The sequence below is a fragment of the Somniosus microcephalus genome, unplaced genomic scaffold, assembly GCF_052327205.1.
Source record: "Somniosus microcephalus isolate GS21.2 unplaced genomic scaffold, FLI_Smic_1.0 unresolved_chr8, whole genome shotgun sequence".
NCBI lineage: Eukaryota > Metazoa > Chordata > Chondrichthyes > Squaliformes > Somniosidae > Somniosus > Somniosus microcephalus.
In genome coordinates this window covers 41752700-41822369 of record NW_028225186.1, presented here as the reverse complement: position 1 = coordinate 41822369, position 69670 = coordinate 41752700, and the positions used below count along the sequence as shown (strand labels likewise).

The window sequence follows — 69670 nt, the reverse complement described above, 5'->3', positions numbered from 1 at the left end:
TGGTGTGTTCGGTCAGGATGTGTTCATTTGTTCACTTTCAGTGTCTTCGGTCAGATTGTGGTCAATGGGATAGTTTCTGTGTATTTGGACAAGTTGTGTTCAGTGGGTCATTTTCTGTGTGTTCAGTCAAGATTTGATCAGTTAGTCAGTTTCTCTGTGTTCAGTCAGTTTGTGGCCAGTGGATCACTTTCAGTGCGCTCCATCTGCGTGTAGTCAGAAGATCAGTTTTTGCTAGTTCGGTCAAGTTGTTGTCAGAGGTTAAGTTTCTGTGTGTTCTGTCAAGATTTGTTCAGTTGGTCAGTTTCTGTGTGTTTGTCCAGGTTGTGGTCAATGTGTCAGTTTCTGTGTGTTCCCTCAGGTTGTGGTTAGAAGGTCAGCTTCTGTGTGCTCGGTCACAATATGGTCAGTGGGTCAGTTTCAGTGTTTGTTCATTCAGGTTGTGGTCAATGGGTCCGTTTCTGTATGTTCAGTCAGGTTGTGGTCAGTGTGTCATTTTCTCTGTTTTCGGTCAGGATATGTCAGTGGATGATATTCTGTGTATTCGATCAGGTTGTGGTAAGTGGGTCAGTACCTCTGTACTCAGTCAGGTTATGGTGAGTGGGTCAGTTTCTGTCTGTTCATTCAGGATTTGGTCGATGGGGCATTTCCTGTGTTCTCGGTCAGGTTATGGTCAGTGGGTCCGTTGCTGCATGTTCAGTCAGGTTGTGGTCACTGGGTCAGTTTCACTGTGTTCGGTCAGTATTTGGTCAGTGTGTCAGTTTCTGTGTGCTCGTTCAGGTTGTAGTCAGTGGGTCAGTTTCTGTGTGATCAGTCAGGTTGTGGTCTGTGGGTCAGTTTATTTGTGTTTGGTCAGGCTGTGGTCAGTGGGTAACTTTACATGTGTTCGGTCAGGATTCGGTCAGTGTGTCAATTTCTATGTAACCAGTATGGTTGTGGTCAGTGGATCAGTTTCTGTTTGTTTGGGCAGGTGGTGGTCAGTGGGTCAGTTTCTGTGTGGTCGTTCTGTGTATATGCTCGGGTTGTGGTCCCTGGGTCAGTTTCTGTGTGTTCAGTCAGGTTATCGTCTGAAGGTCAGTTTCTGCATATTGGTCAGTTTGGGATCAGTGGTTCAGTTTGGTTGACTTTGTTCAGTATGTGGTCAGTGGACCAGTTTCTGTTTGTTCGATCAGGTGTGTCAGTTTCTGTGTGTTCTGTCAGGTTGTGGTCAGTAGGTCAGTTTCCATTTGTTCGGTCAGGTTGTGGTCAGTGGGTCAGTTTCTGATTGTTTGGGCAGATGGTGGTCAGTGGCTCAGTTTCTGTGTGATCGTACAGTTTGTCATCAGCGGGTCAGTTTCTGTGTGGTACGTCAGGTTGTGGTCAGTGGCTCAGTTTCTGTGTGTTCGGTCAGCTTGTGGTCAGTGGATCAGTTTATGTATGATCAGACAGGTTGTGGTCAGTGTTTGGGTTTCAGTGTTTGTTCCGTCAGGTTATGGTCAATGGGTTAGTTTCTGTGTGTTCTTTCAGATTGTGATCATTTGGTCACTTTCTTTGTGTTCGGTCAGCTTTTGGTCAATGGGTCAGTTTCTGTGTGTTTGGTCAGGTTGAGATAAGTGGGCCGGTTTCAGTATGCACCATCAGGTTGCGGTCAGTAGTTCAGTTTCTGTGTGCAAGGCCAAATTGTGGTCAGTGGGACAGTTTCTGTGTGCTTGTTCAGGTTGTGTTCAGTGGGTCAGGTTCTGTGTGTTCGTTCTCGTTGTGATCAGTGTGTCAGTTTCTGTGTGCACCGTCAGCTTGTGGTCAGTGGGTCAGTTTTTGTGTCTTCAGTCAGGTTGTTGTCAGTGGGTCAGTTTCTGTGTGTTCAGTCAGTTGTGACCAGTGGGTAAGTTTCTGCGTGTTCTGTCAGGTTGTGGTCAGTGGGACAGTTTATGTGTGCACCATCAGGTTGTCGTCAGTGGGTCAGTTGCTGTGTGTTTGGTCAGGTTGTGGTCAGTGGGTCAGTTTCTGTGTGTTCGGTCAGGTTGTAGTCAGTGGGTCAGTTTATGTATGCACCATCAGGTTGTGGTCAGTGGGTCAGTTTCTGTATGCACCATCAGGTTGTGGTCAGTGGGTCAGTTTTTGTGTGCTCTGTCAGGTTGTGGTCAGTGAGACAGTTTCTCTGTGTTCTGTCAAGTTGTGGTCAGTGGGTATGTTTCAATGTGTTCAGTCAGGATGTGGTCAGTGTGTCAGTTTCTTTGTGCACCGTCAGTTTGTGGTCTGTGGGTTACTTTATCTTTGTTCGAACATTATGTGGTCAGAGGTTCAGTTTCTGTGTGTTCAGTCAGGCGGTGGTCAGTGGGTCTGTTTCTGTCTGTTCGGTCAGTATATGGTCAGTGGATCAGTTTGGTTGAATTCGGTCAGGATGTGGTCAGTGTGTCAATTCTGTGTGTTTGGTCTGGAAGTGGTCAGTGGGCCAGTTTCTCTTTCTTCGGTCAGTTGTAGCCAGTTGGTGAGTTTGGGTGCGATTGATCAGGTTGTGTTCAGTGGGGCAGTTTCTTTGTGTTCGGATAGGATTTGGTCAGTCTGTCAGATCCTGTGTGTTCGTTCAGGTTGTCGTCATTGTGTCAGTTTCTGTTTGTTAGTCAGGTTGTGGTCAGTGGGTCAGTTTCTGTTGCTTCGGTCAGGTTCTGGTCAATGTGTCAATTTCTGTGTGCTCGGTCAGACTGTTGTCAATGTGTCAGTTTCTGTGTGCTCGGACAGGTGGTGGTCAGTTTCTCAGTTTATGTGTGTGCTGTCAGGTTGTGGTCAGTGGGTCAGTTTCTGTGTGTTTGGTCAGTTTTTGTTCAGTGGATCAGTTTATGCGTATTTGTTCATGTTGCGGTACGGAGATCAGTTTCTATGTGTTCAGAAAGGTGGTGGTGTTTGGGTCAGTTTCTGTGTGTTCAGTCAGGTCTTGATCACAATGTCAGTTCCTGTGTGGTCGGTCAGGTTGTTGTGGGTGAGCCAGTTTATGTGTGTTCGGTCAGGTTGTGGTCATTGTGTCAGTTTCTGTCTGTTCAAGTTGTGGTCAGTGGGTCATTTTCTGTGTGCTAGGTGCTTTTGTCGTCAGTGGGTCACCTTCTGTGTGTTTGTTCAGGTTGTGTTCATTGTGTCAGTGTCTGTGTATTTTGTCAGCTTGTGGTCAGTGGGTCAGTTTCTGTGTGTTCAGTCGGGACTTATCACTGTGTCAGTTTCTTTGTTGTCGGTCAGGTTGTTGTGGGTGAGCCAGTTTATTTGTGTTCGGTCAGGTTGTGGTCAGTGTGTCAGTTTCTGTGTGTTTGGTCAGTTTGTGGTCAGTGGGTCAGTTTCCGTGTGCTCGGTCAGGTTTTGGTCAGTGGGTCAGATTCTGTGTGTTTGGTCAGTTTGTGATCAGTGGGTCAGTTTCCGTGTGCTCGGTCAGGTTTTGGTGAGTGTGTCAGATTCTGTGAGTTCGTTCAGGATGTGTTCAGTGGGTTAGTTTCTCTGTGTTCGGTCACTTTGCTCTCAGTGAGCCAGTTTATGTGTGTTCCACCTGGTTGTTGTCAGTGGGTCAGTTTCTTTGTGTTTGGTCAGTTTGTGGTCAGTGTGTCAGTTCGGTGTGCTCAGTAAGGTTGTGGTCAGTTTGTCAGATTCTGTGAGTTCGGTCATGATGTGTCCAGTGGGTCAGTTTCTGTGAGTTTGGTCAGGTTGAGCTCTTTTTGTCAGTCTTCGTGTGTTCGGTCAGGTTGTGGTCAGTGGGTTTATTTCTGTGTGTTCGGTCAGTTTGTGGTCAGTGGACCATTTTCTGTCAGTTCCATCAGTGCATGATCAGTGGTACAGTTTCTGTGTGTTTGGTCAAGTTGTTGTCAGTGGGTCAGTTTCTGTGTGTTCAGTAAGGATTTGTTCAGTTGGTCACTTTCTGTGTGTTTGTCCAGGTTGTGGTCAATGGGTCAGTCTCGGTGTCTTAGGTCTGTTTGTGGTCAGTGTGTGAGTCTCAGTGTTTGTTCCGTCAGGTTATGATCAATGGGTCAGTTCCTGTGTGTTCTGTCAGATTGTGATCATTTGGTCACTTTCGTTGTGTTCAGTCAGCTTGTGGCAATGGGTCAGTTTCTGTGTGTTTGGTCAGGTTGAGGTCAGTGGGTCGGTTTCAATGTGCACCATCAGGTTGTGGTCATTAGTTCAATTTCTGTGTGCAAGGCCAGGTTGTGGTCAGTGGGACAGTTTCTGTGTGCTAATTCAGGTTGTGTTCTGTGGGTTAGGTTCTGTGTGTTCGTCCTCGTTGTGATCAGTTGGTCAGTTTCTGTGTGCACCGTCAGTTTGTGGTCAGTGGGTCAATTATTTTGTCTTCAGTCATGTTACATAAGAACATAAGAAATAGGAGCAGGAGTAGGCCAATCGGCCCCTCGAGCCTGCTCCGCCATTCAATAAGGTCATGGCTGATCTGATCCTAACCGCCAATCCACTATCCCAGAACCATATCCTGAATCTAACAGAATTAGACACACGAAATAGGTCAGTGGGTCAGTTTCTGTGTGTTCAGTCAGTTGTGGCCAGTGGGTAAGTTTCTGTGTGTTCTGTCAGGTTGTGGTCAGTGGGACAGTTTATGTGTGCACCATCAGGTTGTCGTCAGTGGGTCAGTTAATGTGTGTTCTGTCAGGTTGTGGTCAGTGAGACAGTTTCTGTGTGTTCAGTCAAGTTGTGGTCAGTGGGTATGTTTCAGTGTGTTCAGTCAGGATGCGGTCAGTGTGTCAGTTTCTTTGTGCACCGTCAGTTTGTGGTCTGTGGGTCAGTTTATGTTTGTTCGAACATTATGTGGTCAGAGGTTCAGTATCTGTGTTTTCAGTCAGGTGGTGGTCAATGGGTCTGTTTCTGTCTGTTCGGTCAGTTTACGTCAGTGCATCAGTTTGGTTGAATTCGGTCAGGATGTGGTCAGTGCGTCAATTTCTGTGTGTTCGGCCTGGATGTGGTCAGTGGGCCAGTTTTTCTTTCTTCAGTCAGGTGTAGCCTGTAGGTCAGTTTGGGTGCGATTGGTCAGGTTGTGTTCAGTGGGACAGTTTCTTTGTGTTCGGACAGGATTTGGTCAGTCTTTTGGTTCCTGTGTGTTCGTTCAGGTTGTGGTCATTGTGTCAGTTTCTGTTTGTTAGTCAGGTTGTGGTCAGTGGGTCAGTTTCTGTTGATTCGGTAAGGATGTGTTCAGTGGGTCAGTTTCTGTGTGTTCGGTCAGGTTGTGGTCAGTGTGTCAATTTCTGTGTGATCGGTCAGACTGTTGTCAATGTGTCAGTTTCTGTGTGCTCGGACAGGTGGTGGTCAGTGTGTGAGTTTCTGTGTGCTCGGACAGGTGGTGGTCAGTTTCTCAGTTTATATGTGTGCTGTCAGGTTGTGGTCAGTGGGTCAGTTACTGAGTGTTTGGTCAGTTTGTGTTCCTTGTCTCAGTTTCTGTGTGTTCGGTTCATTTTTGTTCAGTGGTTCAGTTTATGCGTATTTGTTCATGTTGCAGTACGGAGATCAGGTTCTTTTTGTTCAGAAATGTGGTGGTGTTTGGGTCAGTTTCTGTGTGTTCAGTCAGGTCTTGGTCACTGTGTCAGTACCTGTGTGGTCGGTCAGGTGGTTGTGGGTGAGCCAGTTTATGTGTGTACGGTCAGGTTGTGGTCATTGTGTCAGTTTCTGTGTGTTTGTTCAGGTTGTGGTCAGTGGGTCACTTTCTGTGTGGTAGGTCCTGTTGTCGTCAGTGGGTCACTTTCTATGTGTTTGTTCAGGTTCTGTTCATTGTGTCAGTGTCTGTGCATTTTGTCAGCTTGCGGTCAGTGGGTCAGTTTCTGTGTGTTCAGTTGGGACTTATCACTGTGTCAGTTTCTGTGTTGTCCGTCAGGTTGTTGTGTGTGAGCCAGTTTATTTGTGTTCTGTCAGGTTGTGGTCAGTGTGTCAGTTTCTGTGTGTTTGGTCAGTTTGTGGTCAGTGGGTCAGTTTCTGTGTGCTCGGTCAGGTTTTGGTCAGTGGGTCAGATTCTGTGAGTTCATTCAGGATGTGTTCAGTGGGTCAGTTTCTTTGTGCTCGGTCATGTTGTGGTCATTGTGTCAGTCTTTCTGTGCTCGGTCAGGTTGTTGTCAGTAGATCAGTTTCTGTCGTTTCCTTCAGTTTGTGGTCAGTGGGACAGTTTCTGTGTTTTCGGTGTGGATTTGTTCTGTTGGTCACTTTCTGTGTGTTTGGCCATTTTGTAATCAATGGGTCAGTTTCGGTGTGCTCAGTCAGACTGTGATCTGTTTGTCAGTTTCAGTGTTTTTTCGGTCAGGTTGTGGTCAATGGGTCAGTTTCCGTGTGCTTGGGCAGGTTATGTTCTATCAGTCAGTTTCTATGTGTTATGTCAGGATTTGGCCCGCGGGTTAGTTTCTGTGTGCTCAGTAAGGATGTGGACAGTGGGTTAATTTCTGTCTGTTCAGTCAGGTTGTGGTCAGTGGATCAGTTTCTGTGGGTTCCGTCAGTGACCGGTCAGTGGGTCAGTTGCTGTGTGTTTGGTCAAGTTGTGATTGGGTCAGTTTCAGTGTGTTCGGTCCCTGTTTGTTCAGTTGACCACTTTTGTGTTTTTGGCCAGCTTGTGGTCAATGGGTAAGTTTCTGTGTGTTCGTTTCGTATTTTTTCAGCTGGCCACTTTATGTGTTTTTGGCCAGGTTTTGGTCAATGGGTCATTTTTATTGTGTTCGGTCAGGTTGTGGTCAGTGGGTCAGTTTCTTTGTGTTTGGTAAGGTTATGATCAGTGGGTCAGTTTATGTGTGTTCAGTCAGGTTGAGGTCATTGAGTCATTTTTTTTGTGTTCGGTCAGGTTGTGATCAGTGGGTCAGTTTTTGTCTGTTCGGAAAGGATCTGGTCAGTGGGTCAGTTTCTGTTTGTTTCGTCATACTGTTGTCAGTGGGTCAGTTTCTGTGTGTTTGGTCAGGATTTGGTCAGTGGTTCAGTATCTGTGTGCTCGGTCAGGTTTTGGTCACTGGGTCAGTTTCTGTGTGCTCGGTCAGGTTGTGTTCGGTGGGCCAGTTTCTGTGTGTTCCATGAGGTTGTGGTCACTGGGTCAGTTCCTGTGTGTTTGGTCAGTTTGAGGTCAGCGGGTCAGTGTGTGTGTATTCGGTCAGGTGTGTTTTCATTGTGTCAGTTTCCGTGTGCTCAATTCAATTCAATTCATTTCAATTTTATTTGTCATATATGCAGCAGACTTGTGTACTGCACAATGAAATGTTGATTTTTACGAGTTCTCTCAACATTGGAATAAATATGGCATACAATGATAAAAATACAAATAGAAATACTAATAGAAAGACAGTAATAATAAATAAAACAACAGTAATAAATAATAATAAATTAATCGTTCATGTATCTTATGGCCTGTGGGTAGAAGCTGTTTCGAAACCTGTTGGTACGAGACCGTATGCTTCAGTATCTCTTACCAGACGGGAGCAGGACGAAGAGGTTGTGGCTGGGGTGACTCACGTTTTTAATGATTCTCAGGGCCTTCCCCCGGCACCTCTCGGGTAGATATCCTGCACAGCAGGTAGTTTAATTCCTATAGTGTGTTGTGCAGCTTTCACTACCATCTGTAGAGCCTCGCGGTCTGTGGCGGTGCAGTTGCCATACCAGGCAGTGATGCAAACCGGACAGGACACTCTCGATGGTGCACCGGTAGAAGTTGGTGAGAATCTGGGGGGCCATTCCAAATTTCTTCCATCTCCTGAGGAAGAACAGGCGTTGGCATGCCTTCTTGGTGACAACGTCGATGTGATGGGACCACCTTAAGTCCTCCATAATGAATACACCCAGGAATTTGAAGCTGCCGACCCTCTCCACCTCAGCCCCTTCGATGTAGATTGGGGTGTGTCCCTCCCCCTGCCGCTTGTTATAATGCACGATAATCTCCTTTGTTTTGCTGATGTTGAGGGAGAGTTTGCTGTACATGCACCATTCCCCTAGGGCTCTTACCTCCTCCCTGTAGCCTGTCTCATCTCCATCTGTGATCAGGTCTACAATGGTGTGGAGATGCCGGAGTTGGACTGGGGTGGACAAATGTAAGAAGTCACACAACACCAGGTTATAGTCCAACAGCTTTATTTGAAATCACAAGCTTTCGGAGCGCTGCTCCTTCTTCAGGTGAAGTGGAGAAATGCATAAAGACACAGCTTATATAGTCAGAGAATTATGTCAGATGTTTACAGGTAACCTTTCCAACTGCCATTTATCGCACCTCGGCAGAGAGATAATCACAGCAGTCAAAGGTGTGAATGGTGTCCAAACAGGTCAGTCAGGGAAACATTACATCAAAGAACAATGAGGTGGGGTCACAAGGGGTCAAATATTGCAGATGCTGGGGTCTGTATGAAAAACAAAAAAACAGACAAAAACATTTTTTTTTTTTGGCTGCAAATCACAGCAGGTCCGGCCGCATCTGTGCAGAGAGAACAAGCCAATGTCGACTCGAGTCTGGATGACCCTGCATCAGGTGGGGTTACATGTAGCGTGACATGAACCCAAGATCTCGGTTGAGGCCGTCCTCATGAGTGCGGAATTTGGCTATCAGTTTCTGCTCGACGATTTTGCATTGTCGTGTGTCTCGAAGGCCACCTTGGAGAATGCTTACCCGAAGATCGGAGGCTGAATGTCCTTGACTGCTGAAGTGTTCCCCGACTGGGAGGGAACACTCCTGCCTGGTGATTGTTGCGCGGTGTCCGTTCATCCGTTGTCGCAGTGTCTGCATGGTCTCGCCGATGTACCATGCTCCGGGGCATCCTTTCCTGCAACGTATGAGGTAGACAACGTTGGCCGAGTCACATGAGTATGTACCATGTACCTGGTGGGTGGTGTCCTCACGTGTGATGATGGTATCTGTGTTGATGATCTGGCATGTCTTGCAGAGGTTGCTGTGGCAGGGTTGTGTGGTGTCGTGGTCGCTGTTCTCCTGAAAGCTGGGTAATTTGCTGCGAACGATGGTCTGTTTGAGGTTAGGCGGCTGTTTGAAAGCGAGTAGTGGAGGCATGGGGATGGGCTTAGCGAGGTGTTCGTCGTCATCGATGACATGTTGAAGGCTGCGCAGAACATGGCGTAGTTTCTCCGCTCCGGGGAAGTACTGGACGACGAAGGGTACTCTGTTGGTTGTGTCCCGTGTTTGTCCTCTGAGGAGGTCTATGCGATTTTTTGCTGTGGCCCGTCGGAACTGTCGATCGACGAGTACAGCATCATATCCCGTTCTTACAAGGGCGTCTTTCAGTGTCTGTAGGTGTCCATCGCTTTCCTCCTCGTCTGAGCAGATCCTGTGTATTCGCAGGACTTGTCCATAGGGGATGGCTTCTTTAACGTGGTTAGGGTGGAAGCTGGAGAAGTGAAGCATCGTGAGGTTGTCCGTGGGCTTGCGGTAGAGTGAAGTGCTGAGGTGTCCGTCTTTGATGGAGATTCGTGTGTCCAGGAATGAGACTAATTCTGAGGAGTAGTCCATAGTGAGTTTGATGGTGGGATGGAACTTGTTGATGTTATCGTGTAGTCTTTTCAGTGATTCTTCGCCGTGGGACCATAGGAAGAAAATGTCGTCGATGTATCTGGTGTATAGCGTTGGTTGGAGATCCTGTGCAGCGAAGAAGTCTTGCTCGAACTTGTGCATGAAGATGTTTGCGTATTGGGGTGAGAATTTGGTCCCCATGGCTGTTCCGTGTGTTTGGGTAAAGAACTGGTTGTCGAAGGTGAAGACATTGTGGTCAAGGATGAAGCGGATGAGTTGTAGGATGGTGTCTGGAGATTGGCTGTTGTTGGTGTTGAGTACTGAGGCTGTCGCAGCGATGCCGTCATCGTGGGGGATACTGGTGTAGAGTGCCGAGACGTCCATCGTGGCGAGGAGTGTTCCTGGTTCAATTGGACATCGGCGAGACCATGCAGACAATGCGACAACGGATGAATGGACACTGCGCAACAATCACCAGGCAGGAGTGTTCCCTCCCAGTCGGGGAACACTTCAGCAGTCAAGGACATTCAGCCTCCGATCTTCGGGTAAGCATTCTCCAAGGTGGCCTTCGAATCACACGACAACGCAAAATCGTCGAGCAGAAACTGATAGCCAAGTTCCGCACTCATGAGGACGGCCTCAACCGAGATCTTGGGTTCATGTCACGCTACATGTAACCCCACCTGATGCAGGGTCATCCAGACTCGAGTCGACATTGGCTTGTTCTCTCTACACAGATGCGGCCGGACCTGCTGTGATTTCCAGCCAAAAAAAAAATGTTTTTTGTCTGTTTTTTTGTTTTTCATACAGACCCCAGCATCTACAATATTTGACCCCTTGTGACCCCACCTCATTGTTCTTTGATGTAATGTTTCCCTGACTGACCTGTTTGGACACCATTCACACCTTTGACTGCTGTGATTATCTCTCTGCCGAGGTGCGATAAATGGCAGTTGGAAAGGTTACCTGTAAACATCTGACATGATTCTCTGACTATATAAGCTGTGTCTTTATGCATTTCTCCACTTCACCTGAAGAAGGAGCAGCACTCTGAAAGCTTGTGATTTCAAATGAAGCTGTTGGACTACAACCTGGTGTTGTGTGACTTCTTACACAGGTCTACAACGGTAGTGGCATCAGCAAACTTGATGATGGAGTTGAAGTTGTGTGTGGCCACGCCATCGTGAGTAAACAGGGAGCACAGAAGGGGACTGAGCACACAACCCTGGGGAGTTCCGTGTTCAGGATCATTGTGGGGGAGTTGTTTCTGCCTATTTTCACCACCTGGTGCCTTCCTGTCAGGAAGTCCAGGGTCCAGTTGCATAGGGAGGTGTTAAGTTCTAGCTCACTGAGCTTATTGACAAGATTGGAGGCGATAATGGTATTGAATGCTGAACTATAATCAATGAACAACATTCACACATAGGTGTTCCTCTTATCCAGCGGTGATAAGGCAGTGTGCAGAACAGTGGCGATGGCATCATCGCTAGATCTGTTTGGGCGGTAGGCAAATTGGAGTGGGTCCAGTGTGTCAGGTAGTAACGAGTTGATGTGGGTTTTGACCAGCCTCTCAAAGCAGTTCATGATGACAGAAGTGAGTGCTATGGGGCGGTAGTCTTTTAAACAGGTTACTTTTGATTATATGGGGACTGGAATAACCGATGTCATCTTGAAGTTGTGGGGACTACAGACTGGTACAGTGAATGGTTGAATACATCCTTAAACACGGCTGCCAGCTGGTCAGCGCCTGCTCTAAGGACACGCCCAGGGATTCCATCTGGACCGGGTGCTTTATGGGTGTTCACTCTCTCAAAGGTCTTGCTCACGTCAGCCACAGAGTTTGACAAGACCCGGTCGTCCTGAGCCGCGGGCGCCCTTGTAACAGGCCAGTAGTTGTTGGCCTGAAACCGGGCGTAAAAAGTGTTAAGCTCATCTGGGAGAGAGGCATTGCTGGGCATGACACAGTTGGGTTTCCCTTTGTAGTCTGTAATAGATTGTAGTCCACTCCACATCCTACGCGAATCTGTGCTGTGATAGTGTGACTCCACTTTTTCCGTGTATTGTCTTTTTGCATTTTTGATGGTTTTTCTGAGGTCTTACCTTGATTTCTTGTACTCGTCCATGTCCCCAGAGTTGAATGCGATGGACCGTGCTTTTAGCATAGCACGGATATTGCCATTTACCCATGGTTTCTGGTAGGGAAATGTTCGTACAACAATCCTCGGAACAACGTCGTCTATGCACTTGTTTATGAAAATAATGACCGAATCTGTATATGTGTTGATGTCATTGTCCAAGGCATTCCGGAACATATCCCAGTCAGTGGAATCAAAGCAGTCTTGTAACATAGCGTCTGATTGATACGACCAGCGTTGTAGAGATCTCATCACAGGCTTTTCCTGTTTCAGTTTCTGCCTATAGGTGGGTAGCAGCAGGATGGAGTTGTGATTTGATTTGCCGAAGGGAGGGCGGGGGAGGGCCTTGTATCTATCCCGGAATGGAGTGTAAATGTGATCTAGTGTGTTCTTGGCTCGAGTTGGGCAGGGGATATGCTGATGGTATTTAGGCAGTGCTTTCCTCAGCTTGGCTTTGTTGAAATCGCCAGCCACGATGAATGCAGCCTCTGGATGGGAACTTTCAAGCCTGCTAATGATGCCATACAGCTCGTTTAGTACCCTATTTGCGTTGGCCTAGTGGTGGAATATACACCACTGTAATTATCACGGATGAGAACTCTCTCGGGAGGTAGAATGGTCGGCATTTGATCATCAGGTGTTCAAGATCGGGTGAACAAGAAGATGTAAGTAGTTCCACGTTGGAACACCAAGAATTGTTGATCATAAAGCATACTCCAGCCCTCTATTCCTCCCCGAGTCTTTTGTTTGGTCTAGCCGGTGAATGTTGAATCCCTCTGGTTGAATGGCCAAAGCTGGTGTCGATGGATCAAGCCAAGTCTCAGTAAAAATCAAGACATTGCAGTTCTTAATGTCTCGCTGTAAGGTGAGCCTCCCTCCTTCGTCCAGCTTATTGTCTAGTGACTGCACATTCGCCAGGAGAATAATCGGAGGGGGGGGGTGGTGTTCACGTCGCATCAGCTTCACTAATGCACCTGCTCGTCTGCCCCGCTTGCGCCGTCGTCGCGTCCTGATCACAGGAATGAAGTCAGGTAAGCAGGTGGGAGGGTTGATGGTAGTAGCAGCAGAATCACAGTTCGAAAAATCGGGGGTAAGTCCTATATCTCCGGACGATCTTATATCCAGAAGTGATTGACTGTCGTAGCAGATAAGTGAAGAAACAGTACTGACAGAATTGTTTAATAATAACAATAAAATAATTAATAAAGTGGAAAATTGTGGATGAGTTCGTAAAACAGCGGCTACCCTCATGAACCATACAGGTCGTTTAAACAGTAGAATATTTTTTTAAAAACAACTAAACTATTAATAATAAAACTAGAATGCTAAATACTAAACAGTAGAATACTAAAAAACAGCCAGATTGTGGTCAATGGGTCAGTTTCTGTGTGTTAGGACAGGTGTTGGTCTCTGTGTCAGTTTCTGTGTGTTCGGTCAGGTTTTCGCCAGAGGGTCAATTTTTGGTTGCTCTGTCAGGTGGTGATCAGTAAGTCAGATTCAGTGTTTTCAGTAAGTTTATGGTCAGTGTTCAAGTTTCTGTGGGTTCCATCAGTGTGTAGTCAGTGGGTCAGTTTTTGTTCGTTCGGTCAATTTGCTTCAGTGGTTCAGTGTCTGTGTGTTCGGTCAGGATTTGTTCAGTTCGTCAGTTTATCTGTGTTTGGCCAGGTTGTGGTCAATGGGTCAGTTTCGGTGTGTTGGGTCAGGTTTTGGTATGAAGTCCCTTTTCTGTGAGCTCGGACAGGTTCTGGTCAGTGAGTCAGTTTCAGTTTTTTTCATTCAGGTTGTGGTCAGTGGGTCAGTTTCAGTGTTTGTTCAGTCAGGTTGTGGTCCATGGGTCAGTTTATTTGTGTTCGGTCAGATTGGGCTCAGTGGGACATTATCAATGCTTTCGGTCAGGTTATGTCAGTGGGTCAGCTTCTGTGTGATCGGTCAGCTTGTGTTCAGTGGGTCCGATTCTGTTTGCTTGGACTGGTTGTGGTCAGTGGTTAAGTTTATGTGTGTTCGGTAAGGATTTGGTCAGTGGGTCAATTTCTGAGTCTTCGGTCAGGTTGTGGTCAGTGGGTAAGTTTCTGTGTGTTCGTTCAGGTTGTGGTCAGTGTGCCAGTTTCTGTGTGATCGGTCAGTTGTGGTCAGTGGATCAGTTTCTTTGTGGTTGGTCAGGATCTGTTCAGTGGGTCCGTTTCTGTGTGCTAGATCAGGTTGTGGTCAGTGGGTTTTTTCTGTGTGTTTGTTCAGGTTGTGGTCATTGTGTCAGTGTCTGTGTGTTTTGTCAGGTTGTGGTCAGTCGTCATTTTCTATGTGTTCACTCAGGTCTAGGTCACTGAGTCAATTTTTGTGTATTCAGTCAGGTTAAGATCAGTGTGACAGTTTCTGCATGTTCGGTCAGGTTGTTGGCAGTGTGTTATTTTCTGTGTGTTTCATCAGGTTGTGGTCAGTGGGTGAGTTTGTGTGTGTTTGGTCAGGTTGTGGTCAGTGGGTCAGTTACTGTGTGCTCGGTCAGGTTTTGGTCAGTGTGTCAGATTCTATGAGTTCGTTCAGGAGGTGTTCAGTGGGTCAGTTTCTGTGTGTTCAGTCAGGTTGTGGTCAGTGGATCAATTTCTGTCGATTCCTTCCGTTTGTGGTCAGTGGGACAGATTCTGTGTGTTCAGTCATGTAATTGTCAGTGTTCCAGGTCATGTGTGTTCGGTCAGGATTTGTTCAGTTGATCACTTTCTGTGTGTTTGGCCAGGTTGTGGCCAATGGGTCAGTTTCAGTGTGCTCGGTGAGATAGTGGTCAGTGTGTGAGATTCAGTGTTTGTTCAGTCAGGTTGTGGTCAACGGGTCAGTGTCTGTGTGCTTGGGCATTTTGAGTTATGTGGGTCAGTTTCTGTGTGTTTGGCCAGGATTTAGTCCGTGGGTCAATTTCTGGTTCTCAGTAAGTATGTGGACCGTGGGTCAGTTTATGTGTGCTCGGAAAGGTGGTGGTCAGTGGGTCAGTTTCTGTGTTTTCGGCCAGTAGGTGAACAGTGGGTCAGTTTCTGTCTGTTCAGTCATGATGTTGTCAGTGGATCAGTTTCTGTGGGTTCCGTCAGTGTGTGGTCAGTCGGACAGTTTCTGTATGCTCGTTCAAGTTATTGTCATTGGGTCAGTTTCTGTGTGTTCGGTCCGTATTTGTTCAGCTGGCCACTTTCTGAGTGTTTGGCCAGGTTGTGGTCAATGGTTCAGTTTTGTTGTGTACAGTCAGGTTGTGTTCAGTGGGTCAGTTCCTGTGTGTGCATTCATGTTAATTTCAGTGGGTTAGTTTCTGTGTGTTCGTTCATGTTGTGGTCAATGGGGAAGTTTCTGTGTGTTCGGTCAGGTTGTCGCCAGTGGTTCAATTTTTGTTTGCTCGGTCAGGTTGTGGTCAGTTAGTCAGTTTCAGTGTGTTCAGTCAGTTTATGGTCAGTGGATACGTTTCTGTGGGTTCCATCAGTGTGTGGTCAGTGGGTCAGTTTCTGTTTGTTTGGTAAAGTTGTTTCTGTGGTTCAGTTTCTGTGTGTTCAGTCAGGATGTGTTCAGTTGGTCAGTTTCTGTGTTTTCGGCCAGGTTGGCGTCAATGGGTAACTTTCGTTGTGTTGGGTCAGGTTTTGGTAGGAAGGACCTTTTCTGTGAGCTCGGTCAGGTTGTGGTCAGTGGGTTATTTACAGTTTTTGTTCATTCAGTTTGTGGTCAGTGGGTCAGTTTCAGTGTTTGTTCAGTCACGTTGTGTTCCATGGGTCAGTTTCTGTGTGTTCGGTCAGTTTGTGCTCAGTGTGACATTATCAGTGCATTCGGTCAGGTTGTGGTCAGTGGGTCGTTTCCTGCGTGATCGATCAGGTTGTGTTCAGTGGGTCAGCTTCTGTGTGTTCGGTCAGTTTGTGGTCTGTGGGTCCGGTTATGTATGCTCGGTCCAGTTGTGGTCAGTGGGTCAGCTTCTGTGTGTTCAGTCAGGATTTGGTCAGCGGGTCTGTTTCTGTGTGTTTGGCCAAGATGTAGTCAGTGGGTCAGCTTATGTGTGTTCAGTCAGGATTTGTTCACTGCGTCAGTTTCTGTGTGTTCGTTAAGGTAGTGGTCAGCGTGGCAGTTTCTGTGTGATCGGTCAGTTGTGGTCAGTGGGTCAGTTTCTATGTGTTAGGTCAGGATGTGTTCAGTGGGTCAGTTTTGGCGTGCTAGATAAGATTGTCGTCAGTGGGTCCCTTTCTGTGTGTTTGTTCAGGTTGTGGTCATTGTGTCAGTTTATGTGTCTTTTGTCAGGATGTGGTCAGTGGGTCATTTTCTGTATGTTCAGTCAGGACTTGGTCACAGTGTCAGTTTTTGCGTGTTCAGTCAGGGTGAGGTCAGGTTGACAGTTTCTGTGTTTTCGGTCAGGTTGTGGGCAGTGTGTCAGTTTCTGTGTGTTCGGTCAGGTTGTGGTCAGTGGGTCCGTTTCTGTGTGTATCTTCAGAATGTTGTCAGTGGGTCAGTTTCTGTGTGTTCGGCCAGGATTTGTTCAGTGGGTCAGATTCTATGTGTTCTGCCAGGTTCTGGTCAGTGGGACAGTTTCTGTGTGCTCAGTCTGGCTGTGGTATGTGGGCCAGTTTCTCTGTGTTCCATCAGGTTGGGGTTAGTGGATCAGTTTCTGTGTGTTCGGTCAGTTTGTGGTCATTGGTCAGTTTGTGTGTTTCGGCCAGGTTGTGTTCATGAGTCAGTTTCTGTGTCTTCAGCCAGGTTTTTGTCAGTGGGTCAGTTTCTGTGTGTATTGACAGGTGCTGGTCTACGGGTCACTTTTTGCATGTTTGGTCAGGTTGTCGTCAGTGGGTCAATTTCTGCGTGTTCATTCAAGTTGTGGTCAGTGTGTCAGTTTCTGTGTGTTCGGTCAGTTTGTGGTCAGTTGCTCAGTTTCTGTGTGGTCGATCAGGTTGTGGTCAGTGGGTCCGTTTCTGTGTGTTTGGTCAGGTTGTGGTCAGTGAGTCAGGATCTGTGTGTTCGGTAAGGTTGTGGTCAATGGGTGAGTTTGTGTGTGTTTGGTCAGGTTGTGGTTACTGGGTCAGTTACTGCGTGCTCGGTCAGATTTTTGTCAGTGGGTCATATTCTGTGAGTCCGTTCAGAATGTGTTAAGTGGGTCAGTTTCTGTGTGTTCAGTCAGGTTGTGGTCAGTGGAACAATTTCTGTCGATTCCTTCAGTTTGTGGTCAGTGGGTCAGTTTCTGTGTGTTCAGTCAAGTTTTTGTTAGTGTCCCAGTTTCTGTGTGTTCGGTCAGGATTTGCTCAGTGTGTCAGTTCCTATGTACTCGGTCAGGTTGTGTTCAATGGGTCAATTTCTGTCTGTTCGGAGAGGATCTGGTCAGTGGGTCAGTTTCTGTGTGTATCGTCAAAACGTTGTCAGTGGGTCAGTTTCTGTGTGTTCGGCCAGGATTTGTACAGTGGGTCAGATTCTATGTGTTCTGTCAGGTTCTGGTCAGTGGGTCAGTTTCTGTGTGCTCAGTCTGGCTGTGGTATGTGGGCCAGTTTATCTGTGTTCCATCAGGTTGCGGTTAGTGGGTCAGTTTCTGTTTGTTCGGTCAGTTTGTGGTCATTGGTCAGTTTGTGTGTGTTCGGCCAGGTTGTGTTCATGAGTGAGTTTCTGTGTCTTCAGCCAGGTTGTTGTCAGTGGGTCAGTATCTGTGTGTTTTGACAGGTGCTGGTCTATGGGTCACTTTCTGCGTGTTTGGTCAGGTTGTCGCCAGTGGGTCAATTCCTGTGTGTTCATTCAAGTTGTGGTCAGTGTGTCAGTTTCTGTGTGCTCAGTCAGGAGTTGGTCATTGTATCAGTTTCTGTGTGTTCGGTCAGGTTGTGGTCAATGGGTCAGTTTCTGTTTGTTCACTCAGGTTGTGGTTATTTTGTCAGTTTCGGTGTGTTCAATCAGGTTGTTGTCAGTGGGTTAGTTTCTCTGTGTTGGGACTAGCTGTGGTCAATGGGTCAGTTTCTGTATTGTGAGTCAGGATTTGGTCAGTGTTTCAGTTTCTGTCTGATCGGTCAGGATGTGTTCCATGCGTAAGTTTCTGCGTGTGTGGTCAAACTGTTATCAGTGGGTCACTTACTGTGTGCTTGGACAGGTGGTGGTCAGTGGGTCAGGTTCTGTGTGTTCGGAGAGGCGGTGATCAGTAAGTCAGTTTCTGTGTGTTCTGTCAGGTTGTGGTCAGTGAATCATTATCTGTGTGTTTGCTCAGGTTGTGGTCATTTGGTCACTTTCTGTGTGTTCGGTCAGGGTCTGGTCAGTGCGTCAGTTTCTCTGTGCTCCGTCAGGTTGTTGTCAGTGGTTCAGTTTTGGCGTACTCGGTGAGGTTGTGGTCACTTGGTCACTTTGAGTGTATTGGGTCAGATTGTGGTCAATGGGCCAGTGTTTGTCTGTTCGGACAAGTTGTTTTTAGTGTGTCAATTTCCATGTGTTTGGTCCGAATATGGTCAGTTGGTCAGTTTCTGTGTGTTCAGTCAATTTGTGGTCAGCGGATCAGTTTCTGTGGGTTCCGTCATTGTGTGGTCAGTAGGTCAGTTTCTGTCTGTTCCATCAAGTTGTTGTCAGATGTTCAGTTTCTGTGTGTTCTGTCAGGATTTGTTCATTTGGTCAGTTGCTGTGTGTTTGGCCAGGTTGCGGTCAATGGGTCGGTTTTTGTGTTCGGTCAGGTTGTGCTAGGAAGGTCAGTTTTTGTGTGCTTGGTCATGTTATGGTCAGTGGTTCAGTTTCAGTGTTTTTTCGGTCAGGTTGTGGTCAATGTGTCAGTTTCTGTTTGTTCGGTCAGGTTGTCGTCAGTTTGTCACATTCTGTGTGTTTGGTCAGGTTGTGGTCAGTGGGTCTGTTTCTGTGTTCTCGGTCAGGTTGTGCCCAGTGGGTTTGTTTATGTGTGTTCGGTCAGGTTGTGGTCAGTGGATATATTTCTGTCAGTTTCGTCAGTGTGTGGTCCGTGGATCAGTTTCTGTGTGTTCAGTCAAGTTGTCAGGATTTTATCAGTTGGTCAGTTACTGTGTGTTTGTAAAGGTTGTGGTCAATGGGTCGGTTACTCTGTGTTCGCTCAGGTTGTGGTTTGAAGGTCAGTTTTTGTGTGCTCTATCATGTTTTGATCAGTGGGTCAGTTTCAGTGTTTGTTCGGTCAGGTTGTGGTCAATGGGTCAGTTTCTGTGTGTTCGGTCATGTTCTGGTCAGTGAGTCAGTTTCTCTGTGCACCGTCAGGTTGTATCAGTGGTTCAGTTTTGGTGTACTCGGTCAGGTTATGGTCATTTGGTCACTGTGAGTGTATTGGGTCAGATTGTGGTCAACGGGTCAGTGTTTCTCTGGTCGGACAAATTGTGGTCAGTGTGTCAATTTCTGTGTGTTTGGTCCAAATATGGTCAGTTAGTCAGTTTCTGTGTGTTCAGACAGTTTGTGGTCAGCGGATCAGTTTCTGCGGGTTCAGTCATTGTGTGGTCAGTGGGTCAGTTTCTGTCTGTTCCGTCAAGTTGTTGTCCAATGTTCATTTTCTGTGTGTTCTGTCAGGATTTGTTCATTTGGTCAGTTGCTGTGTGTTTGGCCAGGTTTCGGTGAATGGGTCGGTTTCTGTGTGTTCGGTCAGCTTGTGGTAGGTAGGTCAGTTTCTGTGGGCTTGGTCATGTTATGGTCAGTGGGTCAGTTTCAGTGTTTTTTCGGTCAGGTTGTGGTCAATGTGTCAGTTTTTGTTTGTTCGGTCAGGTTGTCATCAGTTTGTCAGATTCTGTGTGTTTGGTCAGGTTGTGGTCAGTGGGTCAGTTTCTGTGTGCTCGGTCAGTTTGTGCCCAATGGGTTTGTTTATGGGTGTTCGGTCAGGTTGTGGTCAGTGGATAATTTTCTGTCAGTTCTGTCAGTGTGTGGTCCGTGGATCAATTTCTGTGTGTTCAGCCAAGTTGTCAGGATTTGTTCAGTTGGTCAGGTTGTGGTCAATGGGTCGGTTGCTTTGTGTTCACTCAGGTTGTGGTTGGAAGGTCAGTTTCTGTGTGCTTTCTCATGTTTTGGTCAGTGGGTCAGTTTCAGTGATTGTTCGGTCAGGTTGTGGTCAATGGGTCAGTTTCTGTCTGTTCAGTCAGGTTGTGGTCAGTGGATCATATCCTGTGTTTTCGGTCTGGATATGTCAGTGTGTGATACTCTGCATGTTCGGTCAGGTTGTGGTCAGTTGCTCAGTCTGGTTGAGTTCGGTCAGTATGTGGTCAGTGGGCCAGTTTCTGTTTGTTCGATCAGGTTGTGGCCAGTGGGTCAGTTTGTGTGTGATTGGTCAGCTTGTGGCCAGTTGCTCAGTTACTGCGTGCTCTCTCAGGTTGTGCTCAGTGGGTCAGTTTCACTGTGTTCGTTCAGTATTTGTTCAGTGTGTCAGTTTCTGTGTGCTCGTTCAGGTTGTGGTCATTGTGTCAGGTTCCGTGTTTTCTGTCAGGTTGTTGTCAGTGGGTCAGTTTCTGTGTGTTCAGCCAGGTTGTTGACAGTGGGTCAGGTACTTTGTGTTTGGTCATGTTGTGGTCAGTCGGTCAGTTTCTGTGTCTTCGCTCAGGTCATGGCCAGAAGGTTAGTTTCTGCATGTTTTGTCAGGTTGTGGTCAGTGGCTCAGTCTGGTTCAGTTCGGTCAGGTTGTGGTCAATGGGCCAGTTTCTATTTGTTCTGTCATGTGTTGTCAGTGGGTCAGTTTCTGTGTGTTCAGTCAGGTTCTGCTCAGTGGGTCAGTTACTGTGTGTTCAGTCAGATTGTGGTCAGTGGGTCAGTTTCTATGTGATTGGTCAGGATGTGGTCAGTTGCTCAATTTCTGTGTGCTCGTTCAATTTATGGTCAGTGTTTCAGTTTCAGTGTCTTTGGTCAGGTTGTGGTCAGTGGGACAGTTTTTGTGTGTTCAGCCAGTTTGTGGTCAGTAGGTCAGTTTCTTTGTGTTTGGTAAGGCTGTGGTCAGAGTGTCAGTTTCTGTGTTTTTGATCAGGTTCTGGTCCGTTGGTCAGTTTCTGTGTGTTCGGTCAGGTTGTGTTCAGTTGGCCAGTTTCTGCATGTCCGGCCAGGTTATCATCAGAAGGTCAGTTTCTGAGTTTTGGGCAGGCTGTGATCAGTGGTTCAGTTTGGTTGACTTTGGTCAGTATGTGGTCAGTGGATCAGTTTCTGTTTGTTTGGAAAGGTGGTGGTTAATGGGTCAGTTTCTGTGTGATCGTACAGGTTGCCGTCAGTGTGTCAGTTGCTGTGTGGTCTGTCAGGTTGTGGTCAGTGGGTCAGTTTCTGTGTGTTCGGTCAATTTGTGGTCAGTGGGTCAGTTTATGTGTGATCGGACATGTTGTGGTCAGTGGTTTTGTTTCTGTGTGTTTGGTCATGTTGTGGTTAGTGGGCCAGTTTCTGTGTGTTTTGTCAGGTTGTGGTCAGTGGGTCAGTTTCTGTGTGTTCAGTCAGGACTTGGTCACTGTGTCAGTTTATGTTTGATCAGCCAGGTTGTGGTCAGTGGGTCAGTTTCTGTGCTTTCGGTCTGGTTGTGGTCAGTGGGTTCGTTTCTGTGTGTTCGGTCACTTTTTGGTCAGTATGTCAGTTTATGTGCGTTCAGTCACGTTGTGGTTAGTGTATCAGAATCAGTATGTTCGATCAGGTTGTGGACAGTGTGTCAGTTACTTTGTGTTCGGTCAGGTTGTGGTAAGTGAGCCAATTTATGTGTGTTACGTCTGGTTGTCTTCAGTGTTTCAGTTTCTTTGTGTTTGTTCAAGTTTTGGTCAGTGGGTCAGTTCTGTGTGCTCAGTAAGGTTGTTGTCATTTTGTCAGATTCTGTGAGTTCGGTCATGTTGTGTCCGGTGGGTCAGTTTCTGTGAGTTTGTTCAGGTTGAGCTCATTGTGCCAGTCTTTGTGTGCTCGGTCAGTTTGTGGTCAGTGGGTTTGTTTCTTTGTTTTCGGTCAGTTTGTGGTCAGTGGATCATTTTCTGTCAGTTCCATCAGTGTTTGATCAGTGGTACAGTTTCTCTGTGTTAGGTTAAGTTGTTGTCAGTGGGTCAGTTTCTGTTTCTTCAGTCATGATTTGTTCAGTTGGTCACTTTCTGTGTGTTTGTCCAGGTTGTGGTCAATGGGTCACTTTCGGTGTCTTAGGTCAGTTTGTGGTCAGTGTGAGAGTTTCAGTGTTTGTTCCATCAGGTTTTAGTCAATGGGTCAGTTTCTGTGTGTTCTTTCAGATTGTGATCATTTGGTCACTTTCTTTGTGATCGGTCAGCTTGTGGTCAGTGGGTCAGAAGCAAATAGATTTCAGGTGGATGCCTACCCGCACTTGATGCTGTGGGTTCCTGAACATGTCCTTTGTGATCCCGCCTAAAAAATGTCATCTTGTACGAAAAGATGCCTGGCGTGGAAGTGACCTGAATTTCAAAGAAGCATGGAGGAAAGACTGCATTGTTCTGCTTGCTGGCAGGACGCTTTTCGCAGTTTCCCTGGTGGTATAGTGGTTCGGATTCGGCGCTTTCACCACCGCGACCCGAATTCGATTACCCGGTCAGGAAAATAGTGCATTTTCTGGCAGTTTAAAATGCCAGCAATCAAAGCCAAAACAATGCATCAACTTTTCAACTTTCCACACCGCTGCTGTTGCCTCAACAGTCAGCAGTGCATCATTCGGTATCGAGGTGCAACATTCACTTGCCTTGCCTTCTGTAAAATGCCTGCTGTTTCAAAGTCAGCAGGAAATGACATTGGGAACAAGGCACTTGAATTGCCCACATTTATGTGTACCTCACAGTGTCAGAACAGTCACGGTTATTATCCGCCTTCCATGTATTATTTTGCCAAATTCATCTCCCTAACAAACTTAGCTGATCACAGCACGGCTATCAGTCAACTCATTGCCAGTGTGAAAAATGCCACATTAGCAACGTGTGCAAGACTCGAATGACAGAGTACCTGGGCCGTGATAACTTATCCTGATATTCATGAGGCCTTAACATTCGCTGCATAAGACAATTCTACCTCTGGTTACCATCCCTTCTGCCATTGGAAAGCGTTTGTCTTTATTTCCTCTATCAAAACCCACTGTAATATTGCAAGCCTCTATTAAATTTCCTCTTAGCCTCCAGGGGAAAGCAATCCCAGCTTTTCCACACAATCAACATAACTGAAGTCGCTTGTCCATCGGGCCACACTCTAAGCCGTCAAACGGGTTCTGTATGTCTGATAGACATATATTTCAGCTACAGGGGAATCAAGGGTTATGGGGAGTGGGCGGCAAAGTTGCGTTGTGTCGAAGATCTCATCAGCCACGAACTTATTAAATGGCGGGGCTCGAGGGGCCGAATGGCCCAATCCTGCTCCTACTTATTCTTTTGGGGAAGGTTAGTTTCTTAATTATGTAATTTTCAAAGCAAACACATCACTTGAGCATAAATAATATATTAGCTGTATCTGTGCAACTGGATCAAGGGTATGAATGTTCTGCTCCTGTTCCTGTGCAGCTTTCAGGGGCTGAATGGCATCCTGTTCCTGTGTAACAGGCTCGATTCTTACTCTGACAGACATTACATTGCTCACTTCCTCGTTAGTATAGCTGTGAGTATCCCCACCTGTCACGCGGGAGACTGGGGTGAAATTCCTCGACGGGGCAGAATTTTAACATCCCCAATTTTAAACCTTTGGGCAGCAATTTAACGTGCTCCTTGGAAAAGATCAACAGCGAAAAATTGAACCTAAAATAATTTTAAACGGTGAGGAACTGTATAAAAGCCTCCTGCATCAATTCCTCGTTAGCATAGTGTTCTCCTTCTGGTTGTCTTTTGTGCGGGGCACTGCGGAACGAGAGAGGACAGGGAAATGCAGATAACAGCGGGAGAAAGCAAGTCTGATCTTTCAAGGGAACAGCACTGGCACGATTGGCCGAATGGCCTCACACTGTACTGCAAGCTTCCATGAATCATATGGATATCTGAGACATACCCACACAAAGTGAGCACACATCTGTGTTCGTGTATGTGTTTGAGTCTTTGTCTCAAGCAGTGCATTACTATTTCCTCTGTGTTGTCCTTGATATTTTGTTGCTGATTATTAAATATCCCGACGGCTTTTCTCTGACTGTGTATCACTGAGAAAAGCACAGAAACAAATAGATTTCAGGTGGACGCCTACCCGCAATTGATGCTGTGGTTTCTTGAACATGTCGTTTGTGATCTCGCCTAAAAAATGACATCTTGTACGAAAAGTTTGCCTGGCGCGAAAGTGACCTTAATTTCAAAGCAGCAAGGAGGAAAGACTGCATTGTTCTGCTTGCTGGCAGGATGTTTTCCATAGTTTCCTTGGTGGTCAAGTGGTTAGGATTCGGTGCTTTCAACGCCGCGGCCCGGGTTCTATTCCCGGTCAGAGAACCAGTGCTTTTTCTGGCTGTTTGAAATGCCAGCAATCAAAGCACCCGCGCGAAACAATGCTTGCAGCTCATCAACCTTTCAACTTTCCACGCTGCTGTTGCCTCAAAAGTCAGCAGCGCAACATTCGGTACCGAGGGGCAACATTCACTTCCTTGCCTTCTGTAAAATGCCTGCTGTTTCAAAGTCAGCAGGAAATGACATTGGGAACAAGACACCTTAAATGCCCACATTTATGTGTACCTCACAGTGTCAGAACAGTCACGGTGATTATCGGCATTCCATGTATTATTTTGCCGACTGCATCTCCCTAACAAACTTAGCTGATCACAGCACGGCTGTCAGTCAACTGATTGCCAGTGTGAAGAATGCAACATTAGCTACGTGTTCAAGACTCGAATGACAGAGTACCTTGGCCGTCAGAACTTATCCTGATATTCATGAGGCCTTAACATTCGCTGCATAAGACAATTCTACCTCTGGTTACCATCCCTCCTGCCATTGGAAAGCGGTTGTCTTTATTTCCTCTATCAAAAGCCATTGTAATTTTGCAAGCCTTTATTAAATTTCCTCTTAGCCTCCAGAGGAAAGCAATTCCAGCTTGTCCACCCCATCAACATAACTGAAATCGCTTGTCCCTCGGGCCACACTGTAAGACGTCAAACGAGTTCTGTATGTCGGGAAGTCAAGGGTTATGGGTAGCATGCGGAAAAGTTGCGTTGTGTCGAAGATCTCATCAGCCACGAACTTATTAAATGGCGGGGCTCGAGGAGCTAAATGGCCCAATCCTGCTCCTATTTATTCTTTTGGGGAACGTTAGTTTCTTAATTATGTAATTTTTGAGAAGCTAAACAACGTTGGAAGGAAACTCCCACGGCACCTAGAAAAGTGCAAAATCTTAGCTCAACCGTGAGCTCATGCACCTGAGAGGTTAACCCTGTGATTCTCTATCCACGGATCTTCCAGGACCTTCGAAGTGTTTCCAGCATTTAGTCAACAATTCCAGATGCAGTATCTGCTGCATTTAGCTTTTTATGTTAACGCAGTGTCCCCGCTTGTATTAACAAAAGCCAAAAATAAATTGTAGCTACCAGAAAATGGACTTTGTTAACTCGGCGTGCATTGGTGGTTCAGGGGTAGAATTCTCGCTTCCCACGCGGGTGACCCGGGTTCGATTCCCGGCCAATGCAGGTTAACATTTTAAACAATTCATTTCATAGCAAACACATCACTTGAGCATAAATAATCTATTAGCTGTATCTGTGCAACTGGATCAAGGGAATGAATGTTCTGCTCCTGTTCCTGTGCAACAGCTTTCAGGAGCTGAATGGCATCCTGTTTCTGTGTGACAGGCTCGATTCTTACTCTGACAGACATTACATTGCTCACTTCCTCGTTAGTATAGTTGTGAGTATCCCCACCTGTCACGCGGGAGACCGGGGTGAAATTCCCCGACGGGGAGGAATTTTAACATCCCCAATTTTAAACCTTAGGGCAGCACCTTAACGTGCTCCTTGGAAAAGATCAACAGTGAAAAATTGAACCTAAAATGATTTTAAACGGTGAGGAACTGTATAAAAAGCTCCTGCATCAATTCCTCGTTAGCATAGTGTTCTCCTTCTGTTTGTCTTTTGTGCGGGGCACTGCGGAACGAGAGAGGACAGCGAAATGCAGATAACAGCGGGAGAAAGCACGTCTGATCTTTCAAGGGGACAGCACTGGCACGATTGGCCGAATGGCCTCATACTGTACTGCAAGCTTCCATGAATCATATGGATATCTGAGATATACCCACTCAAAGTGAGCACACATCTGTGTTCGTGTATGTGTTTGAGCCTTTGTCTCAAGCAGTGCATTACTATTTCCTCTGTGTTGTCCTTCATATTTTGGTGCTAATTATTCAATATCCCGACGGCTTTTCTCTGACTATGTATCACTGAGAAAAGCACAGAAGCAAATAGATTTCAGGTGGCCGCCTACCCGCAATTGATGCTGTGGTTTCTTGAACATGTCGTTTGTGATCTCGCCTAAAAAATGACATCTTGTACGAAAAGTTTGCCTGGCGCGAAAGTGACCTGAATTTCAAAGCAGCAAGGAGGAAAGACTGCATTGTTCTGCTTGCTGGCAGGATGCTTTCCGCAGCTTCCCTGGTGGCCTAGTGGTTAGGTTTCGGCGCTTTCACTGCTGCGGCCCGTGCTCGATTCCCGGTCAGCGAGCCAGTGCTTTTTCTGGCTGTTTGAAATGCCAGCAATCAAAGCACCCGCGCGAAACAATGCTTGCACCTCATCAACCTTTCAACTTTCCACGCTGCTGTTGCCTCAACAGTCAGCAGCGCAACATTCGGTACCGAGGTGCAACATTCACTTCCTTGCCTTCTGTAAAATGCCTGCTGTTTCAAAGTCAGCAGGAAATGACATTGGGAACAAGACTCCTTAAATGCCCACATTTATGTGTACCTCACAGTGTCAGAACAGTCACGGTGATCATCGGCATTCCATGTATTATTTTGCCGACTGCATCTCCCTAACAAACTTAGCTGATCACAGCACGGCTGTCAGTCAACTCATTGCCAGTGTGAAGAATGCAACATTAGCTACGTGTGCAAGACTCGAATGACAGAGCACGTGGGCCGTGATAACTTATCCTGATATTCATGAGGCCTTAACATTCGCTGCATAAGACAATTCTACCTCTGGTTACCATCCCTTCTGCCATTGGAAAGCGGTTGTCTTTATTTCCTCTATCAAAAGACATTGTAATTTTGCAAGCCATTATTAAATTTCATCTTAGCCTCCAGAGGAAAGCAATTCCAGCTTGTCCACACCATCAACATAACTGAAGTCGCTTGTCCCTCGGGCCACACTGTAAGACGTCAAACGAGTTCTGTATGTCGGGGAGTCAAGGGTTATGGGGAGCGGGCGGAAATGTTGCGTTGTGTCGAAGATCTCATCAGCCACGAACTTATTCAATGGCGGGGCTAGAGGGGCCGAATGGCCCAATCCAGCTCCTATTTATTCTTTTGGGGAAGGTTAGTTTCTTAATTATGTAATTTTTGAGTAGCTAAAAAACGTTGGAAGGAAACTCCCACGGCACCTAGAAAAGTGCAAAATCTTAGCTCTGCCGTGAGCTCATGCATCTGAGAGGTTAACCCTGTGATTCTCTGTCCACAGATCTTCCAGGACCTTCGAAGTGTTTCCAGCATTTAGTCAACAATTCCAGATGCAGTATCTGCTGCATTTTGCTTTTCATGTTAACGCAGTGTCCCCGCTTGTATTAACAAAAGCCAAAAATAAATTGTAGCTCCCAGAAAATGGAATTTGCTTACTCGGCGAGTATTGGTGGTTCAGGAGTCGAATTCTCGCCTGCCACGCGGGGGACCCGGGTTCGATTCCCGGCCAATGCAGGATAACATTTTAAACAATTCATTTCATAGCAAACACATCACTTGAGCATAAATAATATATTAGCTGTATCTTGGCAACTGGATCAAGGGTATGAATGTTCTGCTCCTGTTCCTGTGCAACAGCTTTCAGGTGCTGAATGGCATCCTGTTTCTGTGTAACAGGCTCGATTCTTACTCTGACAGACATTCCATTGCTCACTTCCTCGTTAGTATAGTTGTGAGTATCCCCCCTGTCACGCGGGAGACCGGGGTGAAATTCCCCGACGGGGAGGAATTTTAACATCCCCAATTTTAAACCTTTGGGCAGCACCTTAACGTGCTCCTTGGAAAAGAGCAACAGCGAAAAATTGAACCTAAAATAATTTTAAACGGTGAGGAACTGTATAAAAAGCTCCTGTTCAATTCCTCGTTAGCACAGTGTTCTCCTTCTGTTTGTCTTTGTCTCAAGTAGTGCATTACTATTTCCTCTGTGTTGTCCTTGATATTTTGATGCTGATTATTCAATATCCCGACGGCTTTTCTCTGACTGTGTATCACTGAGAAATGCACAGAAGCAAATAGATTTCAGGTGGACGCCTACCCGCAATTGATGCTGTGGTTTCTTGAACATGTCGTTTGTGATCTCGCCTAAAAAATGACATCTTGTACGAAAAGTTTGCCTGGCGCGAAACTGACCTGAATTTCAAAGCAGCAAGGAGGAAAGACTGCATTGTTCTGCTTGCTGGCAGGATGCTTTCTGCAGCTTCCCTCGTGGTCTAGTGGTTAGGATTCGTCGCTTTCACCGCCGCGGCCCGGGTTTGAATTCCAGGTCAGGGAACCAGTGCTTTTTCTGGCTGTTTGAAATGCCAGCAATCAAAGCACCCGCGCGAAACAATGCTTGCACCTCATCAACCTTTCAACTTTCCACGCTGCTGTTGCCTCAACAGTCAGCAGCGCAACATTCGGTACCGAGGTGCAACATTCACTTCCTTGCCTTCTTTAAAATGCCTGATGTTTCAAAGTCAGCAGGAAATGACATTGGGAACAAGACACCTTAAATGCCCCAATTTATGTGTACCTCACAGTGTCAGAACAGTCACGGTTATTATACGCCTTCCATGTATTATTTTGCCGACTGCATCTCCCTAACAAACTTAGCTGATCACAGCACGGCTATCAGTCAACTCATTGCCAGTGTGAAAAATGCCACATTAGCTACGTGTGCAAGACTCGAATGACAGAGCACGTGGGCCGTGATAACTTATCCTGATATTCAGGAGGCCTTAACATTCGCTGCATAAGACAATTCTAGCTCTGGTTACCATCCCTTCTGCCATTGGAAAGCGTTTGTCTTTATTTCCTCTATCAAAAGCCATTGTAATTTTGCAATCCTTTATTAAATTTCATCTTAGCCTCCAGAGGATAGCAATTCCAGCTTGTCCACACCATCAACATAACTGAAGTCGCTTGTCCCTCGGGCCACACTGTAAGACGTCAAACGAGTTCGGTATGTCGGGGAGTCAAGGGTTATGGGGAGCGGGCGGAAAAGTTGCGTTGTGTCGAAGATCTCATCAGCCACGTACTTATTAAATGGCGGGGCTCGAGGGGCCGAATGGCCCAATCCAGCTCCTATTTATTCTTTTGGGGAAGGTTAGTTTCTTAATTATGAAATTTTTGAGCAGCTAAACAACGTTGGAAGGAAACTCCCACGGGACGTAGAAAAGTGCAAAATCGTAGCTCTACCGAGAGCTCATGCACCTGAGAGGTTAACCCTGTGTTTCTCTGTCCACAGATCTTCCAGGACCTTCGAAGTGTTTCCAGCATTTAATCAACAATTCCAGATGCAGTATCTGCTGCATATTGCTTTTTATGTTAACGCAGTGTCCCCGCTTGTATTAACAAAAGTCAAAAATAAATTGTAGCTACCAGAAAATAGAATCGATTAAGTCGGCGTGCATTGGTGGTTCAGGGGTAGAATTCTCGCCTGCCACGCGGGAGACCCGGGTTCGATTCCCGGCCAATGCAGGCTAATTTTTTTAACAATTCATTTCATAGCAAACACATCACATGAGCATAAATAATTTATTAGCTGCACCTGTGCAAGTGGATCAAGGGTATGAATGTTCAGCTCATGTTCCTGTGCAACAGCTTTGAGGGGCTGAATGGCATCCTGTTCCTGTGTAACAGGCTCGATTCTTACTCTGACAGACATTGCATTGCTCACTTCCTCGTTAGTCTCGTTGTGAGTATCCCCGCCTGTCACGCGGGAGACCGGGGTGAAATTCCCCGACGGGAAGGAATTTTAACATCCCCAATTTTAAACGTTTTGGCAGCACCTTAAAGCGCTCCTTGGAAAAGATCACAAGCGAAAGATTGAACCTAAAACAATTTTAAACGGTGAGGAACTGCATAAAAACCTCCTGCATCAATTCCTCGTTAGCATAGTGTTCTCCTTCTGTTTGTCTTTTGTGCGGGGCGCTGCGGAACGAGAGAGGACAGGGAAATGCAAATAACAGCGGGAGAAAGCACGTCTGATCTTTCAAGTGGACAGCACTGGCACGATTGGCCGAATGGCCTCACACTGTACTGCACGCCTCCATGAATCATATGGATATCTGAGACATACTCACACAAAGTGAGTACACATCTGTGTTCGTGCATATGTTTGAGTCTTTGTCTCAAGCAGTGCATTACTGTTTCCTTTGTATTGTCCTTGATATTTTGGTGCTGATTATTCAATATCCCGATGGCTTTTCTCAACTGTGTATCTCTGAGAAAAGCACAGAAGCAAATAGATTTCAGGTGGACGCCTACACGCACTTGATGCTGTGGTTTCCTGAACATGTCCTTTGTGATCTCGCCTAAAAAATGTCATCTTGTCCGAAAAGTTTGCCTGGCGTGAAAGTGACCTGATTTCAAAGCAGCAAGGAGGAAAGACTGCCTTGTTCTGCTTGCTGGCAGGCCGCTTCTCACAGCTTCCCTGGTGGTCTAGTGGATAGGATTCGGCGCTTTCACCGCCGCGGCCCGGGTTCGATTCCCGGTCAGGTAACCAGTGCGTTTTCTGGCTGTTTGAAATGCCAGCAATCAAAGCACCCGCGCGAAACAATACTTGCACCTCATCAACCTTTCAATTTTCCACACCGCTGCTGTTGCCTCAACAGTCAGCAGCGCATCATTCGGTACCGAGGTGCAGCATTCGCTTCCTTGCCTCGCAGTGTCAGAACAGTCACGGTTATTATCCGTCTTCCATGTATTATTTTGCCGACTGCATCTCCCTAACAAACTTAGCTGATCACAGCACGGCTATCAGTCAACTCATTGCCAGTGTGAAAAATGCCACATTAGCAACGTGTGCAAGACTCGAATGACAGAGTAACTGGGCCGTGATAACTTATCCTGATATTCATGAGGCCTTAACATTCGCTGCATAAGACAATTCTACCTCTGGTTACCATCCCTCCTGCCATTGGAAAGCGTTTGTCTTTATTTCCTCTATCAAAACCCATTGTAATTTTGCAAGCCTCTATTAAATTTCCTCTTAGCCTCCAGAGGAAAGCCATCCCAGCTTCTCCACACTATCCCTCGGGCCACACTGTAAGACGTCAAACGGGTTCTGTACGCCTGATAGACATATATTTCAGCTACAGGGGAGTCAAAGGTTATGGGGAACGGGCGGCAAAGTTGCGTTGTGTCGAAGATCTCATCAGCCACGAACTTTTTAAATGGCGGGCTCGAGGGGCCGAATGGCCCAATCCTGCTCCTATTTTTTCTTTTGGGGAAGGTTAGTTTCTTAATTATGTAATTTTTGAGCAGCTAAACAACGTTGGAAGGAAACTCCCACGGGACGTAGAAAAGTGCAAAATCTTAGCTCTACCGAGAGCTCATGCACCTGAGAGGTTAACCCTATGTTTCTCTGTCCACAGATCTTCCAGGACCTTCGAAGTGTTTCCAGCATTTAATCAACAATTCCAGATGCAGTATCTGCTGCATATTGCTTTTTATGTTAACGCAGTGTCCCCGCTTGTATTAACAAAAGTCAAAAATAAATTGTAGCTACCAGAAAATAGAATCGAGTAAGTCGGCGTGCATTGGTGGTTCAGGGGTAGAATTCTCGCCTGCCACGCGGGAGACCCGGGTTCGATTCCCGGCCAATGCAGGCTAATTTTTTTAACAATTCATTTCATAGCAAACACATCACATGAGCATAAATAATTTATTAGCTGTACCTTTGCAAGTGGATCAAGGGTATGAATGTTCAGCTCCTGTTCCTGTGCAACAGCTTTGAGGGGCTGAATGGCATCCTGTTCCTGTGTAACAGGCTCGATTCTTACTCTGACAGACATTGCATTGCTCACTTCCTCGTTAGTCTCGTTGTGAGTATCCCCGCCTGTCACGCGGGAGACCGGGGTGAAATTCCCCGACGGGAAGGAATTTTAACATCCCCAATTTTAAACGTTTTGGCAGCACCTTAAAGCGCTCCTTGGAAAAGATCAACAGCGAAAGATTGAACCTAAAACAATTTTAAACGGTGAGGAACTGCATAAAAACCTCCTGCATCAATTCCTCGTTAGCATAGTGTTCTCCTTCTGCTTGTCTTTTGTGCGGGGCACTGCGGAACGAGAGAGGACAGGGAAATGCAGATAACAGCGGGAGAAAGCACGTCTGATCTTTCAAGTGGACAGCACTGGCACGATTGGCCGAATGGCCTCACACTGTACTGCACGCCTCCATGAATCATATGGATATCTGAGACATACTCACACAAAGTGAGCACACATCTGTGTTCGTGCATATGTTTGAGTTTTTGTCTCAAGCAGTGCATTACTGTTTCCTCTGTATTGTCCTTGATATTTTGGTGCTGATTATTCAATATCCCGACGGCTTTTCTCTGACTGTGTATCTCTGAGAAAAGCACAGAAGCAAATAGATTTCAGGTGGACGCCTACACGCACTTGATGCTGTGGTTTCCAGAACATGTCCTTTGTGATCTCGCCTAAAAAATGTCATCTTGTACGAAAAGTTTGCCTGGCGTGAAAGTGACCTGAATTTCAAAGCAGCAAGGAGGAAAGACTGCCTTGTTCTGCTTGCTGGCAGGCCGCTTCTCACAGCTTCCCTGGTGGTCTAGTGGATAGGATTCGGCGCTTTCACCACCGCGGCCTGGGTTCGATTCCCGGTCAGGTAACCAGTGCGTTTTCTGGCTGTTTGAAATGCCAGCAATCAAAGCACCCGCGCGAAACAATACTTGCACCTCATCAACCTTTCAATTTTCCACACCGCTGCTGTTGCCTCAACAGTCAGCAGCGCATCATTCGGTACCGAGGTGCAGCATTCGCTTCCTTGCATCGCAGTGTCAGAACAGTCACGGTTATTATCCGTCTTCCATGTATTATTTTGCCGACTGCATCTCCCTAACAAACTTAGCTGATCACAGCACGGCTATCAGTCAACTCATTGCCAGTGTGAAAAATGCCACATTAGCAACGTGTGCAAGACTCGAATGACAGAGTAACTGGGCCGTGATAACTTATCCTGATATTCATGAGGCCTTAACATTCGCTGCATAAGACAATTCTACCTCTGGTTACCATCCCTCCTGCCATTGGAAAGCGTTTGTCTTTATTTCCTCTATCAAAACACATTGTAATTTTGCAAGCCTCTATTAAATTTCCTCTTAGCCTCCAGAGGAAAGCAATCCCAGCTTCTCCACACTATCCCTCGGGCCACACTGTAAGACGTCAAACGGGTTCTGTATGTCTGATAGACATATATTTCAGCTACAGGGGAGTCAAAGGTTATGGGGAACGGGCGGCAAAGTTGCGTTGTGTCGAAGATCTCATCAGCCACGAACTTTTTAAATGGCGGGCTGGAGGGGCCGAATGGCCCAATCCTGCTCCTATTTTTTCTTTTGGGGAAGGTTAGTTTCTTAATTATGTAATTTTTGAGCAGCTAAACAACGTTGGAAGGAAACTCCCACGGGACGTAGAAAAGTGCAAAATCTTAGCTCTACCGAGAGCTCATGCACCTGAGAGGTTAACCCTGTGTTTCTCTGTCCACAGATCTTCCAGGACCTTCGAAGTGTTTCCAGCATTTAATCAACAATTCCAGATGCAGTATCTGCTGCATATTGCTTTTTATGTTAACGCAGTGTCCCTGCTTGTATTAACAAAAGTCAAAAATAAATTGTAGCAACCAGAAAATAGAATCGATTAAGTGGGCGTGCATTGGTGGTTCAGGGGTAGAATTCTCGCCTGCCACGCGGGAGACCCGGGTTCGATTCCCGGCCAATGCAGGCTAATTTTTTTAACAATTCATTTCATAGCAAACACATCACATGAGCATAAATAATTTATTAGCTGCACCTGTGCAAGTGGATCAAGGGTATGAATGTTCTGCTCCTGTTCCTGTGCAACAGCTTTGAGGGGCTGAATGGCATCCTGTTCCTGTGTAACAGGCTCGATTCTTACTCTGACAGACATTGCATTGCTCACTTCCTCGTTAGTCTCGTTATGAGTATCCCCGCCTGTCACGCGGGAGACCGGGGTGAAATTCCCCGACGGGAAGGAATTTTAACATCCCCAATTTTAAACGTTTTGGCAGCACCTTAAAGCGCTCCTTGGAAAAGATCAACAGCGAAAGATTGAACCTAAAACAATTTTAAACTGTGAGGAACTGCATAAAAACCTCCTGCATCAATTCCTCGTTAGCATAGTGTTCTCCTTCTGTTTGTCTTTTGTGCGGGGCACTGCGGAACGAGAGAGGACAGGGAAATGCAGATAAAAGCGGGAGAAAGCACGTCTGATCTTTCAAGTGGACAGCACTGGCACGATTGGCCGAATGGCCTCACACTGTACTGCACGCCTCCATGAATCATATGGATATCTGAGACATACTCACACAAAGTGAGCACACATCTGTGTTCGTGCATATGTTTGAGTCTTTGTCTCAAGCACTGCATTACTGTTTCCTCTGTATTGTCCTTGATATTTTGGTGCTGATTATTCAATATCCCGACGGCTTTTCTCTGACTGTGTATCTCTGAGAAAAGCACAGAAGCAAATAGATTTCAGGTGGACGCCTACACGCACTTGATGCTGTGGTTTCCTGAACATGTCCTTTGTGATCTCGCCTAAAAAATGTCATCTTGTCCGAAAAGTTTGCCTGGCGTGAAAGTGACCTGAATTTCAAAGCAGCAAGGAGGAAAGACTGCCTTGTTCTGCTTGCTGGCAGCCCGCTTCTCACAGCTTCCCTGGTGGTCTAGTGGATAGGATTCGGCGCTTTCACCGCCGCGGCCCGGGTTCGATTCCCGGTCAGGGAACCAGTGCGTTTTCTGGCTGTTTGAAATGCCAGCAATCAAAGCACCCGCGCGAAACAATGCTTGCAGCTCATCAACCTTTCAATTTTCCACACCGCTGCTGTTGCCTCAACAGTCAGCAGCGCATCATTCGGTACCGAGGTGCAGCATTCGCTTCCTTGCCTCGCAGTGTCAGAACAGTCACGGTTATTATCCGTCTTCCATGTATTATTTTGCCGACTGCATCTCCCTAACAGACTTAGCTGATCACAGCACGGCTATCAGTCAACTCATTGCCAGTGTGAAAAATGCCACATTAGCAACGTGTGCAAGACTCGAATGACAGAGTAACTGGGCCGTGATAACTTATCCTGATATTCATGAGGCCTTAACATTCGCTGCATAAGACAATTCTACCTCTGGTTACCATCCCTCCTGCCATTGGAAAGCGTTTGTCTTTATTTCCTCTATCAAAACCCATTGTAATTTTGCAAGCCTCTATTAAATTTCCTCTTAGCCTCCAGAGGAAAGCCATCCCAGCTTCTCCACACTATCCCTCGGGCCATACTGTAAGACGTCAAACGGGTTCTGTACGTCTGATAGACATATATTTCAGCTACAGGGGAGTCAAAGGTTATGGGGAACGGGCGGCAAAGTTGCGTTGTGTCGAAGATCTCATCAGCCACGAACTTTTTAAATGGCGGGCTCGAGGGGCCGAATGGCCCAATCCTGCTCCTATTTTTTCTTTTGGGGAAGGTTAGTTTCTTAATTATGTAATTTTTGAGCAGCTAAACAACGTTGGAAGGAAACTCCCACGGGACGTAGAAAAGTGCAAAATCTTAGCTCTACCGAGAGCTCATGCACCTGAGAGGTTAACCCTATGATTCTCTGTCCACAGATCTTCCAGGACCTTCGAAGTGTTTCCAGCATTTAATCAACAATTCCAGATGCAGTATCTGCTGCATATTGCTTTTTATGTTAACGCAGTGTCCCCGCTTGTATTAACAAAAGTCAAAAACAAATTGTAGCTACCAGAAAATAGAATCGATTAAGTCGGCGTGCATTGGTGGTTCAGGGGTAGAATTCTCGCCTGCCACGCGGGAGACCCGGGTTCGATTCCCGGCCAATGCAGGCTAATTTTTTTAACAATTCATTTCATAGCAAACACATCACATGAGCATAAATAATTTATTAGCTGTACCTGTGCAAGTGGATCAAGGGTATGAATGTTCTGCTCCTGTTCCTGTGCAACAGCTTTGAGGGGCTGAATGGCATCCTGTTCCTGTGTAACAGGCTCGATTCTTACTCTGACAGACATTGCATTGCTCACTTCCTCGTTAGTCTCGTTGTGAGTATCCCCGCCTGTCACGCGGGAGACCGGGGTGAAATTCCCCGACGGGAAGGAATTTTAACATCCCCAATTTTAAACGTTTTGGCAGCACCTTAAAGCGCTCCTTGGAAAAGATCAACAGCGAAAGATTGAACCTAAAACAATTTTAAACGGTGAGGAACTGCATAAAAACCTCCTGCATCAATTCCTCGTTAGCATAGTGTTCTCCTTCTGCTTGTCTTTTGTGCGGGGCACTGCGGAACGAGAGAGGACAGGGAAATGCAGATAACAGCGGGAGAAAGCACGTCTGATCTTTCAAGTGGACAGCACTGGCACGATTGGCCGAATGGCCTCACACTGTACTGCACGCCTCCATGAATCATATGGATATCTGAGACATACTCACACAAAGTGAGCACACATCTGTGTTCGTGCATATGTTTGAGTCTTTGTCTCAAGCACTGCATTACTGTTTCCTCTGTATTGTCCTTGATATTTTGGTGCTGATTATTCAATATCCCGACGGCTTTTCTCTGACTGTGTATCTCTGAGAAAAGCACAGAAGCAAATAGATTTCAGGTGGACGCCTACACGCACTTGATGCTGTGGTTTCCTGAACATGTCCTTTGTGATCTCGCCTAAAAAATGTCATCTTGTCCGAAAAGTTTGCCTGGCGTGAAAGTGACCTGAATTTCAAAGCAGCAAGGAGGAAAGACTGCCTTGTTCTGCTTGCTGGCAGCCCGCTTCTCACAGCTTCCCTGGTGGTCTAGTGGATAGGATTCGGCGCTTTCACCGCCGCGGCCCGGGTTCGATTCCCGGTCAGGGAACCAGTGCGTTTTCTGGCTGTTTGAAATGCCAGCAATCAAAGCACCCGCGCGAAACAATACTTGCACCTCATCAACCTTTCAATTTTCCACACCGCTGCTGTTGCCTCAACAGTCAGCAGCGCATCATTCGGTACCGAGGTGCAGCATTCGCTTCCTTGCCTCGCAGTGTCAGAACAGTCACGGTTATTATCCGTCTTCCATGTATTATTTTGCCGACTGCATCTCCCTAACAAACTTAGCTGATCACAGCACGGCTATCAGTCAACTCATTGCCAGTGTGAAAAATGCCACATTAGCAACGTGTGCAAGACTCGAATGACAGAGTAACTGGGCCGTGATAACTTATCCTGATATTCATGAGGCCTTAACATTCGCTGCATAAGACAATTCTACCTCTGGTTACCATCCCTCCTGCCATTGGAAAGCGTTTGTCTTTATTTCCTCTATCAAAACCCATTGTAATTTTGCAAGCCTCTATTAAATTTCCTCTTAGCCTCCAGAGGAAAGCCATCCCAGCTTCTCCACACTATCCCTCGGGCCATACTGTAAGACGTCAAACGGGTTCTGTACGTCTGATAGACATATATTTCAGCTACAGGGGAGTCAAAGGTTATGGGGAACGGGCGGCAAAGTTGCGTTGTGTCGAAGATCTCATCAGCCACGAACTTTTTAAATGGCGGGCTCGAGGGGCCGAATGGCCCAATCCTGCTCCTATTTTTTCTTTTGGGGAAGGTTAGTTTCTTAATTATGTAATTTTTGAGCAGCTAAACAACGTTGGAAGGAAACTCCCACGGGACGTAGAAAAGTGCAAAATCTTAGCTCTACCGAGAGCTCATGCACCTGAGAGGTTAACCCTATGATTCTCTGTCCACAGATCTTCCAGGACCTTCGAAGTGTTTCCAGCATTTAATCAACAATTCCAGATGCAGTATCTGCTGCATATTGCTTTTTATGTTAACGCAGTGTCCCCGCTTGTATTAACAAAAGTCAAAAACAAATTGTAGCTACCAGAAAATAGAATCGATTAAGTCGGCGTGCATTGGTGGTTCAGGGGTAGAATTCTCGCCTGCCACGCGGGAGACCCGGGTTCGATTCCCGGCCAATGCAGGCTAATTTTTTTAACAATTCATTTCATAGCAAACACATCACATGAGCATAAATAATTTATTAGCTGTACCTGTGCAAGTGGATCAAGGGTATGAATGTTCAGCTCCTGTTCCTGTGCAACAGCTTTGAGGGGCTGAATGGCATCCTGTTCCTGTGTAACAGGCTCGATTCTTACTCTGACAGACATTGCATTGCTCACTTCCTCGTTAGTCTCGTTGTGAGTATCCCCGCCTGTCACGCGGGAGACCGGGGTGAAATTCCCCGACGGGAAGGAATTTTAACATCCCCAATTTTAAACGTTTTGGCAGCACCTTAAAGCGCTCCTTGGAAAAGATCAACAGCGAAAGATTGAACCTAAAACAATTTTAAACGGTGAGGAACTGCATAAAAACCTCCTGCATCAATTCCTCGTTAGCATAGTGTTCTCCTTCTGCTTGTCTTTTGTGCGGGGCACTGCGGAACGAGAGAGGACAGGGAAATGCAGATAACAGCGGGAGAAAGCACGTCTGATCTTTCAAGTGGACAGCACTGGCACGATTGGCCGAATGGCCTCACACTGTACTGCACGCCTCCATGAATCATATGGATATCTGAGACATACTCACACAAAGTGAGCACACATCTGTGTTCGTGCATATGTTTGAGTTTTTGTCTCAAGCAGTGCATTACTGTTTCCTCTGTATTGTCCTTGATATTTTGGTGCTGATTATTCAATATCCCGACGGCTTTTCTCTGACTGTGTATCTCTGAGAAAAGCACAGAAGCAAATAGATTTCAGGTGGACGCCTACACGCACTTGATGCTGTGGTTTCCTAAACATGTCCTTTGTGATCTCGCCTAAAAAATGTCATCTTGTCCGAAAAGTTTGCCTGGCGTGAAAGTGACCTGAATTTCAAAGCAGCAAGGAGGAAAGACTGCCTTGTTCTGCTTGCTGGCAGGCCGCTTCTCACAGCTTCCCTGGTGGTCTAGTGGATAGGATTCGGCGCTTTCACCGCCGCGGCCCGGGTTCGATTCCCGGTCAGGGAACCAGTGCGTTTTCTGGCTGTTTGAAATGCCAGCAATCAAAGCACCCGCGCGAAACAATACTTGCACCTCATCAACCTTTCAATTTTCCACACCGCTGCTGTTGCCTCAACAGTCAGCAGCGCATCATTCGGTACCGAGGTGCAGCATTCGCTTCCTTGCCTCGCAGTGTCAGAACAGTCACGGTTATTATCCGTCTTCCATGTATTATTTTGCCGACTGCATCTCCCTAACAAACTTAGCTGATCACAGCACGGCTATCTGTCAACTCATTGCCAGTGTGAAAAATGCCACATTAGCAACGTGTGCAAGACTCGAATGACAGAGTAACTGGGCCGTGATAACTTATCCTGATATTCATGAGGCCTTAACATTCGCTGCATAAGACAATTCTACCTCTGGTTACCATCCCTCCTGCCATTGGAAAGCGTTTGTCTTTATTTCCTCTATCAAAACCCATTGTAATTTTGCAAGCCTCTATTAAATTTCCTCTTAGCCTCCAGAGGAAAGCCATCCCAGCTTCTCCACACTATCCCTCGGGCCATACTGTAAGACGTCAAACGGGTTCTGTACGTCTGATAGACATATATTTCAGCTACAGGGGAGTCAAAGGTTATGGGGAACGGGCGGCAAAGTTGCGTTGTGTCGAAGATCTCATCAGCCACGAACTTTTTAAATGGCGGGCTCGAGGGGCCGAATGGCCCAATCCTGCTCCTATTTTTTCTTTTGGGGAAGGTTAGTTTCTTAATTATGTAATTTTTGAGCAGCTAAACAACGTTGGAAGGAAACTCCCACGGGACGTAGAAAAGTGCAAAATCTTAGCTCTACCGAGAGCTCATGCACCTGAGAGGTTAACCCTATGATTCTCTGTCCACAGATCTTCCAGGACCTTCGAAGTGTTTCCAGCATTTAATCAACAATTCCAGATGCAGTATCTGCTGCATATTGCTTTTTATGTTAACGCAGTGTCCCCGCTTGTATTAACAAAAGTCAAAAATAAATTGTAGCTACCAGAAAATAGAATCGATTAAGTCGGCGTGCATTGGTGGTTCAGGGGTAGAATTCTCGCCTGCCACGCGGGAGACCCGCGTTCGATTCCCGGCCAATGCAGGCTAATTTTTTTAACAATTCATTTCATAGCAAACACATCACATGAGCATAAATAATTTATTAGCTGTACCTGTGCAAGTGGATCAAGGGTATGAATGTTCAGCTCCTGTTCCTGTGCAACAGCTTTGAGGGGCTGAATGGCATCCTGTTCCTGTGTAACAGGCTCGATTCTTACTCTGACAGACATTGCATTGCTCACTTCCTCGTTAGTCTCGTTGTGAGTATCCCCGCCTGTCACGCGGGAGACCGGGGTGAAATTCCCCGACGGGAAGGAATTTTAACATCCCCAATTTTAAACGTTTTGGCAGCACCTTAAAGCGCTCCTTGGAAAAGATCAACAGCGAAAGATTGAACCTAAAACAATTTTAAACGGTGAGGAACTGCATAAAAACCTCCTGCATCAATTCCTCGTTAGCATAGTGTTCTCCTTCTGCTTGTCTTTTGTGCGGGGCACTGCGGAACGAGAGAGGACAGGGAAATGCAGATAACAGCGGGAGAAAGCACGTCTGATCTTTCAAGTGGACAGCACTGGCACGATTGGCCGAATGGCCTCACACTGTACTGCACGCCTCCATGAATCATATGGATATCTGAGACATACTCACACAAAGTGAGCACACATCTGTGTTCGTGCATATGTTTGAGTTTTTGTCTCAAGCAGTGCATTACTGTTTCCTCTGTATTGTCCTTGATATTTTGGTGCTGATTATTCAATATCCCGACGGCTTTTCTCTGACTGTGTATCTCTGAGAAAAGCACAGAAGCAAATAGATTTCAGGTGGACGCCTACACGCACTTGATGCTGTGGTTTCCTGAACATGTCCTTTGTGATCTCGCCTAAAAAATGTCATCTTGTACGAAAAGTTTGCCTGGCGTGAAAGTGACCTGAATTTCAAAGCAGCAAGGAGGAAAGACTGCCTTGTTCTGCTTGCTGGCAGGCCGCTTCTCACAGCTTCCCTGGTGGTCTAGTGGATAGGATTCGGCGCTTTCACCGCCGCGGCCTGGGTTCGATTCCCGGTCAGGTAACCAGTGCGTTTTCTGGCTGTTTGAAATGCCAGCAATCAAAGCACCCGCGCGAAACAATGCTTGCACCTCATCAACCTTTCAATTTTCCACACCGCTGCTGTTGCTTCAACAGTCAGCAGCGCATCATTCGGTACCGAGGTGCAGCATTCGCTTCCTTGCCTCGCAGTGTCAGAACAGTCACGGTTATTATCCGTCTTCCATGTATTATTTTGCCGACTGCATCTCCCTAACAAACTTAGCTGATCACAGCACGGCTATCAGTCAACTCATTGCCAGTGTGAAAAATGCTACATTAGCAACGTGTGCAAGACTCGAATGACAGAGTAACTGGGCCGTGATAACTTATCCTGATATTCATGAGGCCTTAACATTCGCTGCATAAGACAATTCTACCTCTGGTTACCATCCCTCCTGCCATTGGAAAGCGTTTGTCTTTATTTCCTCTATCAAAACACATTGTAATTTTGCAAGCCTCTATTAAATTTCCTCTTAGCCTCCAGAGGAAAGCAATCCCAGCTTCTCCACACTATCCCTCGGGCCACACTGTAAGACGTCAAACGGGTTCTGTATGTCTGATAGACATATATTTCAGCTACAGGGGAGTCAAAGGTTATGGGGAACGGGCGGCAAAGTTGCGTTGTGTCGAAGATCTCATCAGCCACGAACTTTTTAAATGGCGGGCTGGAGGGGCCGAATGGCCCAATCCTGCTCCTATTTTTTCTTTTGGGGAAGGTTAGTTTCTTAATTATGTAATTTTTGAGCAGCTAAACAACGTTGGAAGGAAACTCCCACGGGACGTAGAAAAGTGCAAAATCTTAGCTCTACCGAGAGCTCATGCACCTGAGAGGTTAACCCTGTGTTTCTCTGTCCACAGATCTTCCAGGACCTTCGAAGTGTTTCCAGCATTTAATCAACAGTTCCAGATGCAGTATCTGCTGCATATTGCTTTTTATGTTAACGCAGTGTCCCTGCTTGTATTAACAAAAGTCAAAAATAAATTGTAGCTACCAGAAAATAGAATCGATGAAGTCGGCGTGCATTGGTGGTTCAGGGGTAGAATTCTCGCCTGCCACGCGGGAGACCCAGGTTCGATTCCCGGCCAATGCAGGCTAATTTTTTTAACAATTCATTTCATAGCAAACACATCACATGAGCATAAATAATTTATTAGCTGTACCTGTGCAAGTGGATCAAGGGTATGAATGTTCAGCTCCTGTTCCTGTGCAACAGCTTTGAGGGGCTGAATGGCATCCTGTTCCTGTGTAACAGGCTCGATTCTTACTCTGACAGACATTACATTGCTCACTTCCTCGTTAGTCTCGTTGTGAGTATCCCCGCCTGTCACGCGGGAGACCGGGGTGAAATTCCCCGACGGGAAGGAATTTTAACATCCCCAATTTTAAACGTTTTGGCAGCACCTTAAAGCGCTCCTTGGAAAAGATCAACAGCGAAAGATTGAACCTAAAACAATTTTAAACGGTGAGGAACTGCATAAAAACCTCCTGCATCAATTCCTCGTTAGCATAGTGTTCTCCTTCTGCTTGTCTTTTGTGCGGGGCACTGCGGAACGAGAGAGGACAGGGAAATGCAGATAACAGCGGGAGAAAGCACGTCTGATCTTTCAAGTGGACAGCACTGGCACGATTGGCCGAATGGCCTCACACTGTACTGCACGCCTCCATGAATCATATGGATATCTGAGACATACTCACACAAAGTGAGCACACATCTGTGTTCGTGCATATGTTTGAGTTTTTGTCTCAAGCAGTGCATTACTGTTTCCTCTGTATTGTCCTTGATATTTTGGTGCTGATTATTCAATATCCCGACGGCTTTTCTCTGACTGTGTATCTCTGAGAAAAGCACAGAAGCAAATAGATTTCAGGTGGACGCCTACACGCACTTGATGCTGTGGTTTCCTGAACATGTCCTTTGTGATCTCGCCTAAAAAATGTCATCTTGTACGAAAAGTTTGCCTGGCGTGAAAGTGACCTGAATTTCAAAGCAGCAAGGAGGAAAGACTGCCTTGTTCTGCTTGCTGGCAGGCCGCTTCTCACAGCTTCCCTGGTGGTCTAGTGGATAGGATTCGGCGCTTTCACCGCCGCGGCCTGGGTTCGATTCCCGGTCAGGTAACCAGTGCGTTTTCTGGCTGTTTGAAATGCCAGCAATCAAAGCACCCGCGCGAAACAATGCTTGCACCTCATCAACCTTTCAATTTTCCACACCGCTGCTGTTGCCTCAACAGTCAGCAGCGCATCATTCGGTACCGAGGTGCAGCATTCGCTTCCTTGCCTCGCAGTGTCAGAACAGTCACGGTTATTATCCGTCTTCCATGTATTATTTTGCCGACTGCATCTCCCTAACAAACTTAGCTGATCACAGCACGGCTATCAGTCAACTCATTGCCAGTGTGAAAAATGCTACATTAGCAACGTGTGCAAGACTCGAATGACAGAGTAACTGGGCCGTGATAACTTATCCTGATATTCATGAGGCCTTAACATTCGCTGCATAAGACAATTCTACCTCTGGTTACCATCCCTCCTGCCATTGGAAAGCGTTTGTCTTTATTTCCTCTATCAAAACACATTGTAATTTTGCAAGCCTCTATTAAATTTCCTCTTAGCCTCCAGAGGAAAGCAATCCCAGCTTCTCCACACTATCCCTCGGGCCACACTGTAAGACGTCAAACGGGTTCTGTATGTCTGATAGACATATATTTCAGCTACAGGGGAGTCAAAGGTTATGGGGAACGGGCGGCAAAGTTGCGTTGTGTCGAAGATCTCATCAGCCACGAACTTTTTAAATGGCGGGCTGGAGGGGCCGAATGGCCCAATCCTGCTCCTATTTTTTCTTTTGGGGAAGGTTAGTTTCTTAATTATGTAATTTTTGAGCAGCTAAACAACGTTGGAAGGAAACTCCCACGGGACGTAGAAAAGTGCAAAATCTTAGCTCTACCGAGAGCTCATGCACCTGAGAGGTTAACCCTGTGTTTCTCTGTCCACAGATCTTCCAGGACCTTCGAAGTGTTTCCAGCATTTAATCAACAATTCCAGATGCAGTATCTGCTGCATATTGCTTTTTATGTTAACGCAGTGTCCCTGCTTGTATTAACAAAAGTCAAAAATAAATTGTAGCTACCAGAAAATAGAATCGATTAAGTCGGCGTGCATTGGTGGTTCAGGGGTAGAATTCTCGCCTGCCACGCGGGAGACCCGGGTTCGATTCCCGGCCAATGCAGGCTAATTTTTTTAACAATTCATTTCATAGCAAACACATCACATGAGCATAAATAATTTATTAGCTGTACCTGTGCAAGTGGATCAAGGGTATGAATGTTCTACTCCTGTTCCTGTGCAACAGCTTTGAGGGGCTGAATGGCATCCTGTTCCTGTGTAACAGGCTCGATTCTTACTCTGACAGACATTGCATTGCTCACTTCCTCGTTAGTCTCGTTATGAGTATCCCCGCCTGTCACGCGGGAGACCGGGGTGAAATTCCCCGACGGGAAGGAATTTTAACATCCCCAATTTTAAACGTTTTGGCAGCACCTTAAAGCGCTCCTTGGAAAAGATCAACAGCGAAAGATTGAACCTAAAACAATTTTAAACGGTGAGGAACTGCATAAAAACCTCCTGCATCAATTCCTCGTTAGCATAGTGTTCTCCTTCTGTTTGTCTTTTGTGCGGGGCACTGCGGAACGAGAGAGGACAGGGAAATGCAGATAAAAGCGGGAGAAAGCACGTCTGACCTTTCAAGTGGACAGCACTGGCACGATTGGCCGAATGGCCTCACACTGTACTGCACGCCTCCATGAATCATATGGATATCTGAGACATACTCACACAAAGTGAGCACACATCTGTGTTCGTGCATATGTTTGAGTCTTTGTCTCAAGCAGTGCATTACTGTTTCCTCTGTATTGTCCTTGATATTTTGGTGCTGATTATTCAATATCCCGACGGCTTTTCTCTGACTGTGTATCTCTGAGAAAAGCACAGAAGCAAATAGATTTCAGGTGGACGCCTACACGCACTTGATGCTGTGGTTTCCTGAACATGTCCTTTGTGATCTCGCCTAAAAAATGTCATCTTGTCCGAAAAGTTTGCCTGGCGTGAAAGTGACCTGAATTTCAAAGCAGCAAGGAGGAAAGACTGCCTTGTTCTGCTTGCTGGCAGGCCGCTTCTCACAGCTTCCCTGGTGGTCTAGTGGATAGGATTCGGCGCTTTCACCGCCGCGGCCCGGGTTCGATTCCCGGTCAGAGAACCAGTGCGTTTTCTGGCTGTTTGAAATGCCAGCAATCAAAGCACCCGCGCGAAACAATGCTTGCACCTCATCAACCTTTCAATTTTCCACACCGCTGCTGTTGCCTCAACAGTCAGCAGCGCATCATTCGGTACCGAGGTGCAGCATTCGCTTCCTTGCCTCAGAACAGTCACGGTTATTATCCGTCTTCCATGTATTATTTTGCCGACTGCATCTCCCTAACAAACTTAGCTGTTCACAGCACGGCTATCAGTCAACTCATTGCCAGTGTGAAAAATGCCACATTAGCAACGTGTGCAAGACTCGAATGACAGAGTAACTGGGCCGTGATAACTTATCCTGATATTCATGAGGCCTTAACATTCGCTGCATAAGACAATTCTACCTCTGGTTACCATCCCTCCTGCCATTGGAAAGCGGTTGTCTTTATTTCCTCTATCAAAACACATTGTAATTTTGCAAGCCTCTATTAAATTTCCTCTTAGCCTCCAGAGGAAAGCAATCCCAGCTTCTCCACACTATCCCTCGGGCCACACTGTAAGACGTCAAACGGGTTCTGTATGTCTGATAGACATATATTTCAGCTACAGGGGAGTCAAAGGTTATGGGGAACGGGCGGCAAAGTTGCGTTGTGTCGAAGATCTCATCAGCCACGAACTTTTTAAATGGCGGGCTGGAGGGGCCGAATGGCCCAATCCTGCTCCTATTTTTTCTTTTGGGGAAGGTTAGTTTCTTAATTATGTAATTTTTGAGCAGCTAAACAACGTTGGAAGGAAACTCCCACGGGACGTAGAAAAGTGCAAAATCTTAGCTCTACCGAGAGCTCATGCACCTGAGAGGTTAACCCTGTGTTTCTCTGTCCACAGATCTTCCAGGACCTTCGAAGTGTTTCCAGCATTTAATCAACAATTCCAGATGCAGTATCTGCTGCATATTGCTTTTTATGTTAACGCAGTGTCCCTGCTTGTATTAACAAAAGTCAAAAATAAATTGTAGCTACCAGAAAATAGAATCGATGAAGTCGGCGTGCATTGGTGGTTCAGGGGTAGAATTCTCGCCTGCCACGCGGGAGACCCAGGTTCGATTCCCGGCCAATGCAGGCTAATTTTTTTAACAATTCATTTCATAGCAAACACATCACATGAGCATAAATAATTTATTAGCTGTACCTGTGCAAGTGGATCAAGGGTATGAATGTTCAGCTCCTGTTCCTGTGCAACAGCTTTGAGGGGCTGAATGGCATCCTGTTCCTGTGTAACAGGCTCGATTCTTACTCTGACAGACATTGCATTGCTCACTTCCTCGTTAGTCTCGTTGTGAGTATCCCCGCCTGTCACGCGGGAGACCGGGGTGAAATTCCCCGACGGGAAGGAATTTTAACATCCCCAAATTTAAACGTTTTGGCAGCACCTTAAAGCGCTCCTTGGAAAAGATCAACAGCGAAAGATTGAACCTAAAACAATTTTAAACGGTGAGGAACTGCATAAAAACCTCCTGCATCAATTCCTCGTTAGCATAGTGTTCTCCTTCTGCTTGTCTTTTGTGCGGGGCACTGCGGAACGAGAGAGGACAGGGAAATGCAGATAACAGCGGGAGAAAGCACGTCTGATCTTTCAAGTGGACAGCACTGGCACGATTGGCCGAATGGCCTCACACTGTACTGCACGCCTCCATGAATCATATGGATATCTGAGACATACTCACACAAAGTGAGCACACATCTGTGTTCGTGCATATGTTTGAGTTTTTGTCTCAAGCAGTGCATTACTGTTTCCTCTGTATTGTCCTTGATATTTTGGTGCTGATTATTCAATATCCCGACGGCTTTTCTCTGACTGTGTATCTCTGAGAAAAGCACAGAAGCAAATAGATTTCAGGTGGACGCCTACACGCACTTGATGCTGTGGTTTCCTGAACATGTCCTTTGTGATCTCGCCTAAAAAATGTCATCTTGTACGAAAAGTTTGCCTGGCGTGAAAGTGACCTGAATTTCAAAGCAGCAAGGAGGAAAGACTGCCTTGTTCTGCTTGCTGGCAGGCCGCTTCTCACAGCTTCCCTGGTGGTCTAGTGGATAGGATTCGGCGCTTTCACCGCCGCGGCCTGGGTTCGATTCCCGGTCAGGTAACCAGTGCGTTTTCTGGCTGTTTGAAATGCCAGCAATCAAAGCACCCGCGCGAAACAATGCTTGCACCTCATCAACCTTTCAATTTTCCACACCGCTGCTGTTGCCTCAACAGTCAGCAGCGCATCATTCGGTACCGAGGTGCAGCATTCGCTTCCTTGCCTCAGAACAGTCACGGTTATTATCCGTCTTCCATGTATTATTTTGCCGACTGCATCTCCCTAACAAACTTAGCTGTTCACAGCACGGCTATCAGTCAACTCATTGCCAGTGTGAAAAATGCCACATTAGCAACGTGTGCAAGACTCGAATGACAGAGTAACTGGGCCGTGATAACTTATCCTGATATTCATGAGGCCTTAACATTCGCTGCATAAGACAATTCTACCTCTGGTTACCATCCCTCCTGCCATTGGAAAGCGGTTGTCTTTATTTCCTCTATCAAAACCCATTGTAATTTTGCAAGCCTCTATTAAATTTCCTCTTAGCCTCCAGAGGAAAGCAATCCCAGCTTCTCCACACTATCCCTCGGGCCACACTGTAAGACGTCAAACGGGTTCTGTATGTCTGATAGACATATATTTCAGCTACAGGGGAGTCAAAGGTTATGGGGAACGGGCGGCAAAGTTGCGTTGTGTCGAAGATCTCATCAGCCACGAACTTTTTAAATGGCGGGCTCGAGGGGCCGAATGGCCCAATCCTGCTCCTATTTTTTCTTTTGGGGAAGGTTAGTTTCTTAATTATGTAATTTTTGAGCAGCTAAGCAACGTTGGAAGGAAACTCCCACGGGACGTAGAAAAGTGCAAAATCTTAGCTCTACCGAGAGCTCATGCACCTGAGAGGTTAACCCTGTGTTTCTCTGTCCACAGATCTTCCAAGACCTTCGAAGTGTTTCCAGCATTTAATCAACAATTCCAGATGCAGTATCTGCTGCATATTGCTTTTTATGTTAACGCAGTGTCCCCGCTTGTATTAACAAAAGTCATAAATAAATTGTAGCTACCAGAAAATAGAATCGATTAAGTCGGCGTGCATTGGTGGTTCAGGGGTAGAATTCTCGCCTGCCACGCGGGAGACCCGGGTTCGATTCCCGGCCAATGCAGGCTAATTTTTTTAACAATTCATTTCATAGCAAACACATCACATGAGCATAAATAATTTATTAGCTGTACCTGTGCAAGTGGATCAAGGGTATGAATGTTCTGCTCCTGTTCCTGTGCAACAGCTTTGAGGGGCTGAATGGCATCCTGTTCCTGTGTAACAGGCTCGATTCTTACTCTGACAGACATTGCATTGCTCACTTCCTCGTTAGTCTCGTTGTGAGTATCCCCGCCTGTCACGCGGGAGACCGGGGTGAAATTCCCCGACGGGAAGGAATTTTAACATCCCCAATTTTAAACGTTTTGGCAGCACCATAAAGCGCACCTTGGAAAAGATCAACAGCGAAAGATTGAACCTAAAACAATTTTAAACGGTGAGGAACTGCATAAAAACCTCCTGCGTCAATTCCTCGTTAGCATAGTGTTCTCCTTCTGTTTGTCTTTTGTGCGGGGCACTGCGGAAAGAGAGAGGACAGGGAAATGCAGATAACAGCGGGAGAAAGCACGTCTGATCTTTCAAGTGGACAGCACTGGCACGATTGGCCGAATGGCCTCACACTGTACTGCACGCCTCCATGAATCATATGGATATCTGAGACATACTCACACAAAGTGAGCACACATCTGTGTTCGTGCATATGTTTGAGTCTTTGTCTCAAGCAGTGCATTACTGTTTCCTCTGTATTGTCCTTGATATTTTGGTGCTGATTATTCAATATCCCGACGGCTTTTCTCTGACTGTGTATCTCTGAGAAAACCACAGAAGCAAATAGATTTCAGGTGGACTCCTACACGCACTTGATGCTGTGGTTTCCTGAACATGTCCTTTGTGATGTCGCCTAAAAAATGTCATCTTGTACGAAAAGTTTGCCTGGCGTGAAAGTGACCTGAATTTCAAAGCAGCAAGGAGGAAAGACTGCCTTGTTCTGCTTGCTGGCAGGCCGCTTCTCACAGCTTCCCTGGTGGTCTAGTGGATAGGATTCGGCGCTTTCACCGCAGGGAACCAGTGCGTTTTCTGGCTGTTTGAAATGCCAGCAATCAAAGCACCCGCGCGAAACAATGCTTGCACCTCATCAACCTTTCAATTTTCCACACCGCTGCTGTTGCCTCAACAGTCAGCAGCGCATCATTCGGTACCGAGGTGCAGCATTCGCTTCCTTGCCTCAGAACAGTCACGGTTATTATCCGTCTTCCATGTATTATTTTGCCGACTGCATCTCCCTAACAAACTTAGCTGTTCACAGCACGGCTATCAGTCAACTCATTGCCAGTGTGAAAAATGCCACATTAGCAACGTGTGCAAGACTCGAATGACAGAGTAACTGGGCCGTGATAACTTATCCTGATATTCATGAGGCCTTAACATTCGCTGCATAAAACAATTCTACCTCTGGTTACCATCCCTCCTGCCATTGGAAAGCGGTTGTCTTTATTTCCTCTATCAAAACCCATTGTAATTTTGCAAGCCTCTATTAAATTTCCTCTTAGCCTCCAGAGGAAAGCAATCCCAGCTTCTCCACACTATCCCTCGGGCCACACTGTAAGACGTCAAACGGGTTCTGTATGTCTGATAGACATATATTTCAGCTACAGGGGAGTCAAAGGTTATGGGGAACGGGCGGCAAAGTTGCGTTGTGTCGAAGATCTCATCAGCCACGAACTTTTTAAATGGCGGGCTCGAGGGGCCGAATGGCCCAATCCTGCTCCTATTTTTTCTTTTGGGGAAGGTTAGTTTCTTAATTATGTAATTTTTGAGCAGCTAAGCAACGTTGGAAGGAAACTCCCACGGGACGTAGAAAAGTGCAAAATCTTAGCTCTACCGAGAGCTCATGCACCTGAGAGGTTAACCCTGTGTTTCTCTGTCCACAGATCTTCCAGGACCTTCGAAGTGTTTCCAGCATTTAATCAACAATTCCAGATGCAGTATCTGCTGCATATTGCTTTTTATGTTAACGCAGTGTCCCCGCTTGTATTAACAAAAGTCAAAAATAAATTGTAGCTACCAGAAAATAGAATCGAATAAGTCGGCGTGCATTGGTGGTTCAGGGGTAGAATTCTCGCCTGCCACGCGGGAGACCCGGGTTCGATTCCCGGCCAATGCAGGCTAATTCTTTTAACAATTCATTTCATAGCAAACACATCACATGAGCATAAATAATTTATTAGCTGTACCTGTGCAAGTGGATCAAGGGTATGAATGTTCTGCTCCTGTTCCTGTGCAACAGCTTTGACGGGCTGAATGGCATCCTGTTCCTGTGTAACAGGCTCGATTCTTACTCTGACAGACATTGCATTGCTCACTTCCTCGTTAGTCTCGTTGTGAGTATCCCCGCCTGTCACGCGGGAGACCGGGGTGAAATTCCCCGACGGGAAGGAATTTTAACATCCCCAATTTTAAACGTTTTGGCAGCACCATAAAGCGCTCCTTGGAAAAGATCAACAGCGAAAGATTGAACCTAAAACAATTTTAAACGGTGAGGAACTGCATAAAAACCTCCTGCTTCAATTCCTCGTTAGCATAGTGTTCTCCTTCTGTTTGTCTTTTGTGCGGGGCACTGCGGAAAGAGAGAGGACAGGGAAATGCAGATAACAGCGGGAGAAAGCACGTCTGATCTTTCAAGTGGACAGCACTGGCACGATTGGCCGAATGGCCTCACACTGTACTGCACGCCTCCATGAATCATATGGATATCTGAGACATACTCACACAAAGTGAGCACACATCTGTGTTCGTGCATATGTTTGAGTCTTTGTCTCAAGCAGTGCATTACTGTTTCCTCTGTATTGTCCTTGATATTTTGGTGCTGATTATTCAATATCCCGACGGCTTTTCTCTGACTGTGTATCTCTGAGAAAAGCACAGAAGCAAATAGATTTCAGGTGGACTCCTACACGCACTTGATGCTGTGGTTTCCTGAACATGTCCTTTGTGATGTCGCCTAAAAAATGTCATCTTGTACGAAAAGTTTGCCTGGCGTGAAAGTGACCTGAATTTCAAAGCAGCAAGGAGGAAAGACTGCCTTGTTCTGCTTGCTGGCAGGCCGCTTCTCACAGCTTCCCTGGTGGTCTAGTGGATAGGATTCGGCGCTTTCACCGCCGCGGCCCGGGTTCGATTCCCGGTCAGGGAACCAGTGCGTTTTCTGGCTGTTTGAAATGCCAGCAATCAAAGCACCCGCGCGAAACAATGCTTGCACCTCATCAACCTTTCAATTTTCCACACCGCTGCAGTTGCCTCAACAGTCAGCAGCGCATCATTCGGTACCGAGGTGCAGCATTCGCTTCCTTGCCTCAGAACAGTCACGGTTATTATCCGTCTTCCATGTATTATTTTGCCGACTGCATCTCCCTAACAAACTTAGCTGTTCACAGCACGGCTATCAGTCAACTCATTGCCAGTGTGAAAAATGCCACATTAGCAACGTGTGCAAGACTCGAATGACAGAGTAACTGGGCCGTGATAACTTATCCTGATATTCATGAGGCCTTAACATTCGCTGCATAAAACAATTCTACCTCTGGTTACCATCCCTCCTGCCATTGGAAAGCGGTTGTCTTTATTTCCTCTATCAAAACCCATTGTAATTTTGCAAGCCTCTATTAAATTTCCTCTTAGCCTCCAGAGGAAAGCAATCCCAGCTTCTCCACGCTATCCCTCGGGCCACACTGTAAGACGTCAAACGGGTTCTGTATGTCTGATAGACATATATTTCAGCTACAGGGGAGTCAAAGGTTATGGGGAACGGGCGGCAAAGTTGCGTTGTGTCGAAGATCTCATCAGCCACGAACTTTTTAAATGGCGGGCTCGAGGGGCCGAATGGCCCAATCCTGCTCCTATTTTTTCTTTTGGGGAAGGTTAGTTTCTTAATTATGTAATTTTTGAGCAGCTAAGCAACGTTGGAAGGAAACTCCCACGGGACGTAGAAAAGTGCAAAATCTTAGCTCTACCGAGAGCTCATGCACCTGAGAGGTTAACCCTGTGTTTCTCTGTCCACAGATCTTCCAGGACCTTCGAAGTGTTTCCAGCATTTAATCAACAATTCCAGATGCAGTATCTGCTGCATATTGCTTTTTATGTTAACGCAGTGTCCCCGCTTGTATTAACAAAAGTCAAAAATAAATTGTAGCTACCAGAAAATAGAATCGATTAAGTCGGCGTGAATTGGTGGTTCAGGGGTAGAATTCTCGCCTGCCACGCGGGAGACCCGGGTTCGATTCCCGGCCAATGCAGGCTAATTCTTTTAACAATTCATTTCATAGCAAACACATCACATGAGCATAAATAATTTATTAGCTGTACCTGTGCAAGTGGATCAAGGGTATGAATGTTCTGCTCCTGTTCCTGTGCAACAGCTTTGACGGGCTGAATGGCATCCTGTTCCTGTGTAACAGGCTCGATTCTTACTCTGACAGACATTGCATTGCTCACTTCCTCGTTAGTCTCGTTGTGAGTATCCCCGCCTGTCACGCGGGAGACCGGGGTGAAATTCCCCGACGGGAAGGAATTTTAACATCCCCAATTTTAAACGTTTTGGCAGCACCTTAAAGCGGTCCTTGGAAAAGATCAACAGCGAAAGATTGAACCTAAAATAATTTTAAACGGTGAGGAACTGTATAAAAACCTCCTGCATCAATTCCTCGTTTGCATAATGTTCTCCTTCTGTTTGTCTTTTGTGCGGGGCACTGCGGAACGAGAGAGGACAGGGAAATACAGATAACAGCGGGAGAAAGCACGTCTGACCTTTCAAGTGGACAGCACTGGCACGATTGGCCGAATGGCCTCATACTGTACTGCACGCCTCCATGAATCATATGGATATCTGAGATTTACTCACACAAAGTGAGCACACATCTGTGTTCGTGCATGTGCTTGAGTCTTTGTCTCAAGCAGTGCATTACTGTCTCCTCTGTGTTGTCCTTGATATTTTGGTACTGATTATTCAATATCCCGACGGCTTTTCTCGGACTGTGTATCTCTGAGAAAAGCACAGAAGCAAATAGATTTCAGGTGGACGCCTACACGCACTTGATGCTGTGGTTTCCTGAACATGTCCTTTGTGATCTCGCCTAAAAAATGTCATCTTGTACGAAAAGTTTGCCTGGCGTGAAAGTGACCTGAATTTCAAAGCAGCAAGGAGGAAAGACTGCCTTGTTCTGCTTGCTGGCAGGATGCTTTCCGCATCTTCTCTGGTGGCCTGGTGGATAGGATTCGGCGATTTCACCGCCGCGGCCCGGGTTCGATTCCCCGTCAGGCAACCAGTGCGTTTTCTGGCTGTTTGAAATGCCAGCAACCAAAGCACCCGCGCGAAACAATGCTTGCACCTCATCAACCTTTCAATTTTCCACACGGCTACTGTTGCCTCAACAGTCAGCAGCGCATCATTCGGTACCGAGGTGCAGCATTCGCTTCCCTGCCTTCGAAAAAATGCCTGCTGTTTCATCGTCAGCAGGAAATGGCATTGGGAACAAGACACTTTAAATGCCCACATTTATGTGTACCTCACAGTGTCAGAACAGTCACGGTTATTATCCGTCTTTCATGTATTATTTTGCCGACTGCATCTCCCTTACAAACTTAGCTGATCACAGCACGGCTATCAGTCAACTCATTGCCAGTGTGAAAAATGCCACATTAGCAACGTGTGCAAGACTCGAATGACAGAGTAACTGGGCCGTGATAACTTATCCTGATATTCATGAGGCCTTAACATTCGCTGCATAAGACAATTCTACCTCTGGTTACCATCCCTCCTGCCATTGGAAAGCGTTTGTCTTTATTTCCTCTATCAAAACCCATTGTAATTTTGCAAGCCTCTATTAAATTTCCTCTTAGCCTCCAGAGGAAAGCAATCGCAGCTTCTCCACACTATCCCTCGGGCCACACTGTAAGACGTCAAACGGGTTCTGTATGACTGATGGACATATATTTCAGCTACAGGAGAGTCAAAGGTTATGGGGAACGGGCGGCAAAGTTGCGTTGTGTCGAAGATCTCATCAGCCACGAACTTATTAAATGGCGGGCTCGAGGGGCCGAATGGCCCAATCCTGCTCCTATTTATTCTTTTAGGGAAGGTTAGTTTCTTAATTATGTAATTTTTGAGCAGCTAAACAACGTTGGAAGGAAACTCCCACGGGACCTAGAAAAGTGCAAAATCTTAGCTCTGCCGAGAGCTCATGCACCTGAGAGGTTAACCCTGTGTTTCTCTGTCCACAGATCTTCCAGGACCTTCGAAGTGTTTCCAGCATTTAATCAACAATTCCAGATGCAGTATCTGCTGCATATTGCTTTTTATGTTAACGCAGTGTCCCCGCTTGTATTAACAAAAGTCAAAAATAAATTGTAGCCACCAGAAAATACAATCGATTAAGTCGGCGTGCATTGGTGGTTCAGGGGTAGAATTCTCGCCTGCCACGCGGGAGACCCGGGTTCGATTCCCAGCCAATGCTGGCTAATTTTTTTAACCATTCATTTCATAGGAAACACATCACATGGGCATAAATAATTTATTAGCTGTACCTGTGCAACTGGATCAAGGGTATGAATGTTCTGCTCCTGTTCCTGTGCAACAGCTTTGAGGGGCTGAATGGCATCCTGTTCCTGTGTAACAGGCTCGATTCTTACTCTGACAGACATTACATTGCTCACTTCCTCGTTAGTCTCGTTGTGAGTATCCCCGCCTGTCACGCGGGAGACCGGGGTGAAATTCCCCGACGGGAAGGAATTTTAACATCCCCAATTTTAAACGTTTTGGCAGCACCTTAAAGCGCTCCTTGGAAAAGATCAACAGCGAAAGATTGAACCTAAAATAATTTTAAACGGTGAGGAACTGTATAAAAACCTCCTGCATCAATTCCTCGTTTGCATAATGTTCTCCTTCTGTTTGTCTTTTGTGCGGGGCACTGCGGAACGAGAGAAGACAGGGAAATACAGATAACAGCGGGAGAAAGCACGTCTGATCTTTCAAGTGGACAGCACTGGCACGATTGGCCTAATGGCCTCATACTGTACTGCACGCCTCCATGAATCATATGGATATCTGAGACCTACTCACACAAAGTGAGCACACATCTGTGTTCGTGCATGTGTTTGAGACTTTGTCTCAAGCAGTGCATTACTGTCTCCTCTGTATTGTCCTTGATATTTTGGTGCTGATTATTCAATATCCCGACGGCTTTTCTCGGACTGTGTATCTCTGAGAAAAGCACAGATGCAAATAGATTTCAGGTGGACGCCTACACGCACTTGATGCTGTGGTTTCCTGAACATGTCCTTTGTGATCTCGCCTAAAAAATGTCATTTTGTACGAAAAGTTTGCCTGGCGTGAAAGTGACCTGAATTTCAAAGCAGCAAGGACGAAAGACTGCCTTGCTCTGCTTGCTGGCAGGACGCTTTTCGCAGTTTTCTGGTGGTCTAGTGGATAGAATTCGGCGCTTTCACCGTCGCGGCCCGGGTTCGATTCCCGGTCAGGCAACCAGTGCGTTTTCTGGCTGTTTGAAATGCCAGCAATCAAAATACCCGCGCGAAACAATGCTTGCACCTCATCAACCTTTACAATTTTCCACACGGCTGCTGTTGCCTCAACAGTCAGCAGCGCATCATTCGGTACCGAGATACAGCATTCGCTTCCTTGCCTTCTATAAAATGCCTGCTGTTTCATCGTCAGCAGGAAATGGCATTGGGAACAAGACACTTTAAATGCCCACATTTATGTGTACCTCACAGTGTCAGAACAGTCACGGTTATTATCCGTCTTCCATGTATTATTTTGCCGACTGCATCTCCCTAACAAACTCATCAGTCAACTCATTGCCAGTGTGAAAAATGCCACATTAGCAACGTGTGCAAGACTCGAATGACAGAGTAACTGGGCCGTGATAACTTATCCTGATATTCATGAGGCCTTCACATTCGCTGCATAAGACAATTCCAACTCTGGTTACCATCCCTCCTGCCATTGGAAAGCGTTTGTCTTTATTTCCTCTATCAAAACCCATTGTAATTTTGCAAGCCTCAATTAAATTTCCTCTTAGCCTCCAGAGGAAAGCAATCGCAGCTTCTCCACACTATCCCTCGGGCCACACTGTAAGACGTCAAACGGGTTCTGTATGTCTGATGGACATATATTTCAGCCACAGGAGAGTCAAAGGTTATGGGGAACGGGCGGCAAAGTTGCGTTGTGTCGAAGATCTCATCAGCCACGAACTTATTAAATGGCGGGCTCGAGGGGCCGAATGGCCCAATCCTGCTCCTATTTATTCTTTTGCGAAAGGTTAGTTTCTTAATTATGTAATTTTTGAGCAGCTAAACAACGTTGGAAGGTAACTCCCACGGGACCTAGAAAAGTGCAAAATCTTAGCTCTGCCGAGAGCTCATGCACCTGAGAGGTTAACCCTGTGTTTCTCTGTCCACAGATCTTCCAGGACCTTCGAAGTGTTTCCAGCATTTAATCAACAATTCCAGATGCAGTATCTGCTGCATATTGCTTTTTATGTTAACGCAGTGTCCCCGCTTGTATTAACAAAAGTCAAAAATAAATTGTAGCCACCAGAAAATAGAATCGATTAATTCGGCGTGCATTGGTGGTTCAGGGGTAGAATTCTCGCCTGCCACGCGGGAGACCCGGGTTCGATTCCCGGCCAATGCAGGCTAATTTTTTTAACAATTCATTTCATAGCAAACACATCACATGAGCATAAATAATTTATTAGCTGTGCAACTGGATCAAGGGTATGAATGTTGTTAACCTTGCTGTATAAATATGAGCGCTGTACATTAGTAATTTAGAGTGCTGGTGGGCAGTTTAGACTGCTGCAGACCCTCCGTGAAATCACGTAATAAATTCCTAAAGCGAACCTCGAAGTCTCCGTCTGATAATTAATTTTCTCGACAAACAGTCAGCAGCGCATCATTCGGTACAGAGGTGCAACATTCACTTCCTTGCCTTCTGTAAAATGCTTGTTGTTTCAAAGTCAGCAGGAAATGACATTGGGAACAAGACTCTTTAAATGCCCACATTTAACTGTACCTCACAGTGTCAGAACAGTCACGGTTATTATCCGTCTTCCATGTATTATCATGCCGACTGCAATTCCCTAACAAACTTAGCTGATCACAGCATGGCTGTGAGTCAACTCATTGCCAGTCTGAAAAATTAGCATCGTGTGCAAGAGTGGAATGAGAGAATACCTGGGCCGTGATAACTTATCCACATATTTATTAGGCCTTAACACTTGCTGCATAGGACAATTCTCCCTCTGCATACAATCCCTCCTGCCACTGGAAAGCGTTTCCTTTTATTTCATCTATCAAAACCCCTTGTAATTTTGCAAGCTTCTATTACATTTCCTCTTAGCCTTCAGAGGAAAGCAGTCCCAGCTTCTCCACACTATCAACAAAACTGAAGTCGCTTATCCCTCGGGCCAATCTGTAAGAAGTCAAACGGGCTCTGTATATCTGGAGGAGATAGACATATATTTCAGCTACAGGGGAGTCAAGCTTTATGGGGAGTGGGTGGCAAAGTGGCGTTGTGTCGGAGATCTCATCAACCATGAACTTATTAAATGGCGGGTTGGCTCGAGGGGCCGAATGGCCCAATCCTGCACCTCTTTATTCTTTTGGGGAAGGTTAGTTTATTAATTATCTAATTTTTGAGCAGCTTAAGAACTTTGGATGGAAACTCACACGGGAACTACAAAACCGCAAAATCTTAGCTCTGCCGAGAGCTCACGGTCCTGAAAGATTAACCCTGTGTTTCTCTGTCCACAGATCTTCCAGGACCGTCGGAGTGTTTCCAGCATTTAATCAACAATTCCAGATCCAGCATCTGCTGCATTTTGCTTTTTATGTTAATGCAGTGTCCTCACTTGTATTAACAAAATCAAAATTAAATTGTAGCTACCAGAAAATGGAATCCGCTGGCTCTGCGTGCATTGGTGGTTCAGGGGTAGAATTCTCGCACTGCCACGCGATAAAACCTGTGTTCGATTCCTGGTCAATGCAGCGTAATTTTTTTAACAATTAATTTCATAGCAAACACATCACATGAAGCATTAATAATATATTAGCTGTACCTGTGCAACTGGGTCAAGGGTATGAATGATCTGCTCCTGTTCCTGTGCAACAGGTTTGAGGGGCTGAATGGTCATCCTGTTCCTGTGTAACTGGCTCGATCCTTACTCTGGCAGAGATTACATTGCTCACTTCACCGTTAGAATAGTTGTGAGTATCCCCGCTTGTCACGCGGGAGACAGGGGTTACATTCCCCAACGGGGAGGAATTTTAACATTCCCGATTTTAAACCTTTGGGCAGCACATTAAAGTGCTCCTTGGAAAAGAAGAACAGAATAAAAATGAACGTAAAATAATTTTAAATGGTTGAGAACTGAATAACAACTTCCTGCATCAATTCCTCGTTAGTGTTCGCTTTCTGTTTGTCTTTTGTGCGGGGCACTGCGGAAGGAGAGAGGATAGGGAAATGTAGATAACAGCGGAAGAAAGCACGTCTGCTCTTTCAAGGAGACAGCACTGGCACGATTGGCCGAATGGCCTCACACAGTGCTGCAAGCCTCCATGAATCATAAGGATATCTGAGACATACGCACACAAAGTGGGCACACATCTATTTTCTTGTATGTATTTGATTCTTTGCCTCAAGCACTGCATTACTATTTCCTCTATATTGTCCTTGATATTTTAGTCCTGATTATTCAATATCCCGAAGGGTTTTCTCTGACTGTGTGTCTCTGAGAAAAGCATAGAAGCAAATAGATTTCAGGTGGACGCCTCCCCGCATTTGATGCTGTGGTTTCGTGAACATGTCCTTTGTGATCTCGCCTAAAAAATGTCATCTTGTGCGAAAAGTTTGCCTGGCGTGAAAGTGACCTGAATTTCAAAGCAGCAAGGAGGCAAGACTGCATTGTTCTGCTTGCTGGCAGGACGCTTCCCTGGTGGTCTAGTGGTTAGGATTCGACGCTTTCACCGCGGCGCCACGGGTTCCATTCGCGGTCAGAGAACAGTGCATTTTTCGGCTGTTTGTAATACCAGCATTCAAAGCAACCGTGAGAAAAATTGCACGCACCTCTGAACCTTTCAACTTTCCAAACCGCTGCTGTTGCCTCAAAAATCAGCAGTGCATCATTCGGTACAGATGTGCAAAATGAGTGCGAGTTGCAGAGAGTGCTGTGAAAGTTTGGGTAAATAACATAGTTCCTTAATGGTTATTTCTCTTTAAATCATTTGGAGTGGTGCAAATTGTTAGTGGCATTTGCCAGTAGTATCTTGATAAGATTACTTAAGCAGTTTAAGTAATGGGGAAAAGTTAAATATTTGAGATTCTGTTGATTTAAGAAGAGTAATGCAAGGTAACAGTGCAGTCAGAGTTAATTGGCAGGCAGTGAAAACCAGTTCTCTAACGAATCAGCAGGGGTGATTCAATTGGTTACAAACAAACAGTATAAAAAGATCAGTGCGAGTAGCAGAGCGTGCTGTGAGAGTTTGGGTAAGTGAGAGAGTACTTTAATGGTTATTTCTCTTGAAATCATTTGGAGTGGTGCAAATTGTTAGTGGCAATTGCCATTAGATTGTTGATAAGATTACTTAAGCAGTTTAAGTAAAGGGGAAATGTTAAATATTTGAGATTCGGTTGGTTTAAGAAGAGTAAAACAAGGTTAATTGGCAGGCAGAGAAAACCAGTGCTCTAACCAATCAGCAGGGGTGACTCAATTGGCTACAAACAAACAGTATAAAAAGACCAGTGCTAGTGCGAGCAGCAGAGTGTGCTGTGAGAGTTTGGGTAAGTGAGAGAGTTAGGGTAATTGGGGTGTGAGGTGCTGTTTCTGTTTTGTTTCTGGCCCTGTTTTTCCTGCCAGTCACAGGATTAGCAGACATCGTGGAGGCGGAGCAGCGAGGTGAGGCCCAGTCGAGGCAGCCGGTAGCTGCAGTGGGTGTTGAGTCGAGTCGGAGCAGCGAGGCGAAGCAGCCTAAAAAGGCTCCAAAGGCAACATACCAAGGGGACGTCAGAATTCAAAAGTGACATCACAGCCAAGCTGGTAGGTGATTGGCTGGATCGTGAGTACTTTTCCTTCCCTTAGAAACCTTTATAAGTTGATAAGTTCAATTAAATAGAGGTGTGATATTCATCATCTAGAATCGGGGCAGAGGGTATTTAAAAATAATATTTTTAAATGTAATTAATTACATAGAATGGGAGAGCAGGTGATGTGTTACTGCTGCAATATGTGGGAGCTGGTGGACAGCATTGATGTTCAAAATGATCACATTTGAAGTAAATGCTGGCTGCTCGAGGAACTCTGGCTCCGTGTTGATGAGCTGGAGACGGAGCTTCAAACACTGCGACACATCAGGGAGGGGGAGAGTTACCTGGACTCTGTGTTCCTGGAAGTAGTCACACCAATTAGATTAACAATTTCAGATGTAGTCAGTGGTCCGGGCAGGATGGTGTGACTATGATTGAGGCAGGGACGGGGAACCAGGAGGTAGTGCTGGACGAGCCACAGTCCTTGCTCTTGTCCAACAGGTTCGAGGCTCTTACTCCCTGTGAGGACGGGAACGGGGACTGCAGGGAGGATGAGCAACCTGGCCACAGCACCGTGGAATGAGGGGCCATTCAAGTGGGGGGAGTAAAAAGAAATGTTGTAGTGGTAGGGGATAGCATCATTAGGAGGATAGACAGGGTTCTTTGCAGCCGAGAGCGAGAGTCCCAAAGGTTGTGTTGCCTGCCCAGTGCCAGGGTTAAGGACATCTCCTCTGTGCTGGAGTGAAACTTGGAGTGGGAGGGGGAGAATCCAGTTGTCGTGGTCCATGTTGGTACCAACGACATAAATAGGACAAGGAAAGAGGTTCTGCTGAGGGAGTATGAGCAGCTAGGGGCCAAATTAAAAAGCAGAACCAGTAGGGTAATAATCTCTGGATTACTACCTGAGCCACGAGCAAATTTGGCTTGGGTAAATAAAATCAGAGAGTTAAATGCGTGGCTACAAGACTGGTGTGGGAGAAATGGGTTTTGCTTCTTAGGACACTGGCACTAGTACTGGGACAGGATAGAGCTTTTCCGTTGGGACGGACTTCACTTGGCCAGTGCTGGGACTAGAATCCTGGCGAATCGAAAAACTAGGGCTGTAGAGAGGGCTTTAAACTAATTAGTGGGGGGAGGGATGTTTCAAGAGAGTGAAAAATAAAAATGTCAACGGAGAAGGCAATAGAGCAAGGTAGCAGTGGGGGATTTAAAAACCAGATCGTGTCAGGAAGGGACAGAATATATAAAGATAAAGGTAAAGTGGTAAAGGGGGTAAAAGCAGCAATAAATTGTCACAAAGCATATTTAAACGTTCTTTATCTGAATGCATGCAGCATTCGTAATAAAATAGACGAGTTGACAGTACAAATAATTACACATGGGTATGTTCTGCTTGCCATTACGGAGACATGGCTGCAGGGTGACCAAGACTGGGAGCTAAACATCCAGGGGCACTTGACTATTAGGAAGGACAGACAGGAAGAAAAGGGAGGTGGGGTGGCTGTGTCAATAAAAATGGAATCACTGCAATAGTGAGAAATGATATTCGGTCAAATGTTCAGGATAGTGGAACGGTTTGGGTGGAGATAAGGAATAATAAGGGGAAAAAGTCACTAGTGGGCGTAGTCTATAGGCCTCCTAACAGTGGGATCTCTATTGGTCAGAGTATAAATCAGGAAATAGTTTGGGCTTGTAATAAGAGAACAGCTATAATCATGGGAGATTTTAACTTTCATAATGACTGGACAAATCAAATTGGGCAGGGCAGCCTTGAGGAAGATTTCATAGAGTGTATTAGGGACGGGTTCCTTGAGCAGTATGTTACTGAAACAACCAGGGGGCAGGCAATCTTAGATCTGGTCCTGTGTAATGAGACAGGATTAATAAAAAATGTCCTAGTAAAGGATCCCCCTGGAATGACTGACCATAACATGATTGAATTCCAAATTCAGTTGGAGGGTGAGACATTTGGAGCTCAAACCAGCGTACTATGCTTAAGTAAATTAAAAAATTAATAAATAACTATCGAACACACGCACGTCAATGGTTGACCATATCGCACTTTCTGCATTAAACACCCAGAGGGCACTCTGGCATTCGCACTTATACTGCAGACCGGCTAACGTGCACCCTGCATATTATACCAGCAGTGGGCGCAACGACGCTATTACTTGTACAGCAGTCCCGCTAACATGCACTGTGCACCTTAGACATGCAGGGGGCGCACATTCGCCGCTACTTATACGGCAGCACGGCTAATGTGCACCGTCAGCATTAGACATGCAGGGGGCGAACACTCGCCGTTACTTACACTGCAGCCCGGCTAACGTGCAATGTGAGCTTTAGATCAGCAGGGGGCGCTAACACGCCGTTCCTTATACAGCGGACCGGTTAACATGCACTTTGCACATTAGACCAGCAGGAAGTGCATACTCTCCGTTACCGATACCACAGACCTGCTAACATGTACCATGTACCTTAGATCAGCAGGAGGCGCACTCTTGCCATTATTGTACTGCAGACCTGCTAACATGCAGCGTGCACATTAGACCATCAGCGGGCACAAACTCGCTGTTACTTTTACTGGAGATCGGCTAATGTGCACCGTGCACATTAGAACAGCAGGGGGCACACACTCGCCGTTACTTATAATGCAGTCCTGTTAACATGCACCGTGCACCATAGACAAGCAGGAGGAGCACTCTTGCCGTTACTTGCACTGCAGAATGTCTAACGTGCACCGTGCGCATAAGACCAGCAGGGGGCGCACATTTGCAGTTACTTATAATGCAGTCCCGTTAACATGCCCCGTGCACATTAGACCTGCTGGGGGTGCGCACACTTGCCGTTACTTGTAATGCTGACCTGCGGACATGCATCATGCACATGCAACCTCCAGGGGTGCACACTAGCAATTGCTGATAACTTGGTCTAATACGAAAGCAAAATATTGCAGATGCTGGAAATCTGAAATAAAAACTGAAAATACTGGAAATTCTCAGCAGGTCAGGAAACATCTGTGGCTAGAGAAAAAATGTTAACGTTTCAGGTCGATGTGCTTTCATCAAAATGGGAAAAAGTTAGAGATGTAACAGATTATAATAAACATAGAAACATAGAAGATAGCAGCAGGAGTAGGCCATTCGGGGTCCGGAGCCTGTCCGCCATTCAATGCGATCATGGCTGATCATCCAATTTCAGTACCCTATCCCTGCTTTCTCCTCAAAAGCCCTTGATCCCTTTAGGCTTGAGAAATATATGCATCTCCTTCTTGAATATATTTAATGTATTGGCATCTACTGCCTTCTGTGGTAGAGAATTCCACAGGTTCACCACTCTCTGGGTGAAGAAATTCCTCCTCAATTCTGTCCTAAATAGCCTACCCCTTATCCTTAGACTGTGGCCCCTGGTTCTGGACTCCCCGACCATCGGGAACATCCTTCCAGCATCTAGTCTGTCCAGTCCAGTCAGAATTTTATAATTTTCAGTGGGATCCCCTCTCATTCCTCTAAACTCCAGCGAGTACAAGCCCAATCGACCCAATCTCTACTCATACGTCATTGCTGCCTTCCCAGGTATCAGCCTGGTGAATCTTCGCTGAACTCCTTCCATGGCAAGAACATCATTCCTCAGAAAAGGCGAACAAAACTGCACACAATACTCAAGATGTGGTCTCACCATGTCCCTGTATAACTGCAGCAAGACATCGTTGTTCCTTTACTCAAACCCTCTCGCTACCAAGGCCAACGTGCCACTTGCCTTCTTAACCACCTGCTGCACCTGCATGCTTACCTTCAGCGACTGGTGCACAAGGACACACAGGTCTCTTTGCACTTTCCCTTCTCCCAATCTATTGCCATTCAGATAATAAACTGCCTTCTTGTTTTAGCCACCAAAGTAGATAACCTCGCATTTATCCACGTTATATTGCATCTGCAATGCTTTTGCCCAATCACCCAACCTGTCAAAATCATCCTGGAGTTTCTCGGCATCCTCCTCAGAGTGCACACGCCCACCAAGCTTTGTGTCATCTGCAAATTTAGAGATAATACTTCCAATTCCCTCGTCCAGATCATTAATATATATTGTGAACAGCTGGGGTCCTAGGACGGGTCCTTGCGGCATCCCACTAGTCACTGCCTGCCACTCGGAAAACGACTCGTTTATTCAAACTGTTTGCTTTCTGTCCGCCAACCAGTTCTCTATCCAAGTCAATACCTTGCCCCCAGTCCATATGCCTTAAATTTGCACGCTAATCTCTTTTTGCAGGACCTTATCGAAAGCCTTCTGAAAGTCCAAATACACCACATCCACTGTTCATCCCTTATCTATTTTAGCAGTTACATCCTCAAAAAATTCCAGTAGATCAGCCAAGCATGATTTACCTTTTGTAAATCCATGTTGACTTTGTCCGATCCTGTCACTGTTTTCCAAGTGCTCTGCTATTACATCTTTTATAATGGACTCTAGCATATTCCCCACTACCGATGTTAGGCTTACCGGTCTCTAATTCCCTGTTTTCTCTCTACCACCTTTTTGAATAGTGGGGTAACTTTAGCTACCCTCCAATCCATGGTTACTGTTCCAGATTCCATCGAATGCTGGATGATGATCAGCAAAGCTGAACTATTTCTAGGGCCACTTCCTTAATACCCTAGGATGTAGAGTATCAGGCCCTGGCGAATTTTCGGCCTTCTGTCCCTTCAATTTCCCTAACACCATATCCCTACAAATACTGATTTCTTTCAGTTCCTCCCTTTCATCAGACCCTATGTTTCCCAATATCTTTTTGAGGTTATTTGTGTCCTCCTTCGTGAAGACAGAACAAAATATGTATTTAATTGGGCTGCCATTTTTTTGTTCCGCATTATAAATTCCTTTTGATTCTGACTGCAAGGGACCTACGCTTGAATTCACCAATCTTTTTCTCTTCACATATCTATAAAAGCTTTTACAGTCAGTATTTATGTTCCTTGATAGCTTACTTTCATATTCTATCTGCCCTTTCTTTATTAATCCCTTTGTCCTCCTTTGTTGAATACTAAACTGCTCCCAATCCACAGGTTTACTGCTTTTTCTGGCCAATTTATATGACCTCTCCTTGGATCTTATGCTATCCCTAATTTCCCTTGTTATCCACGGTGGAGCCACCTTCTTTGTTTTATTTTAATGCCAAGCTGGGGTGAACTAATTCTGTAGTTCATCCATGCGGTCTTTGAATGTTTGCCATTGCCTATCCACTGTCAACACTTTGAGTGACATTCCCCAATCAATCCAACCCAACTCATGCCTCAGACCATCGTACTTTCCTTTATTTAAATTTAGGACCCTAGTCTCTGAGTCGACTACTTCATTCGCAATCTTAATGAAGGATTCAATCATATTATGATCGCTCTGACCCAAGGGGCCTCATACAACAAGATTGCTAATTAATCCTTTCTCGTTACATAATACCCCGTGTAAGATGGCCTGATCTCTGGAATTCTTCCTCCGCATTATTGTTTCTAATTTGGTTAGCCCAATCTAAATGCAGATTAAATTCACCCATAATGACTGCTGTGCCCTTATTGCACGCTTCTCTAATTTCCCTTTTAATGCCATCCCCAACCTCTGCAGTACTGTTTGGAGGTCCATATACCACTCCCACTAATATTTTCTGCCCCTTGGTATTTCTCAGTTCTACCCATACAGATTCCACATCATCAGAGCTAATATCCTTCCTTACAATAGTGTTAATCCCTTCTTTAACCCGCAATGCTACCCCACCTCCCTTTCCTTTTTGCTTACCTTTCCTGAATATTGAATCCCCCTGGATGTTGAGTTCCCAGCCTTGGCCACCCTGGAGCCATGTTACCACAATCCCAATCAAATCATATTTGTTTACCTCTATTTGCGGAGCTAATTCATCCACCTTATTACAAATGCTCCTCGCATTAAGACACAAAGCATTCAGGCTTGTTTCTTTAACGCACTTACACCTATTAGAATTATTATTTACTGTGGCCATGTTTGAGTTAAACCGTTGATTTCTTTGACTGCCACTTTTGTTTTCTCCTTCCTATCTTTTGCTTTTATCATTTTTTCCCATTCCTCTGTCCCCGTGCTCAGGTTCCCAACCCCCTGCCATCTTAGTTTAAACGCTCCGCCAGACCACTAGCAATCACTCCCCCTAGGACATCGGTCCCGGCCCTGCCCAGCTCCAAACCGCCCGGATTGAACTGGTCCCACCTCTCCCAGAACCGTTTCCAATGTCCCAGGAAATTGAATACCTCCCCCTTGCACCATTCATCTAGCCACGTATTCATCTGAAATATCCTTCTATTTCTACTCTGACTAGCACGTGGCAGCAAAGACTACTCTGACAGAAATCCTGTGATTACTAACTTTGAGGTCCTATTTTTTAATTTACATCCTAACTCCCTATATTCTGCTTTTAGGACCACATCCCGCTTTTTACCTATATCGTTGGTACCTATATGCACCACGACAACTGGCTTTTCACCCTCCCCTTCCAAGATGTTCTGCAGCTGCTCTGAGACAACCTTGACCCTTGCACCAGGGAGGCAACACACCATCCTGGAGTCTCGTTTGCGACTGCAGAAACGCCTATCTATTCCACTTACAATAGAATCCCCTATTAACGTAGCTCTACCCCTCTTTTTCCTCCCGTCCTGTGCAGCAGAGCCACCTCTGGTGCAAAGGATAGTTGGCTGCTGCTGCCTTCCTCTGGTAAGCCATCCGCCCCAACAGTACTCAAAGTGGTTTTACTGCTTGAGAGGGGGATGTGCACAGGTGACCCCTGAACTACCTGCCTGTGCCTAGTACTTTGTCAGTTGGTCACCTATTCACTTTCTGCCTGTCCAACCTTTGCCTGCGGTGTGACCAATGGTTCAAACGTGCTATTCACAATGTCCTCAGACTCCCGAATGATCCAGTATGAACCCAATCGCAGCTCCAGCGCCGCAATGCGGTCTGCCATTAGCTGCAGCTAGACAAACTTCCTGCACACATAGTTGTCAGAGACACAGGAAGTGTCCCTGAGTTCCCAGATAGCGCAGGACGAGCATACGGCACTGGGCTGCCCTGCCATGACTTACACTTTAATGAATTGCAAGTAAATTAAATCAAATCAATCCGACCAATTACACTACAGTTAAATAATATATTTAAGGGCCCTGGTTTATAAACAGTCCCCGCTACACCACAGAGACTTTAGAAACTATAAACCACAGAGTTAACGTTTAAAAAGAGAGTAATACTCACCAACCCCTCACTTACCTGCTTTCGGGTGATGTCACACTTCGATTAATTTTTACTTCTCTCCTACCCTCTGAGTTCCGAGTTAGGAGACTGATAAGCCTACCTGTGTCTCTGGAGCCTATTATAGCCCCGCTGCTAACGCTGAAATTCCCGCTGGCGCACTGAGGCATACCTGGGTCTCTGGAGCATTTTATAGCCCCACTGCTGCTGCTGAAATTCCAGCCGACACACTGAGGCCTACCTGGGTCTCTGGAGCCTTTTATACCCCGCTGCTGCCGCTGCAAATCCCGCCGATGCACTGAGGCCTAGCTGGGTCTCTGGAGCATTTTATAGCCCCGCTGCTGCCGCTAAAATTCCCGCCGATGCACGGAGGCCTACCTGGGTCTCTGGAGCCTTATATAGTCCCGCTGCTGCTGCGCAAATTCCCGCCAACGCACTGAGGCCTACCGGGGTCTCTGGACCCTTTTATAGCCCTGCTGCTGCAGCTTAAATTACCGATGACGCACTGAGGCCTAACTGGGTCTCTGGAGCCGTTTATAGACCCTTTGCTGCCGCTGCAATTCCCGCCGACGCACTGAGGCCTTGCTGGGTCTCTGGAGCATTTTATAGCCCCGCTGCTGCTGCTGAAATTCTGGCCGACACGCTGAGGCCTAGCTGGGTCTCTGGAGCCTTATATAGCCCCGCTGCTGCCGCTGAAATTCCAACCGACGCACTGAGGCCTACCTGGGTCTCTGGAGCCTTACATAGCCCGGCTGCTGCCGCTGAAATTCCCGCCAATGCACTGAGGCCTACCTGTGTCTCTGGAGCGTTTTATAGCCGCGCTGCCGCTGAAATTCCCACTGACACACTGAGGACTACCTGGGACTCTGGCGCCCTTTATAGCCCCGCTGCTGTCGCTGAAATTCCCGCCATTGCACTGAGGCCTACCTGGGTCTCTGGAGCCTTTTATTGACCCGCTGCTGCCGCTGCAATTCCCGCCGATGCACTGAGGCCAACATGACTCTCTGGAGCATTTTCTAACCCCGCTATGAGCAGCTAGGGGACAAACTGCAAAGCAGAACTACAAGGGTAATAATCTCTGGATTACTACCTGAGCCACGAGCAAATCTGGCGAGGGTAAATAAAATCAGAGTGTTAAATGCGTGGCTGAAAGTCTGGTGTGGGATAAATGGGTTTTGCTTCTTGGGACACTGGCACCAGTACTGGGACAGGAGAGAGCTGTTCCGTTGGGATGGACTTCACTTGTCCAGTGCTGGGATTAGTATCCTGGCAAGTCGAATAACTACGGCTGTAGAGAGGGCTTTAAACTAATTAGTGGGGGGGAGGTTTCAAAAGACCGAAAAATAAAAAGGTCAGCAGACCAGGCAAAGGAGCAAGGTAGCAGTGGGGGAATTAAAAACCAGAGTGTGTCAGGAAGGGACAGGATGTAGAAAGATAAAGGTAAAATAGGAAAGGGGGTAAAAGCAGGAATAAAATGTCACAAAACATATTTAAAAGTTCTTTATCTGAAGGCACGCAGCATTCCTAACAAAATAGATGAGTTGATGGTACAAATAACTACAGATGAGTATGATCTGATGGCCATTACAGAAACATGGCTGCAAGCTAACGATGACTAGGAACTAAACATACAGGGACATTTGACAATTAGGAAGGACAGACAGGAAGGAAAGGGAGGTGGGGTGGCTATGTTAATAAAGGATGGAATCACTGCAATAGTGAGTAATGATATTGGGTCAAAGGATCAGGAGAGTGAAACAGTTTGGGTGGAAATAATAAATAATAAGGGGAAAAAGTCACTGGTGGGCTTGGTCTATAGGCCTCCTAACAGTTGCAACTCTGTTGGTCGAAGTATAAATCAAGAAATGGTTGGGGTTTGGAATAAGGGAACAGCTATAATCATGGGCGATATTATATTTCATATTGACTGGACAAA

The 69670-nt window shown here is 46.2% G+C and overlaps 14 non-coding genes across 14 annotated transcripts; all 14 read left to right on the top strand.

The window, feature by feature from the left end:
* The first annotated feature begins 24977 nt into the window (after nt 1–24977).
* On the top strand, nt 24978–25048 carry trnag-ccc (transfer RNA glycine (anticodon CCC)). The gene has a single exon. It is a non-coding gene; the product is annotated as a tRNA-Gly (tRNA).
* Nucleotides 25049–29194: 4146 nt separating this feature from the next.
* trnag-gcc (transfer RNA glycine (anticodon GCC)) lies at nt 29195–29265 on the top strand. Its single transcript has one exon. It is a non-coding gene; the product is annotated as a tRNA-Gly (tRNA).
* A 2060-nt stretch (nt 29266–31325) lies between these two features.
* On the top strand, nt 31326–31396 carry trnag-gcc (transfer RNA glycine (anticodon GCC)). Its single transcript has one exon. It is a non-coding gene; the product is annotated as a tRNA-Gly (tRNA).
* Nucleotides 31397–33458: 2062 nt separating this feature from the next.
* Nucleotides 33459–33529, top strand: trnag-gcc (transfer RNA glycine (anticodon GCC)). The gene has a single exon. It is a non-coding gene; the product is annotated as a tRNA-Gly (tRNA).
* Nucleotides 33530–34483: 954 nt separating this feature from the next.
* trnae-uuc (transfer RNA glutamic acid (anticodon UUC)) lies at nt 34484–34555 on the top strand. Its single transcript has one exon. It is a non-coding gene; the product is annotated as a tRNA-Glu (tRNA).
* A 1036-nt stretch (nt 34556–35591) lies between these two features.
* trnag-gcc (transfer RNA glycine (anticodon GCC)) lies at nt 35592–35662 on the top strand. Its single transcript has one exon. It is a non-coding gene; the product is annotated as a tRNA-Gly (tRNA).
* A 954-nt stretch (nt 35663–36616) lies between these two features.
* Nucleotides 36617–36688, top strand: trnae-uuc (transfer RNA glutamic acid (anticodon UUC)). The gene has a single exon. It is a non-coding gene; the product is annotated as a tRNA-Glu (tRNA).
* Nucleotides 36689–37724: 1036 nt separating this feature from the next.
* Nucleotides 37725–37795, top strand: trnag-gcc (transfer RNA glycine (anticodon GCC)). The gene has a single exon. It is a non-coding gene; the product is annotated as a tRNA-Gly (tRNA).
* Nucleotides 37796–38749: 954 nt separating this feature from the next.
* trnae-uuc (transfer RNA glutamic acid (anticodon UUC)) lies at nt 38750–38821 on the top strand. Its single transcript has one exon. It is a non-coding gene; the product is annotated as a tRNA-Glu (tRNA).
* Nucleotides 38822–44123: 5302 nt separating this feature from the next.
* On the top strand, nt 44124–44194 carry trnag-gcc (transfer RNA glycine (anticodon GCC)). The gene has a single exon. It is a non-coding gene; the product is annotated as a tRNA-Gly (tRNA).
* A 4179-nt stretch (nt 44195–48373) lies between these two features.
* On the top strand, nt 48374–48444 carry trnag-gcc (transfer RNA glycine (anticodon GCC)). Its single transcript has one exon. It is a non-coding gene; the product is annotated as a tRNA-Gly (tRNA).
* A 2029-nt stretch (nt 48445–50473) lies between these two features.
* Nucleotides 50474–50544, top strand: trnag-gcc (transfer RNA glycine (anticodon GCC)). The gene has a single exon. It is a non-coding gene; the product is annotated as a tRNA-Gly (tRNA).
* Nucleotides 50545–51498: 954 nt separating this feature from the next.
* Nucleotides 51499–51570, top strand: trnae-uuc (transfer RNA glutamic acid (anticodon UUC)). Its single transcript has one exon. It is a non-coding gene; the product is annotated as a tRNA-Glu (tRNA).
* A 5443-nt stretch (nt 51571–57013) lies between these two features.
* trnag-gcc (transfer RNA glycine (anticodon GCC)) lies at nt 57014–57084 on the top strand. Its single transcript has one exon. It is a non-coding gene; the product is annotated as a tRNA-Gly (tRNA).
* Nucleotides 57085–69670: the final 12586 nt, after the last annotated feature.